Raw genomic sequence first — 60,948 nt, 5'->3', positions numbered from 1 at the left:
ATGTCACAAACCAAGGTTATTGGCTAATATGCCAACAGCACATTCGGGAACCAAATTCTATGATTAGAGCCTCACAAGCCCAAGTTTCTCTTGCTTTAGAAGTTTAATACTACTAGATCATATTTTCCCATATATTTTCTATTACTCACTTTGTTCAGTTATATTTGTGCACCTCTACTATAATAAGAATATATCTTAATTTCAGAAATATATCTTAATTTTGTGTTGCCTGGTTATTTACGCCTCAGAAGAATTCTATTGGTTTCTTCAAGTCAGAGCCATCGCCTCATCTTCCTAGTCAGTGCATTCCTCACTTCCTTGTTCCTCAAGGTGTAGATGAGTGGATTGAGAGCAGGAGTGACCACACTGTACATGATGGCAATGACCCGGTCCTGATCCAGAGAGCTGCTTGAGGTGGGACGAATGTAGGTGAATATAACAGGAGCATAGAACAGAATAACAACCATGAAGTGAGAGGCACAAGTAGACAGTGCTTTGTGAAGCATGCTGCAAGAGCGGGTTTTGAGGAAAAGATAGGCAATAATGTAGAAATAGGAGAGAAATGTCAGAAAAAAGGGGACTGAGGCAATAGTGCCTGTTACAGTATTAAGCAGCCACAGGTTAAGCTCAGTGTTCCCACAGGCCAGCTCCAGCAATGGCTTAACATCACAGAAGAAATGATGAATATGATTCGAACCACAGAACCTCAAACGAGATGTCATTATAGAGTGAAGCAGAGCGTGGAGAAAAGCAATGGTCCAGATGGTGACAGCCATTAGGATACAGACTTGACGATTCATGATGACAGAATAGTGAAGTGGCTTGCAGATGGCCACAAAGCGATCAAATGCCATCACTGCCAGCAGCAGGGACTCTGTAGTACCCAAAAAATGGAAGAAATGAAGCTGAGTTATGCATCCCAAGAAGGAGATTGCTTTGCTGGTGGAGAGGAAGTTCTCCAGCATCTTCGGCACTGTCACAGTGGAGTAGCAGATATCTAGGCATGCTAGGTTTCCCAGGAAGAAATACATAGGTGAGTGGAGTTTTGGATCTGAAATGACGATCATCAGGATGGCTCCATTTCCTGTTATATTAACAAAGTAGATAGTGATAAAAACAGCAAAAAGAAAAGGTTGTGGTTCCTGTATGTCTGTCACTCCCAGGAGGATAAAATCAGTGACTGAAGTTTGATTTGACATCACCTAAAAAAAGAAGACACAATTTGTGTAACACAGCCTGGAATGAGACAAATTGATCTTTCCCAGTTAGAATTGTCTTGGTAAAATGAAGAAGAGGGGGAGGATAAGATAGATGAAGAACGGCTGTTTTGCAAAAGCCAGCCTCAGATCATGTGTAACATTTGGTTGTTTGGATCTTGAGCAGCCACAGTTTGTGACTTAACCATTTTCAAATTTTAAATTAATAGTTAACACTTTTATGCTCTGGGAGGTTTGCAACATATTGTTCACCCACAGTCTTCTCTGGCTATGAACATCTGCATTCTAATAAAACTTTCATTGCGAGGTCATCTCTGTGATACGTTGCTTAAAAAAAAAATCAGTTCTAGCACTCTTCTTAATCTAATGAGATACTTCTAGAAAGTTTTAGCAGTAAGAGTCAGGAATAAAATAATTTTATCATAAAGTCTTTGAAGAAGTAGAAAAGCCCTAAAATAGCAGTAGTCACTTGTCTCTAGATTATTAATGTGAAGATATTATTTTACTCATCTTTTCCTGGCCCACATACCCAGTAAAATCAAGGAGCCCTATTTGGTGGAAAGTGGAAGGGGAGATCAAAACCATATAGTTTGTGATTATTTGAGGTATTTTGAAAACCTTATTGCTATAGTAGGGGATGGACTTATTGTCTCACTATACTTTGAGCCTGAACATTTCCTCAAACAGGAAATCAAATGATATATTCAATGAGAAATGTTGCTGTGCACCTGTTGTCTACTTTGTGGTCTGTCTTTCTTCTCTGAGATCCTTAAATACAAAACTCAAGTTTTTCTTTATTTCACCAAAATCTGTCTTTTTAAGTACTGCCTTTGGTCTCCAGAAATCCTATTTTTGTCTTATGGCATATTTTAAGAATGTATTTAACTTTATCTTTTGTGCATTGGTGTGGTGTTAGATCCCTTGGAACTGGAGTTACAGACAGTTTTGAGCTGCCATATGGGTGCTGGGAATTGAACCTGGGTCCCTTGGAAGAGCACCTAGTGCTCTTAACCACTGAGCCATCTCTCCAGCTTCCTTATGTCATATATTTAGATAATTTTATTTAACCAGAAATAAACCCACCTCACAGCTGTGAAGGTATATTCCAAGTTCAATCCACCTGCATTACAGTTCCTATAGTAGGTCCCTGACAGCTATCATACCATATCAGTTGTATCATATCATAGCAGTCTGTCTGTCTGCTTCATACCAACTCTCTTCAAAGTTGCCACAGGTTGCCAACTCCTCTCGATTATAAAATGTGTTTTCCTTATCTCACCTTACTCTTCATAGTAAGAAGCTCTGCTTTTCTGCTGCTGAAAGGGACGAGCCCAAGAAAATGAAAGTGGAACTTGGCGAACAGAAAGGGATCCAGCAACTCAGTAGCTCAAAGCCAACAGCTGGTCCCTTGCATAATTTTGAAGGTGGGATGACCCTTCGACATTCTGCTCAGCCGAGGAAAGCAGTTCTCTTTGACCGAAGGCATGTCTGAGGCTGAGAGTTTATCTGTGCCGTGTTACCAGCCAGGGCATGAATTCCACTGCTGTGAAAGAGAATTTGGTAGACCTCAGTATCTGCAGCAGATAGTACGGCTTCGTCTCTGACACAAGAAACATGAAAGATGCATGGACTTCACTGTGTCGGGGCACAGGATGGAGTGTGGGGTGACCTGCCTTTCAAAACTGAACATCTGGTACCACATTCCAGTTTGTGAGTTTATTAAAGGCGGGCACAGCTAGCAACCCAATTTCTGAGGTCTGTTACAAAAGGAAATGCAGATTCTCTTGTTCAAAAGGAAGAAGAGAGATGCTGCTGATGGTCCTAAGGACCAAACTAGGCTCTATGAATATAGGTGATAGTTGTGCAGCTTGATCTGTTTGTGGGGTCCCTGGCAATGGGACCAGGACTTATCCTGGGTGAATGCTCTGGCTTTTTGGAACCCATTTCCTATAGAGGGAAACCTTGCTCAGTCTGAAGGGCTTGGTCCTGCCTCAACATTGGTATGCCAGACTTTGTTGACTCCCCGAGGGAGGCCTTACCTCCTCTAAGGAGTGGATGGGGATGGGATGGGAGGAGGTGAGACGGGGGGAGGAGAAGGGAAGGGAGGGGGAACTTGGGTTGGTATGTAAAATGAAAATAAATAAATAAATAAATAATAAATGTGATGACAAAAAAAACTCTGCCTTTTAGTAAGGAAATGCACTCATCTTCATTTTTTTGTTGTTGAATTGACCTAAAAATATTTTATTCAGTGAATGATTTAACTCTTTAGGAATCATAAATGAGTAATTCATTATGAGACATGATTTAGAACTAAATCTGTTCTTCTTGCTGCCACAAAAAATATTATTTTGGATATTCTATCAAGGTTCTAGCATTGCCTTTGGCTGTTCTGACAATGGCAGACAGGATTGGTGAATCAGCTTCCTCTCTGCTCCTTTAATTTCAATATATGCCATGGGTAGCTTTTACATCATAGGAAAGACAAGCTAGAATTTTGAGAAACTTGAAGAGGTGGGACCCATGGGCGGAGAGTAAGAACTGGAAGGAAATCTGAAGAAACTGACTTACACAGAGTCACAGTTCCTAAAAATAGAATGATTGCAGTTCTGAGAGGAAGTAGATTCAAGTGACCAGACTGAAAACGAAATGAACTTCTGGCTTTACCTTGGATAGGAACTAACCTTTACTCTACCTCCACAACAGCCCTCCTTCCAACAATCAGAGCACCTTTCTTTGATAGTTAGGTACAGTATATTTAAAATCCTTACAACTACTTTTTTAAAAATGCAAATAATCTTCTAACACTAATCAACATTTTAGTTTTTCTGACCCATAAAATATAATTGCATCAAAAAATATATTGGAAAAAAATCAAGAAACAATGAATCAAATAATAGAACAACTTTTTCCTGGGATTTAAAGATCATTGATTGTCACATTTCTCTCTGTGACATGATTTCTTTCACTAAAGTTTCAATGCTTAGAGATTACAGATTTACTTGGATGATGCCTGAATAATCAGGCATATTGAATTGAAAATGGGACATGATGGTAGAAATATGGGAAATAATGTGCTTTCATGACCCACAACAGGGAGTCTGTCCGTCATAAGTTGGGAAAACCAGCTTTAAATCTTAAAGAGCCTTCTCTAATGCCAGCAAGAGATAGATCACAACACAGAAGGTATGAGAAACTTCCCAGCATGCCTCTGGTTACATTTTTCTTACCTGACTGGACAGGTAAAAGGCATTTCTAGGGCTCTGCTTTTTGCGACTGTAAATAATAGAAATATATGAGGCAATAGCTCACATTAAATAAATGGGCTCAGTCTGCAAGAATAAGTATTTGCACTGAGTACAAAATGACAAATTATTTGTCTTCTGAAAATTCTTCCTCACCGTCTGAAAAATCTGCTGGCTCTAAAATATCATGAGATTCTAAAAGTAAAAGTCCTTAGAGAGCTTGTCTCCTGATGCTGAGAATTATTCAGAGACTCATAGAGGAGTGCCTTACGCAATCACTATTTTTTGGTTGCATTTCCTATTGTCTAATTATAATTAATCTTTAATTGACAATAATGGACAACCTAAGTCTCCATTGCCTAATAAGTTTTCTTAGCCAAATTTCCCTTCATTTCCTCAGACAGAGGTGGGGGCTTCATTGTCTGTTCCTGAAGGCTCCATGGGAAAACACTCTGGAATTTGAAGTAGAAAGAAAGTTGGAGATGAAAATTAATCAGTTGCTCATGTCACACTGACAGTCTAGAAAGATGATCCTTTTTCTATTCTACTCAATTATTTCTATGATATCAAAGAGACATAAAAAGTAATTTGATTTTGTTTTTTTAAAACTGATTCTTCACTGTTTATAACAAAACTAAATAACTTTCCCTAATTTTGAGATACCGCAGCTTACGTGTTGAGGGACACAATGTTTGATTTTACAATGTGTCCCTCAGAAACCCTACAAACTCATGGAAACTGAACAATGTGCAATTGCACGATACCTGGGTCAAAGAAGAAATAAAGAAAGAAATTAAGGACTTTCTAAAATTCAACGAGAATGAGGACACAATATACCCGAACTTATGGGATACCTTGAAAGCAGTGCTTCGAGGGAAGTTCATTGCACTAAGTGCCCCTATGAAGAAAACGGGGGATAGTCACATTAGAGAATTAACAGCACAACTGAAAGCCTTAGAACAGAGAGAAGCGAATTCACCCTGTAGGAATAGACGCCAGGAAATAATCAATTTGAGGGCTGAAATCAATAAAATAGAAACCAGAAAACAATCAAAAAATTAAATTCAACAAAGAGTTGGTTTTTCGAGAAAATCAATAAGATAGACAAACCTGCATCCAAACTAAAGAAAAAGCAGAGAGAGAACATGCAAATTAACAAAATCAGAAACAAAAAGGGGAACATAACAACAGACACAGAGGAAATCCAGACAATTTTCAGGTCATATTTTGAAAACCTATATTCCACAAAATTTGAAAATTCAAAGGAAATTGACAAATTTCTGGATAACTATCACTTACCAAAATTAAATCAAGAACAGACAAACAACGTAAATAGACATATAACTCCCAAGGATATAGAAGCATTCATCAAAAACCTTCCAAAAAAAAATCCCAGGGCCAGATGGCTTCAGTGCAGAATTCTACCAGAAAGTCAAGGAAGAACTAACACCAATACTCCTCAAATTGTTCCTCACAATAGAAACAGAAGGTTCATTACCAAACTTTTTTTACAAGGCCACAATCACCTTAGTACCCAAGCCACACAAAGACACAAATAAGAGAAAATACTACAGACCAATATCTCTGATGAACATCGATGCAAAAATACTCAATAAAATACTGGCAGACCGAATCCAAGATTTCATCAGAGAAATCATCCACCATGACCAAGTAGGCTTCATCCCTGGGTTGCAGGGATGGTTTAACATATGAAAATATATCAACGTGATCCACTATATAAACAAACTGAAAAAGAAAAACCACATGATCATCTCCCTAGATACTAAAAAAAGCCTTCAACAAAATTCAACACCTTTTCATGATGAAGGTCTTGGAGATATCAGGGATAACAGGAGCATAACTAAACATAATAAGAGCAATATACAGCAAACCAACAGCCAACATCAAACTGAATGGAGAGAAGCTTAAGGCGATTCCTCTAAAATCAGGAACAAGACAAGGCTGCCCTCTCTCTCCATAACTCTTCAATATCATACTTGAAGTTCTAGCTAAAGCTATAAGACAACAAAAGGAGATCAAGGGGATCCAGATTGGAAAGAAAGATGTCAAACTGTCTCTATTTGCAGATGATATGATAGTTTACATAAGTGACCCAAAAAAACTCTACCAGGGAACTCCCACAGCTGATAAATACCTTCAGCAAACTAGCAGGATACAAGATAAACTCAAAAAAATCAGCAGCCCTACTTTATTCACACGACAAGGGGGATGAGAAAGAAATCAGAGAAACATCACCCTTTAAAATGGCCACAAACAACATAAAATACCTTGGTGTAACACTTACCAAACAAGTGAAAGACCTATATAAGAACTTTATGGCTCTAAAGAAAGAAATTAAAGAAGATACAAGAAAATGGAAAGACCCCCCCCCATGCTCTTGGATAGGTAGGATATAGATAGTAAAAATGGCAATCTTGCCAAAAGCAATCTATAGATTCAATGCAATCCCCATTAAAATCCCACCACAATTCATCACTGACCTTGAAAGGATAATAATCAACTTTATATGGAGAAACAAAAAACCCAGGATAGCCAAAACAACCCTATACAATAAAAGAACTTCAGGAGGCATCACCATCCCCGACTTTAAGCTCTACTACAGAGCTATAGTCCTGCAAACAGCCTGGTATAGGTACAAAAATAGACAAGTAGACCAATGGAATAGAATTGAAAATCCTGATATTAACCCACACACCTACGAATATCTGATTTTTGACAAAACAGCTAAAAGTATACAATGGGGGCAGGAAAGCATCTTCAACAAATGGTGCTGGCCAAATTTGGATGATGATGCCTAGAAGACTGCAGATAGACCCATGTCTATCATCACACACAAAACTCAAGTGCAAATGGATCAAAGACCTCAACATCAATCCAGCCACATGGAACCTGTTAGAAGAGAAAGTAGGAGGTACCCTTGAATAAATTGGTATAGGAGACCACTTCCTGAACATAACTCCAGTTGCACAGACATTGAGATCAACAATTAATAAATGGGACCTCCTCAAACTTAGAAGTTTTGTAAGGCAAAGGACAGAGTGTACAAGACCAAATGGCAGCCCACAGACTGGGAAAAGATTTTCACTAATCCTACATGTGATAAGGGCTGATCTCCAAAATATACAAAGAACTCAAGAATCTAGTCAACAAAACACTGAATAACCCTATTAAAAAAATGGAGTACAGAACTGAAGAGAGAATTCTCAATAGAAGAAATCAAAAAGGATGAATGACACTTAAGAAAGTGTTCAACATCCTTAGCTATCAAGGAAATGCAAATCAAAACAACTTTGAGATACCGGTAATCTTACTCCTGCCAGAATGGCTCAAATTAGAAACACCAATGACAACTTATGCTGGAGAGGATGTGGAGAAAGGGGAACACTCCTCCACTGCTGGTGGGAGTGCAAACTTGTACAGCCATTTTGGAGATCAGTATAGCAGTTCTTCAGGAAAATGGGAATTAGTTTACCATAGGACCCGGCAATCCCCCTCTTAGGCATATACCCAAATGATCCACATCCATGCAACAAAGACATCTGTTCAACTATGTTCATAGCAGCACTATTTGTAATAGCAAGAACATGGAAGCAACCTAGATACCCCTCAATTGAAAAATGGATAAAGAAGATGTGGCACATCTACACAATGGAATACTACTCTGCAGAAAAAACAATGGAATCTTGAAATTTGCAGGCAAGTGGATGGCACTTGAAGAAACCATCCTGAATGAGGTAACCCATTCACAAAAAGAGGAACGTGGTATATACTTGCTCATATATGGATTTTAGACCTAGAGCAAAGGATCACCAGCCTATAATTCACACCGCCAGAGGAACTAGGATACAAGGTAGTTTCTAAGAGATTCATATAAAGTTCCTCACAGAAGGGGGAAGGCACAAGTTCTCCAGAGCACATGGGGGGGGGAGAGAGAGAGACCATAAAAGAGAGAGCCATTATAGGTTTGAAGAGATAACTGAAAGGCTACCATAAATGCCCTTCCCTGATAATGAGATCGATTAACTTATCCACCATCATGGAGCCCTTATCTAGTACCTGTTGGAAACAGAAGCAAACACCCACAACTAAACACTGAGCCTAACTAGAATACAGATGCAGAGAGGGAGGACAAGACCAGGCTGCAGAAACACATAGAGACAGCTGACCTGAACAAGGAGGAGCTGACGGCCCCCAGACTAGCTGGGAATCCAGTATGGGACTGACTCGGTCCCCCCTGAATATGGGTCTCAGCCAGAAGGACTGAGCAGTCCTAGGGACCTTAGACAGTGGAACCAAGATGTATTCCTGGTGCACAAAAGGATCTTGTGGGCACATCCCCCATGGAGTGATACTGCCTTAACCTAGAGACAGGAGAGAAGTCCTAATCCCTACTTCAAAGGACTTGATAGATTTCGATGACCCCTCCTGGATGGCATCACCCTACATGTGGATTGGGGGGGATGGGAGGGGAGGGTGGTCTGTGTGCATGTGAGGGGGTGAGAGAGGGAAAGAGGGAGGGAGGGAAGAGGAAAAGGGAACTGGGTTTGATATATAAAATGAAAATTAAAAAAAAGTCAGTGTGTTAACACAAGGGAGAGATATGTATAGTCAGCAATTAATGGAAGAAATCTAAGAACAGGTAAAAAAAATTATGCATTTTGTCCATTTTTATTGTATTTTCATTCCTGTGTACTTCATTGTACTGTCACACATTAACCAGTCCTCATTATTCTATAAGAAGAAAATACAACGCAAATAACATTCACCTCAGGTTAGGTGTTATGTGCTAGTTATTGTGCTAAGTTCCTAACATGCATTCTTCCATTTAATTCTCATGAAAACCTAATGAAGGAAATACTAAAATCATCCCTCATGTTGCCTACCATAAAAACGATAAGGATTGGATGATTTATGCACACTTTCCATTCTCTTGCCAGGAATTGTGAAACAAGGACTGACACTGAGGCTGTTCAGTTCCAGAAACACTGAGGTATGACCCTGCTTTTTCCATGTCACCCACCTAAAGAACCCTTTCTTATCTTTATTTAGTGAGTACTCACCAATATTTCTCACTTATAAAGACATACCCATTAGAATAATACCTGGCTACTCAACAGTAACCATTAAATCCGAAAGATGTTGGAAAGATGCATTCCAGGTTCTGAAATACCACAGTTGTCAACCTAGATTATTATATACCCAGAATAGCTATCTATTAAGATTGAAGGAAAAATGAAAACTTTCCATGGGGGAGGCAGATTGAAGAAATTTGTGATCACTACACCAGCTCTACAGAGGATTCTGGAGGGAATACTTCGGTCTGAAGAGGATTAACACAGCCAAGAGGTAACAGGAAATAAACAATGTCAGAATAGTTCATTAAAAGAAGTCTGAGAAAACACCACAGAATCAACAAATTAACAGGAATTCATATCTTTCTGAACAACACCATTATATTAATCTCCAAGTGGCTTCTCTTTGCCTCCAGTTCTTGGGAAAGTGAATATAATTTAGATTAACTTTCTTAAATTGATTTTACTTAGTGTTGTCATTTTAACTTAAACTCTAAAATGAGTCTCTGGTGTTTAAATGTTAAACTCTAATTTGTTAGCCTAAAATTTTGCACTCAATACTCTTTATTAACACAAATATTGATGATTATTCACTAAATAAAGATAAAAAGGGATTCTTTTTAAATGACATATACCTGTGCAAATCCACAAGGTAGAAGGTGACACTCTGATAATTTCAGTATTCAGTTATCAGACTAGTAATCAGTGCACCTGTCACATCAAAAATTTGCCATTTTTTTGTGTTGAAAATATTTAAAATCTTCCATCTACTTTGCAATATATAGTAAACCACTGTCAATTGTATTCATTCCACTGACTTTGGGATATTACAACTTAATCCTTTCCTTTCCCAGGATCTGGTAACTATTGTCCTACACATTACTTCTGTGAGACCACAGGTGAGTGAGAACGAGCAGTGTTTACCTTTCTGGGTCTTGCTTACTTCATTTAACACTATGATTGAGCAATATTGCAACATATATATGTGTGTGTATACATATATATATATATTCTTTATCAATGCATCCTAAATAAGAAAGGTGAAAGTGAACAGAGCAGCAGCATTCCTTTCCTGACTGTGGATGTCATGTGACCAGCTGTTCATGTCATGACTTCCTGTGGTGACTTGAATAAGAATGGCCCCCGACAGTTTCATATCTTTGAATGCCTGGTCAAGGAAGGATTAGGAGGTTTGACCTTGTTGGAGGAGGTGTGTCACTGGGAGGTGGGCTTTGAGGCTTCCAAAGCCCACTAGGTGCCCAGTCTCACTCTCTCTGCCTGATGCCTGTGGAACAGGATGCAAGCTCCCAGCTCCTGCTCTGGCATTGTGCCTGGATGCCTGTTGTCATACTCTGAATCATGATGACTATGAACTTACTCTCTGAAACTGTAAGTTTGCCCCAACTAGATACCTACTTTTATAGTTACCTTGGTCATGGCATTTCATTACAGCAACAGAACAGTAACTAAGACACTTCACTGACAAGGGACTGCCCTCAGCATGTCAGATACTAAATAGTAGGCATGGAGTCTTCGCAAGTGCATATACACCCAGGAGACTTTTCTGAGGGCCAAATCATAATTTCTCTTTCTGTTGCTTGTTCCTATTCTGGTTTTTTTTTTTTTTTTGGTTTTGTGTGGTTTGTTTGTTTGTTTTTTTCTGTCCTGTTCTTCTATCCTGATGTTTCCTTTGTCTTCCCTGATGTTTTCCTTCTACCTCTCTTATTTTTTTTTGTTCCTTTTATAACTCCTAAGACAAAATTTCTACACAAAAAAAATGATTACCTCACAAGTTATATATTTTCCAAAAACAAATTAAAATCTTTACATAGGAAGAAATCATATTATAATCACGTTACAAGTTTTTTCTTAGAAGCCCACAAGTGGTTAAACATTTTTCTTCACCTCAAAAGCAATGATTTTTTTATAGTTAACAAAGTTTTAAGCAAGCTTAGTTCAGCCAGTCCCTTTGTGTTGGAAGGCAGGTGTTTGCCATTTCAGTGTAGTAGATTCTTATCCTGCTTCTACCCTGGAAAAACATTAAATAAGTGATCAGGTAGCCATCTATTTTTCTTTACACACAGTAGAGTCATTTAATTTCCTTTCACAACTTTTTCTCAAGGTGCATACCAGGGCCTGTGATCACTTCTGTAAGTCACATGAACAAGGAACTCAGATCCAACTTTGGGTGTAGGGATATAATTACTTTCTTTGGTCATCAGCCTGTTTTTCCAGACACAATAATGCATCAAACTTCCTTATTCTTATTTCCAACTTCTGAAAATCTCACGTCTAACAAAGGGGAAGATGACTTTCAGCCCATTTTTGCCTTTGTCAAAAACACAAACAATTTCCCTAATCATCTTCACTATCTTAAGTTCAATTAAATCACAGATCTAACTAGGCATCGTTGCTCTTATAAAAACCATCTTTTGTATGGTCTGTAAGTGAATTGCTCAATGAGAAGTGGCATTTTTCCCCATGAAACAAGCACACTGTATTAGATATAGTGGGATTCCTTCAATAGCAACAGCACCATGCCAGCTACAGCAGGAACACTGCAGCATCAAACAGAAGAAAGCCCAGCAAAAGCAAGGGGCATTCTGGGACCATTCCTCCCAGGCTTTGCCTCTCCAGGATGCACCCAGAGTGGCCTTCTTATCCTTTGGGCTGCATTCCATAAGCATCATTGCTGTCTGCAGCTGCTTTGACATGGCCACTGGCATTTTCCCACTGAGATGGACTGTGCCCTAAACCTTTCCTTTCTTACCCTGCTTTTCTCAGATATTTTGTTACAACAATGAGAAAAGCAATAACAAATACAGACTATTCTTACTTTTCAAAGGCCTTGTGGTGAATCATTAGGTTGTTTATTTGAAATCTCTTTGGGTTTTTTTTGTTTGTTTGTTTGTTTTTTAATGTAGGCACTGTAAACTGTAAACTTCTCACTCAGTTCTAGCTTGCTGCATTCCATATGCATTGTTTTTATTTTTGTTTTCTCAAAAATGTGCCATTTGTCTTACTGAGTTGAGCTTTGTTTTCTTAATATAATAGTTTCCAGATCCATCCATTTTCCTGAAAATGCTATGATTTGTTTTCCTTTCCTGCTAAGTAAAATTCCAGTGTGTGTGTGTGTGTGTGTGTGTGTGTGTGTGACTTTGTCCTTGTTTTTAAGAAAATTTACATTTATTCTGTGTGTGCAGTGCCTTCAGAGGCTAGAAAAGGATGTTGGATCCCTGGGAGCTTTCAGACCCTTCCCAGCAGTAAATTACTTGCCTACAGAGATGAAGCAGTACACTTGAGTTTATTTTATTTGGAGCATTCAGCCTGGCAGCAAACCTCCTTGGCCAGTGGGTCTGATTTCAGTCCTCACAACAATATTTGGAGAATGAGACTTGCTTCTTTCAAATGGAAGAGACTCTAAGCCTGAGGTCCTCCATATTAAGAGCTAAAATTGCTCCATGGATCAACATCTAACCTTCCTCTTTCCAAAAATTGTCTGCCATGTCTGTCTCCCTCCCAGACAACTGTGGGGTGTCTTGAGATCCTTGACCTGACTGTTTCTTATCTCCAAAACATAACCAAAAGCCTAGGCTCACAATAGCCCCTGTTTTTTGCAATCTCTGCTAATTCTAGAATCTGGTTTCTTTAAAAAAAAAATTACAAGAAACATCCATGAAGGAAGGCAAGAAAAGATGGACAAGTCTTAAAAACCCATCTTTTAACATGGATGCCTCCTCTCTGCAGTGGCTGCCCTAAACTTGTAAGAACAATGACTGATAGGACACTCAGATTAGAACAGGATCAAAAACCACAGGAAAGAACTAGAATAGTTGTCATCTTCTACAGAAACAGAACATGAAAATCAAGATGGAGCCTGAGCAGAGGCTGAGAGCTGTCTCTGGTCCTGGAAACAGGTCCAGGCCTGTATGTTTGAGCCCTTGTAATCACAGGTCCTGGTGGGACAATATTCTACCAAGAAACAAAGACAGAGTTGGTGAAAATGACCTAGTTAAGGATGGCTACATCAAAGCTCATGAAAGACAGAGCACTGAGCAAGCCCAGCCACACTTGGCTTCTCCTGTGTTCTGCCCTACCCTTACAAGAGGTAACATCAAATACATGGATCCTGGAAGTATTCAGGCTTAATTATCTCTGTCATGTTTTGTGTATCTTCTCCCTTAAAGAATCCACAAACCGCACATTATATCTAGAAATGTAAATTCAGACTAACATCTATACCATTGTTCTCAACAGACCATAAGAAGCTGAATTTCAGTGGTATTTGAAGTTCAGTAAGGGATGGAGACATCCCAGTACTGCCTCTGCTGGAACAGAAGAGGTAACTGGAGGCAAGATATGGGTCAATGTCAGAAGGAGGCTCAATGCTGTTGAAATAACCATATTGAAGAAGAAATGCAAAAACATCCTATGTGGTTCAGTCCCACATAAGGCAGTAGTCACATCCTGTAGAAGAAAGTAATAAGAAATTCACATTTGAAGCTGGAGAGATGGTTCAGTGTTTATGAGTACTGGATGCTCTTCCAAAAGACAGTGTGTGATTTCCCATACATTGTGTCTCACAAGAATCTGTAACTCCAGTTCCAAGGGATCCAATGCCCTCTTGTGGCCTCACCTCTGAGGGCACTACATGCACATAGTACATACATACATACAAAAATCTCACATATATAAAATCAAAGTAAACAAATAATTTTTAAAAGAAATTCACATCAGTAATGAAAATTGAGATACTCAAAATATACCATCACACATTCAAAATGTAACTATTTCAAAAGTCTCCATAATGCAAAGGACTATTATCCTCTGTCACATACCAGGCACTCAGAGCTCTGGGCACTGTGCCTTTCTGGAACAGAACAAAGAAGAATCTGACCACAGCCTACAGAATGTGAGGGTGTAGGGAGGATCACGGGTTCCCAAGCTTCCTGGTGAGTTCCCAAGTATGGAAAGGGTCTCAGAGACTAGCTTCTACCATGCTTACTTGCAGCCTGCTCATACCTCCTCTTCTTCTACCCTGTGAGGTGGAGAAACAAGATATACAAGAAGACTGGCTGCCCCACTGCAGGTCTGTCCTTAGCAAGGACCTTCCTCTCTGTCTCTTCACTACTGTGAACCAGGAGTCCATGTCCATAAATGTCAGGATGGCACGTTTACTCAGCATTCTATCACGTACTCTGCAGTTAAGTGTTGGCAAGTAAGGTGCAAGGCTGAATGAGCACCTGTGTATGATGTTAGCTGATAATCTGCCCTAATAATCGTTCTGAAAATAACATTCCTGACACTAATATTAAAGTCCTGAAAGATCAAAATCTCTAAGGTCTAAAGCTTCCCAAAAGATTAAAATTCCAAATATTTAAATTCTGACCACTGAAATTCCAGAAACTGTAGTTACTTATAGTGGGGGTTGGCAGAAACTATGAGGAAACCTTTGGCCAAGCAGTATGGTAAAGATGAAAACTAATTTTAAAATACATCATTTACCTACACTGGCATCTCTTCCAGCTAATAAACTCCGGTTTTTAGTTAGTTTCATTGTTTTACCCCAAGTCCTTGAGTGAGTTTGGGATTTTTCTGCTGTAGCCTCTCTCAACAGTCTTCAGCTGCCACCCAAACTCCAGAAGCATCTAGGCCCCAAATGCTACAGGACTTACCCTCTCTAGAATGGCTGGCTGGCTTTGCCTTCAGGCTGCACCTGTAACACATTTTTTCCAGCCAATCCCATGTGCAGTTTTTCAGACATCAGTCTCTCTCTCTCTCTCTCTCTCTCTCTCTCTCTCTCTCTCTCTCTCTCTCTCTCTCTCTCCATAGATTGCTGGTTTTCCCTGTAGCCCCTCTCCTCAGGCTGCTACTTTCGGCTCAGGGCCATATGCTAGTTCCCCAATCAGAAGTGCTATATCTCATAGTTCACTGCCACCCTGAGCTACACATAATTGATCCAGTCTAAAAAAGAAACAGAGCTCACACAAAGGTGCTCTCAGCACAGGGGATCCCATGTCTTTAATCCCAGCACTAGAAAGAAATATAAGACAGAAGGAGACTTAAGCTGATTGCATTCTGAGGGAGTCTGAGGTTTGGTGAAGGGTGGTGCAGTCTGAGGTTCGGTGAATCACCCCTTCAGTGTAAGCATTGGTAGAGGTGAGAACTCTCTAGTAATTGGCCACTTTGCTTCCCTGATCTTCAACTTTAGCCCCAATATCTATTATCTCTGGGATTTTATTATTCATGCTTCATGCATATTTTTCTTTACATTTTAAATCATATTACAAATTAAATTTGTCCTTTGATAATGTCATGTATTGTATAATGTATTCTAATTCCTTTCATTTCTTTTTTATTTAATTTTTTTCATTTTACATACCAACCCCAGTTCCCTCTCCTTCCCTTTCTCCCTTTTCACCCCTCCCCCCTGTGACCTAAGGAAGGCAGTGAAGATTTTCTATTGCACTTTCAGGGTCTTGACTGAAAAATCTTCTATAATGAGTATATTTTCCCCAGAATTTCCCTTTAGTTCTTCTGAATTATGCCCAAGAAGATAATAGTTCAACAATTTTCACATGTCAGTTGCTTTGCAGTAAAGAAGCCTTCTTAGTGCCTGATGCACCTCCTGATTCCTCAAGGTATAGATGACAGGGTTGAAGATGGGTGTGACCACTGTGTAGAGCAGGGCGACAACCTTGGAGATGATCTGAGAATGGACAGCAGAGGGTGCAATGTACAAGACCATGAGTGTTCCATAGAAAGTGGACACCACAGCCAGGTGAGAGGAGCATGTGGAGAAAGCCTTTGCTCTTCTGGCCCCAGAGGGGACACTCAGCACAGTCACCACAATCTGAGCATAGGAGACCAGAACCAGCCCAAAGGGGATAGTCAGGAAGACAACAGAGAGAACAAACGTAGTTGCCTGGGCCACTCCGGTATCTGAGCAGGCCAGGACCATCAAAGGTGAGAAGTCACAGTAAAAGTGGTCAATTTGGTTGGGGCCACAGAATCTCAGCTGGGCCATCAGAGCAACAACTAGTCCATCTACCATGAAGCCAGAGAGCCAGGCTATGAGCACCAACCCAAGACACCATCGAGGCCCCATCAGGATTGGGTATCGTAGGGGGTGACAGATTGCTAGGTAGCGATCATATGCCATCACAGCCAGAAGAAAACACTCATCTGTAGCCAGAGAGCCAAAGATGAAGAACTGGAACAAGCAGCCAGCCATAGAGATGACAGACTCTTGTAGGAAGCCCTCCAACATTTTGGGCACCACTGTGGATGTATAGAGGATCTCAATGAAGGAAAGGTTCACCAGAAAAAAATACATAGGTGTGTGAAGCTTCTGGGAGCTGACCACCAGCACTACAATGAGTAGGTTCCCTGTGATGATGGAGGCGTAGACGATGGTGAGAACAGAAAAGAACAGGAGGTGCAGTCCAGGGACTTCATGGAAGCCAAGAAGTACAAACTCGGTGACAGTTTGGTTTCCTATGGAGATTCTCTCCATAGATCATTCAGTTTTCAGTTTTCTTCCTGCTTGAGAGTAACTAGAGAAATTTCAGAGTGTCTCTGTTGTCTGTTGTATTTCTAAGATTGATAGGGCTAAAACAAGATGACAGAGTATGCAAAATGAGGATAGATTAAGCTAGTCTTCATCATTCCCTTCTTTAAGTTATTACCTCTTTGGCTCTTCCTTTCCCATGTTCTTTAATGTAACATATTCCTAATGACTTAGGAGAGCTTACCCATATTCAAATTTTCAATAAAACCTAAAACTTTGTGTACTAACTACCATGTGTGTCCCTCAACAACAATTTTTTTACCTTTCACAATTACAGCCTATACTGCTACAAAAGAATTGAGAATTGTGCTAGAATCCCATGGTAAATGTTAGTCATCTTTACCTTAATAGCCTCTCTGGTCTCCATCAAGCCGTCACTTAAGTCTCATCAATTCCTTTAATTTCTTGACATTTCTTGGTTTATGTTACACTTCCATGTGGGTATAATGGCCCACTAGGCAGCCTTCTTGTCTCTAGTTTGTAGAATCTTTTATCAAAATAACATTCTCTTTAGTTGACTGGAGATTTTAGTTAAAGTGTAATAAATGATGGTGAGAGAGAAGTGTAGGAGCTGTGGGAACAGAAGGAAAAGAAATCCAGACTCAGGTTGTGGTAGAAGGTGTGGGAATAAAATTCAGGGAGGCTTCCTGAAGACAGTAGCTTTTAACTTACTGTCTTATAGGAGAGTGTCCTATATTGAGCTAAGTTTTGAAGGCCAGATAACAGTGGGCCAGCCAGAAGACAGTGGCCTGGGCAGTGTGCAGTGTGCAGATGCAGAAATGTATAGATGCAAGGATGTACAGAAGCAGAGGTTTGATGGAGCAAAGTGATTCTGAACAGCCGACGTGATCCTTGTATAACAGGTAGGGCTTCAAATGCTGACCAAGTGATGTCTGGCTTTGATTACAGAGAGAATATGTAGGATGGTCTGGAGTAAAGGAGAATGGTCGAGGAGAAATCGAGAATAAGCCACGCACATATTCCCATAAACTTTAAACTGTTTCTACACCATCATAGTAATAAAAGTAGATATCATTTGTAACATGAAATTCAAGTTGTCTAACATAAGTGCCCTACAACAGCTGCCTAAGTAGGTGAAACAGAATGACTCAGGGCCAAGAAGCTCAGGAGACTGCAAAGCTTTTATAACTTTTCCACAGGCCAAATCTGTATATTTCATGGTAGTACATTTTCTATTCCTGTGTAGCCCTGGCACTACATCCTTAGAGACAGAGAGGTACAGCTTAAGTTGCATGTCTTCTCTGGGCTCTCCTTGACTAATCACTTTTCTTTCTTTAGCAATCACATACTGGGTAGAGGATATTATTTTAAACCTTGAGGATTCCCAGTCAAATAAAAGCAAGCCATTACCTTAAGGAGCCTTGTGTGTGCACACACCAGCAGATAATTGCAGCACACTGAGAGGAAGTTGGTGAGTTAAACCTGAATGAAATAGTTCTTGGAGAAGTGGTGCTAAGCAGCCTGCTATAGCTGTGGGAAATATACAGGAAGAAAAGGGTACTGCAGATAGAAAACTATGACTAGATTCTGAGATAAGAAATGTCACAGCACATGAGGATGCAAAAGAGGCTGCAGAGCTAAGTAGCCACAGGTGATCAAGAAGGAGCATCAAGAACAGTTGTTCTCAACCTGTGGGTCATGTCCCCTTTAGGGATTCAAACAAGCCTTTCACAGGGGTCACATATCAGATATCCTGCACTTCAAAAATATACATTAAGATTCATAACAGTAGCAAAATTAGTTATGAAAAAGCAAAAAAATTAATTTTACAGTTGAGGGTCACCACAACATGGGAAACTGTATTAAAGGGTCACAGCATTAGGAAGGTTGACCACTGATCCAAGAAACAAATGAGTAATACAGATAGGAGGGCAGCAATGGAACATGAGCCCCTCTGTTGGTCACAAACTGTATCTACAACTTTGTCCTGTTAACCTCAAAGCCTGATTGAGGGCTTCTGAACAGCAGAGTGGCATGGTGTCATAGTCCAGATGAAATTAGGCAGCATTAGGAAGGCCCAGATAAAGAGGGGAGAGAGAGAGCCCAGATACAAGATAAAGATAATTGAGAGACAGACACAGAGACCCCAGATCCAAGATAGAGTGAATTGAGATACACAGAGAGACAGAGAGAGAAAGAGAGAGGGAGAGAGAGAGCACTCACCCAGATGATAGTGAAATGTAAATACATAGTCTCAAGTTTTATCATTATAATTTCCATTCTCCCAAAAGCAAGCTCACTCAGCACAGGCTTCTCTGGAATTTTCAATATAAACCAGGCTGGCCTCTGCCTCTCAAGTGCTGGGATTAAATGCATGCATCACCATACTCTATAGGAGATAAAATTTCGATCTACTATAGTGAACAAGCCTTACAACAAATACCTAATATGTAAAACTACTTCTCCTCTAACCTAAATCTGTCTTCACCAGACTGAAGTGATGCTACCATCTCCAGCGCATTACTCCAGTATCCTCCCTGCCTTCTTCCCCACAATTTGTGCACTCTACACTTCGTATTCTCTCTACACTGTCCCTGAGCAAGGCCCAGGTAAGTATACTAACCAGCCCAGACAGCCTCCCACAATCCTGGTCTTTAAAGTGTTTAAAAGTTCCCCACCTGAAGTCTGCTTTCACATGAGAGAGAAATATCATTAGGATTTTCAGAACATGGCATAACCAATTCTATTGTCCTAAGAGTGAGGAGTCAGGAAAAAGAAGGAGAGTTCTGAGATTTGAGAACTTCAGAAAAGTGGGGAAGATATAGCAGGGGCAAGGTGAATGAGAAAATGAGAAACAGGTATTATCATAGGCTTAAGTAAACATTAAAGAATTTGCGGTTGTAAACCCCCCAGAATAGGAGGATGGCTGACTTTGAAGTTGGAAAAAGTATGTGGGATGGATTTTTGGAATCAAGATTACTTTGATAATATTAACTTGTTAGAAAATGAGAATATTGAAAATACCTAATTGTCTAGTGAGCATTGGCTCCCAGACAACCCTGGGTTAGAGCTGCAGCTCTCATCCAACCCAGACTCTGAGACAGCAGAGAGCCCTAAGCTAAAATCATCACCACTTCTGGCAAAGCAATTCAAATAAAACCCAAGAACACACATTTAAAAGAATATATGATGAATTATAATTTGTAACTTACCTTTAAAACAAAAAAAGTTTTAGTTTCTTATGTACTTTGCAATGTCTGCTAAGCTTTTTTATTTTTATGAATGCCAAATGATAAATAAATTTCAAAGGCTTTAAAATAAAATCATATAATTTTAAGCATATTTAAGTTCTCTCATACCATTAGAATGAAGGTGAGAACATATGCTGTGTGTCCATCTTAGCACACTAACTAGCTCCTGGGGAGCAGGAGTGCCTATCCCCTTCTTTAAATGACCCAGAGTACAGGGGAAGGACTGGAGTCATCTTGTAAAGATGCAATGAAGGAAACAGCAAACCTTGAAGGAATCAAAAGGGATTTCCTGAAATGCTTGCTGCAAAGAGGCTTTTGGTCTCTAGGTTAATGAAAATCTGTTACCAATTACAGGAAATCTTGCAGCTTTTTTAAAGGGTCTATGAAATAAGCCATGAAACTATACAGAAATGTGAGGTCACCTGGAAACTGAAGGAAAGAAGACAGACGAGAGTTTTCTGAAAACTTCAGAATGGCCGCATTTCCCAACTTCAGCTTCTTCATTTTTAGTTCAACTTGAAATAATACAGGGTCGTGATAAGCAGCATCTCTCTTTCCACTCTCCATCCCTGAGCTGTTCTTTGTAACCTCCATGCCCTGTTCTAGCTCCCAAGACATCCTGCCCTTTCACTGTGAACCCTTTTATCACAAGGGAAGACTGGCAGAAGAGGCCCTTGAGAACAAATTATAGATTTACTGCAGAGCAACCTTAAATGAACAAGATGAAGCATCCCATTGAGGCATTATTTATTATTATTATTATTATTATTTATTAATTAATTAAAGAATTTCTGAATGTTGGGTTGACCAAAGCTGGAACAGAAACTAAAAGTACTACAGGAAACCTTCTTTTCCATCCCCTTAGAGAAAAATGCTCTATACTCCCCAAAACATCTCACCACCAACTCCCAGTCTCTTTCCAGTAACTCACTAACAAATTCACCTGACTCTGTAGTACCCTAACTGGCAGATAAATGGCAAAGATATATTGTAATGGGAGGCATGAAAGGAAATGTCATAATCTAGGAAAACTTTAAAAAGATGTCAAATGTTATATAATTTATGTAGCCAAAAAAAAGAACGTCTCAAAGTTAGGGTAGGGGAAGGGTTTCATTTTTGTCTTTCCAGGAGAACAAAAGCATCCTACTAAGTAATCCAGAGACCACTGGATAAGTGAAACATCTGAAGAAGGACAATCATTAAAAGCAAATGTCCCAAGAAAGAGAGTAAATTGGCCAGGTGTTATCACCCACCTCCAGCTAATTGGCCTGAAATCCCAGCTCAGAGCCCCAGACTAGGGCCAGTTCCCATGCCCCCATCTTAGCCTGAATGGCTGCCCCTTCCCATCAGATCACTATCGCTGTTCTCCACAAACAGTGCACACCTTTGAGTTGACTGCTATGTTCTACCTAGCTAGTATTGCCACTAAGCTGACAAACACCACCAGTAGATCAGCTTCAGACTACAAACTTCTCAGGACATTCAAATTGCTGAGTTCATATGAGACTAACATGTGCATTTTACAGAACTTTGAGCCCTCCAAAAATTAATCACTAATTAAGAAAATGCTCTATAGACTTGCCTACAGCCCCATTTTAGGGGTATATTTCCTTAATTGAGGCTCCCTCCTCTCAGATTACTCTAGCTTGTATCAAGTTGACATAAAGCTAGACAGCACAGTGTCTCTTTACAGTAACTAAGACACTATTCTTGTCTGCTTATCTTCATACAGGCCATACTAATCTTGTTATTTTATTTCCCAAAAGTTATTGGAGCTGAAGAGGTGATGGTTTTAATCTACTGTTACTGAATTTCCATAGTGGTCTTATCCATCTGTGTAAATATCTACAGATAGTATTCTTCTCTTAAGAGTGGCGCTGGAACCTGAGTCCAGGTTGATGTCTGAGGACCAGGATGCATCCATATCTGAGTAGCCTGCACTACTACTCAATGACATGGTGAAATCTAGGCCCAAACTGCAGCTGAGGGTCATGTCAGGGTCTGTGCTGATGCCCAATGCAGAAACCCAAGATCAATGGCCAAGTTAGTGTCTCAGGGCCATATTGTCACTTGTGGCAGTGGTAACATCCAGACCCACCTGGTCTCAGGGCCATATTGTCACTTGTGGCAGTGGTAACATCCAGACCCACCTGCTGCTAAGGAGCATGTTGGGGTCCATGGTCCTACTATGATTGGGGGCTGAGCAGAATTGCCACTAATGGTCACATAGAGTCCCAGAGTTGGGGTTGCAACCTGAGGCCTTGGTAGTGTCATGTGATGACATGGGTACCAAAACCATTCCCACCTGAGTGGCCATTCTTCCCACCCAGAGCCAGCATTGATGGGAGATGTAATTCTGTAAGTATGTTTCTCTTATTGGTTAATGAATAAAGCCTTGTTGGCCAATAGGAAAGCAAGATAGGTGGGACTAGGAGACAAGGAAGATTCTGGGAAATGTAGTAGAGGAGTCAAGATGTAGGGACTTGAGAAGAAGGTCTGGACCCTCTCTCCAGTAACATAATACCACATGAAAATACTTAGATTTGTAGGAATTGGTCAATATTTAAGACAGAGGTACCCAATAAGAAATGCTAGTAACAGGCCAACAGCTTTATATCTAAAACAGTGTCTCTCTTGTGTTATTTGGGACTGATGCGGCTGTGGGTCCTGGCTGGCAGGAAAATTGCTCATAACACAGGATATCCTCCAGGCCTAAGTTGCTGCCAAGGGCCTTTTCTGGGTCCATAGTTCAACTGCAGCTGGAGTCTGTGTTGATCTGTGGTCAGTGGCACCTCAGGAGGTCTTAAGAATAAAGCAAAATGAAATCAGAGGAGTATATTGATCCAGACCAGCCCTTTGCTATCCTGGAAAAATTGGCCTTACCTCTCACTTCCCACTACAGCAAGAAAGCTGGCCCCTGCACTAGGAAGAGAGAGCCCCACATCAGTGAGGATGAACCAACACTGAGATCATGCATGTAGGTAAACTAATTCTGACACCACACCCAAGGCCAGAAACCCCAGTGGCTCAATCTGACCTGCCTGGCTAACACCCAGGCCCACAACTTTGCCTTGGGTCAACCCACCCTAGGTCTGTCCCATCTGGATCCTGCTAGAGCTTATGAAGGGACTTCCTGTGGAGCCATAACCGCAAGATCTCCAAGACACAGGATAACTCAGAGGAGCTTGGGTGAAGATCCAGTGAGGATGGTGTACCAAAAAACAAAGGCCTTGAGCCAGCCCAATGACTCAGAGCAATGAACAGTTGCCAATCAAGTGTATGGGACAAAGGGACACACTATATGACACACACAGCCTCCAATGCCATCAGGATAGATGAAGAGGTGATGGAGAGGCAGGAGAAGCAGATTTTTCTGTTTGGGTGTAGTTTTTGTTTTGTTTTTTGTTCTTGTTGCTACTGCTCTTGCTTTTGTTTGCCTCACTTTGCTCACTTTGCTTTGTTTTCTTTCATGGGTGGATGCAGCAACACAAATGAGGGGAGAACACGGGGGAACCAGAAGGTGAAAAGAACTAGGGTACATGATGTAAAACCCCCAAAGAGTCAATAAAGAAGTTATTAAAAAAAAAAAGAGTGGTGTTGGAGGTTAAGACCAGCGACCAGAGAACATAATCTGAAAATTTAACCAGTGAAGTACACACTCAGCTCATTGGGGATAATGGTATCTTATTCCTACTATTCCTACTATAAACTTGTCCCTTTGGAATAATGTCAACACTTCAACTGAAAAATGCTTCAAAACCAACACAGAAACAAAAGAACTCAGGAAGGACAATTTTTTTTTTTAAATTTCCAGTCTACACTAATGGATTAAAAAATAAGGCAGAATTTAGATGAAGTCCCAAACAAAGAATCCATAATAATGGTTATAAGAAAGTTTAATGAAACCAAAGATGGCATGAATTAAAAGAGAACAAAAATAAACAGATGGATGAAATAAGAAAAATAATAGAGGGAATGAAATAAATTCAACAAAGAGATATAGATACTGGGAAAAATCAAATCAGAATTTTGGAAATTAAATCTCAATAAGTCAAATATAAAATTCAGTGGAAAGCCACATCAATAAGATTGGTCAAATAGCAGGAAGAATAACACAGCTTGAAGCAAGGATAAATAATTAGAACAGCCAGACAATGGTAAACATGAAACAATAACAAAATGCAAACAGAACATGGAATACTCTAGGATGTCATTAAAAGACCAAACATATGAATTTTGAACATAGAGGTATGATAAGAAATAAAAACTAAGGGCAGACAAGCTATATTCAACAAAATAATAATTCCCAAATCCAGAAACAGAAGACTACACTGCAAAGGGTGGCATTTTGAAAGTGAAATGGGTAAACTTGGAGAAGAATTTCCTCAAATAGTTCTACAAGATGTAAAATATTACAGTGATTTCTGAACAGAAATGTTAAACCCCAGCAGAGCAGATAACAGTTTATTCTAACCTCAACAGAACCTCCCATGTCCTTTGGCCTCTGAGAATTAGGTCCTCATCTCCATGACTGTTACAATGTTGATTCTGCACTGTATTTTCCATGTACTTTATGATAAAGTATGAGCAAGGAGGCTCCAGGCCTTCAGAGTACCTGTGTGTGGTGCTACTTCACAGTTGGGGCTGTTCATAACTCAGAAACTCATGATTGCCACATAACTCTTTTTTGGGTGGGTGGGTGGGTTCAAGATTTCTCTGTGTAACAGCCCTAGCTGTCTTGGAACTAGCTCTGTAGACCAGGCTGGTTTCAAACTCACAGAGATCCCTCTGCCTCTGCTTCCCGTGAGCTGGGATTAAAGGCATATGCCACCATCACCTGGTTTTGCCACAAACTCTAATGTCAAAATCCTAAAAGATCAAAATCTCTTTAGTCTAATATCCCTGAAAGTCATAAACATCTATGTATTTCAGTAACCATGAGTATAAAGCTCCATGCAAATTGCCAACATACTGATATGTATTTATGTTTTGCTAATTGACTAATGTTTTTATAAATATAGCATTCATAATTGGTATATCTCTGTGAGCTTCATGAGCATACCTGAGCTGAGTGCTATGCATGCAAAAATTTTGTACACTTTTGCTTATCTTGTGAGATAAAGTAGCCTGTTTTCCCATGTTTTATGTTCCTTCGATAAATACTCCTTTGAAAATATAAATAAATGCCTTTAAAGTAATTTTAATTCTTCCAAAATTACATTTTTAGAGATTTAAATTTTTGTAATCATGACATTCAAAACATGTCTCTTGAGAGAGTGATACAAACTCCTTACTGGACATCACCTGTAAAGTGTTTTCCTGCTTGGGAAAATAGCCATTGATAAAGGCAGATGGTTCCTGATGACTGGTTTATTTTCTGTAACATGTGCCCCTCATAAAGAGGATTTTCTTCAAGTCTCCGAGGGCCTGAGTCTCCCAGAACATTCTGCTGTCTAGTCAGGAGAGCCTCAAACAACTCTTATGGGCAAAGGCACACTAAGAGTGGGATCTTAAGTAGATTTTATCTGTCAGCACATATCACATTAGAAAGTAAAATTGTTGAAGCCCATCCTAAGGGTGCATGCCTTAATTACCAACACTTGGGGACTTTGATCAGGGAAGAGTTCAAGATCACTTTCATACATACATACATAAAGAGTTCATAGGCAGCCTGTGCTATATGAAAAGGGAAATGGGAATAAATGAAGGGAATGAACTAAGAAAAAAGAAAGGAAGAAAAAGAAGGCTAAAGGGAGTCTAGCATTCTGCAAAAGTATAGTTTAAGATGAAGGTCTGCAATTTTGGCAGGAAACACTGGCAAAGGGACTCCCAGACCCTCCTAGTTTGTTCAGTGGTTTGATAGTGGTGAATTGTCTCAAAAGAATTAAGAACAGCCCGTTCTATATAGGTCAACCAGAGCCACATAGTAAAATAGATAAATAGAAATAAAATGAGGTAAAAACAGAAAACTAATACCGACTTCTGACCTTCACATGTAGACACATGAACACATATGCACATGTACACTTGCACACACAAACAGTAAATCCATTAATGTACTATATCAATAAAGAATATATCAATAATAAGTAGAAATACTAGTTTTGTAGATGTAGTGACATCTACAGTAATGGAAAGGGGAAAGTAAAAATGGGTGACCAGGGATAGTACATGAGCGCTAAGAGGGAAACTCATAATCCTTGAGGTTGTCTGCAAAACGTTCTCATAGGTCACCCTCTGCTTCTTGCCATCTAAGGAACAGACTCCAAAATAACATTAATTAGTTGTATGAGGCTCTCCCAATTGGAAAGCAGAGTGTACTGGGAGGCTCGGGTCCTCAGAGACTTGAAGAAAATCCTCCTGACAAGGGACCCATGCTTCAGAAGGAGGAACAAAATAAGCCAGTCACCGGGCTATTTTTCCAAGTAGGAAAACACTATTCAAATGTTGTCCAGAAAAACGCTACAAGATCCAGGATGAAATTAAGCAAGGACTGAACTGCAGTAGGACCAATGAGTGGGCTCTAATGAGTGCTTACACTTTTGCATAGCATTTGAATTCATGTACCTACTTAAGTTTAATCTTTTTCGGTGTCTATATTTTTGTGATATGTAGTCACTTTCAGTGTTATTTGTAATGATGCTTGTATATGTACATATATATGATACATGTGTGACCTTGAATGAATCTGGCTTCTGTGGTTACTAACGTACACTTCTGTGCTCAGATTTAAAGGTGTAACATGTTGGTATAATATCCATGAGGTTTGTGTACAGAGTCTGGGGAGTTTTGCATGTATTGTGATTTTAAAGGATGAGTGTAAGAGCACCAAGACGCAAAGATGAACTGAAGAAGGCCTTACATTCCACTGCATTTTTATTACAGAGGTCTTAACTCTGACTAGCTAATGGCTTTATTTCCTGCAGCTGCCTGAAAGAGATAATTATTTTGAGACTTTCCCACCAACTGGAGACTGTGAACTCTGTCTGAGGTAAGATGGATGATAGCAAACAAAAAGAGGCTGATGGAAAGGGGTAAAACTGGATCAGAGAAGAGACACACTGAAACGCAAAAGAGAGAAAAGTATTGGAGAAGAAAAAGGATTCAGAGGTTGTACAGGACAGGAAAATCCCCTTGACTTGGAAGAGGATCTCCCTCTCCCCCATGTGGGTCAAATTCGGGTTTATCTGGGCAGGAAATGTCCACCCCGGCAAGGATGGGAGATGGAGAAGCTGAATTTAGCGGCTACTTTCTGTAATCCCGGTGCTCCGCCAAAACTGAGGCAGGAGGTTCGAGGTGAATTGGAGACCAGTTTGGAACACAGTGAATTCTAGGCCATCCTGAGATATAATTAAAAACCTAAAATGAAAGGAAGAATAAGAGGAGGCAGAACAATCCGGAGTCCGAGCAGAAGAATCTAAATTCAGTGTGTACTTCTGAGGGTGGATATAGCACAGAGATCAAAGACAAATACACACCCATCACGTTCTTGGGGTGACCTGGGTGGAACATGGGCTTTCCTTAGACACCTCAGTTCTAAGGCCCCGATAGCTAAAAAAAAAAAAAAAAAAAAGGAGTCCCCAGGCAGAGAGGCTACCTCTGACCCCTTGGAAGCACACACACACAGTAGTGGTTCTTCCCCTCCCCTCCTTCCCGGCCACAGGCTGTAGTAGATGAGCACCAACGCCTCCCTGGTGACTGAGTTCGTGCTGGTGGGCTTCTCGCGACTGGTCCACCTGCAGGGCCTCCTCTTCTCCCTCTTCCTGGCTGTCTACTTGCTCACGGTAGCAGGCAATCTCCTCATTGTGGCGCTAGTCTCCACAGACGCAGCCCTGCAGTCTCCCATGTATTTCTTCCTCCGCATCCTCTCAGCCCTGGAGATCTGCTACACGTCGGTCACCGTTCCCTTGCTGCTGCACCATCTGCTCACTGGCCGGCGCCACATCCCACGCTCAGGCTGCGCTCTGCAGATGTTCTTCTTCCTTTTCTTTGGTGCCACCGAGTGCTGCCTGCTGGCTGCCATGGCCTACGACCGCTACGCCGCGATCTGTGAGCCCCTGCGCTACCAAACGCTGCTCAGTCGGCGGGTGTGTGTGCAGCTTGCCGCTGCCGCGTGGGCCTGCGGGGCTCTAGTGGGGCTGGGCCACACCTCCTTCATCTTCTCCTTGCCCTTCTGTGGCCCCAACGCTGTCCCTCACTTTTTCTGTGAGATCCAGCCGGTGCTGCAGTTGGTATGTGGAGACACCTCGCTCAACGAGCTGCAGATTATCCTGGCTGCCGCCCTTATCATCTTGTGCCCCTTTGGCCTCATCCTTAGTTCCTATGGACGGATCCTGGTCACTATTTTCCGTATTCCATCAGCTGCTGGTCGCCGCAAGGCCTTCTCCACCTGTTCCTCCCACCTGGTAGTGGTATCTCTCTTCTATGGTACTGCCATCTTTATTTATATTCGTCCTAAGGCCAGCTATGACCCAGCCACAGACCCTCTGCTGTCCCTCTTCTATGCTGTGATCACCCCCATCCTCAATCCTGTCATCTACAGCCTGAGGAATGCTGATGTCAAGGCCGCACTAAAAAGAAGTATCCAGAAAATGGGGCCCTCGGAGATTTGACAAGGGGTGGGAGATGACTCCCGGACAGAACTTTAAATTCTAAATTACCGAAGTTGAAAGAGAGGAGACCTGGAATGTAGACTTACTTTAAAGAGCTCCTGATTGCCTCAACGCCTACCTCTCTGTTCTGCCTCCTTTTGCAAAGGGTTGATTTTATAAGTAGAACAATTTAACTAGAAACATAGTTGCAGTCAACCTAAAACAAAGTTGCAATCTAACTAGAAACAAAGTTCTGTTATAAGTAGAACAATTTAACTAGAAACATAGTTGCAGTCAACCTGAAACAAAGTTGCAATCTAACTAGAAACAAAGTTCACCAACAGAACAATGGTCGCTGAGTTAGTAGGCTAGCACACATAAGTTTATCAAAAATAAAAAATAAATAAATAAAAAAAACTGTCCCTAGTAAAAGCAAAGCTCTTAAAAAGTGAAAGAGGATCTGAAAAGAATCATGGGAGTTAGATCTTATGAGCATTAATATACCTTTGCAGTTGAAAGAATTGGTGTTAATGTACTTGAATTTAAATAGTTTTTGAGACAGTCTGACAGGGGTCTGGCAGGGCTCACACTCATTATGTAGCCTCATCTGGCCTTAAAGTCCTAAGTGTCCTGCCTCCACCTCCCTAGTGTTCCTTTATTCAATAGTTGTAGTACTCATGGGCACCACCACATTTGACTTAAATTCAAATTGTAATTCTTCCGACTAATTAGCTGTATGATAATAAACAAATGATGTTATCTCCCTGCACTTTGAACTCCTTATCCATAAGCTGAAATGACAAGGAAGTCAATTTCTCTGGGAGTGTGTAAGAATCCATCTCTACAAATAATTTTAATACTAAGTCAGACAGATTGGCACAGAAAGTAACATCCTTCTGACAGTGTGTGCATGGGGAAGAAGGGTATTTTTGCATCAGTGGGGTTGGTGCTTGGAAAACACAAAGAAAGGTAAAGAAAGATGCCACACAACAAGGCTGCAGAAAAGTACCCCCTGTGGTGATATATTGTTTATGATTTATTAAAGCCTGCCTGGGGATTCAGAAAGCAAAGTCAGCCTCAAGCCATAGAAGCCAGGCACACATCTTTAAACCCAGCCGTCAGAAGTTAGGAGGTGGTGGTACACACACTTAATTCTAGGACTCAGGATTAAGAGGTAGCCACCCAGGGATACATGAGATTGAATCACTCTAAAAGAGCAGCAGATCACACACCTTTGACCCCAGAACTAGTTGTGTAGAAAAGATAGAAGCAGGGACTTCAGTGTGCCAGTATGAGGCATTCATTCTCCAGCCATGCTGAGGAGAGGTTACAGTCTGGGGCTTGATCAGAGCTGGTGGAGTTGGGATCAACTCATTCAGCCTAAGATAGCAATAAGCAGCTAGTGGCCAACTGTTTTGACTTTCTGATAATTCAGCTTGAAGTTTGAACCTCAATGTCAGTCTCTGGGTCATTTATTAATTTATGTTACAACCTCCCATTGGTAAGACAAGCCAAAAATATCCAGGACACTGAAGATGAATAGAATATCCATGAAGTACAAGAGTTCGAGGAAAGCAGAGCAAAGTAATGAGACGTTCTGGTGATGCAATTCCACAATCCTAGTACTTGGGAGACTGAGGCAGTAGGACTGTTGCAAGTTCCAGGCCAGTCTAGGCTATAGAATAAAACCCTGTCTCAAAAAATAAGTCTCCCTAAGAATCAAGAAGACACATTAATTAAGAATTCACTAATAATTTTAAATGCATAAGGTATGGAGAGACACAGAGAAAGTAATCAGAATGCATTGTATACAGGAATGAAATTGTCAAAGAACAAATCTAATTAAAAAAGAAAGTGTAAAATAAAAATAAAATCCACATGATTTTTATGATTCCCAACACTTTGCCAGCACCTCTTCATTATCTTCTCTGTATGTATTGGTCTCCTGACACTATAGTGAAAACTGGGTAAACACAGGTGGTTATTTTGTCCAGACAGCCCTCGTTTGGAGGGGAAAAAATGCCGATTCCCATGAACTGTCATTAAATAATGTGAACTTAGGAAGTATGACACTCAAAACTTAACAGTGGGACTGGAGTGCCAGCTCAGTGAGAAAGTTCTTGCCTAGCAAGCCCAAGGCCCTGTGTTCAATCCCAAGAACTAAAGAAAAAGCATTTCTTCTGCCAGCTCTGGGGAAGATGGCATGACCATCGCCATTTTATCAGTAAATGCAATCTCTATCTTGTAGCCATCAGAATGTCAACAAAGAGGAAAGAGCACAGAAGAGCTACCTGAAGGATTTGCAGTGTGGCTTTTCCTCTGATCCCTGGAATTCTTATCCCCAGGGTGAAGCTGACCAGCAGAACTGCACATTTAAAATGCAGCATTTCACCTCCTCCACTTCCTGGTTACCTCCACCCCCGCTTCCTTCAGAGGTCTCCCTGGCTAATGAGTATTTTAGCATTTTGCCATTGGTTTCTACTTGGGAAGATTACAAGAGGCAGCCTTATGAAACTCATAGGAAAGCTTACCCCACACCCATGATAGGAACAGCAGGGCTCTTCTTGATACATCAGCAATACCTTCTTTTTTGAGACAGGGTCTTGCTGCATAATTAAAGTCGGTGTTGTGATCATAGCTCTTGAGTGCTGAGATTAAAGACAAAGCCACCACACTCTCCCAACAATAACTTTTTCGCATCATTTATGGAGTCACCATTGACAAGTAATAAATTGCATATATTTAAATGTATATATAAGGACTGACATATGAAGGCACCCCAAATCCATTGGCACAACCATTAAACAACATACATATCCTTCAAATGTTTCCTCATGCCCTACTACAGTATCTCTGTAATCTTTATTCCCAAACAACCTTTTATCTGAGTAACATCATCAGAGATCATTTTGCCTTTCCTAGAGTTTTACATAAATAGACTTTTAGGCCTGACTATTTTAATCCAATAAAATTGTTTTGAGATTCATCCATGCTATAGTGTATAACAGCTTACTCATATTCATTTTTCTGAATAGTGTCCCATCATGTAAGACCTCGATTTATTCCCCTACCTGCTGGTAAAAATGTTGCATATGTCCACTTTTTTACTCTTACATATGAAGTATTTGTGAACGCTTATAATTATATATGTTATTCTTGATGTATCCAGTTGCATACGCACAGATGTACAATAGATACATCACATGAAAACGAATTATGTTTAAGTGAAGAAAGCCCTAGGTCGAGAGTTGAGACTGGGGGCTGGAAAGGTGGCTCAGTAGATGGCACTTTTCTCCAAGCATGAAAATTTGATTTTAATCCCCAGAAACTACAAGGTAGAACCAACTCCCGCAAGCTGTCCTCTGACTTTGAGCACATATATATGCCCACAAAAATGCACACATGAGCTTACATAACAAGTTCTTGAAGTTAAGAGTGAAGACTTGGAGCCAGGTACAGTGACTCACACTTGCAATCTCCACATTCAGAATACTGAAGCAGGAGAATTGCCTTTAATACCCACCCAGCTCAGGCTGTATGAAACTGTTTCTGAAAATAAATAAATAAATAAATAATAAAGGACTGAAACCCTAGACTATGAGCTTCACTGCTACAAAGTTTCCAGTGACCTAGAGTAAATACCACCTGTCACCTTTCTGGTTGTCAGTTTCCTGATAAACAGAAGTCTGAATGAAATGTGCTGTGCTAGGCTAGCAATCTACTGTTCTGTGTTTGGCACCCTCAGTATCCTGTACTTCCTGTAGGTGAATCTCTCACAAAGAAAAAGATTAGAGTGTGGTGAATGTCCCTTCCCCACCATCACTGCCAAAGGAACTTGAACCCCATTGGTCCTGAGCCAAATTTAAGTATGTCTGCTTGACTCCATGACACCAGTCATAATAGGTAATAAAGTTCTAAATTCATTAATTCTAATCCTAGACAGGAAAGGAGGCAAGGAGAAAGGTTTCTGTTTCTTGTGTTCACACAGACTTCCAGCAGACTATGAACATTCACAAGTTAAAACATAGGGAGATGCTGTCTCACAGTAACCACAATCCACCAGCGTCGAGAGAACAAGACATCAGATGATGTCTTTTTTCAGAGTGCAGTGTTTCCTACCTATATGTCTCTCATGTCTGTGAGCTGTATGCAAGCATCCAACCTTTAATCTGGAAACTCCTCTGAGACAGCAGTCTCAGCTCAATGCCTGGGTGCTTCCCACTCCCCCGGGTGTAGCTCCTCAGCACCGGTGCTTTTAGAATGCAGCATCCTGTCATAGTAGGTCTACAAGGCAGGCCTGAGCACTAAATCATCAACTCTGCTGTCTGATTAAGTGAGTAATACCCTTCTCAAAGACCCATAAAAATCCTTTCCTTTGCATCACAGATCATGTTTTACTTTAAGCTGTTCAAAAGATTCATTACTTAAAACATTAGCTTGGGGGAAAGATCTGGAAAACAAGTGACAAGACTTTGGTCACATACTGCCCCTCCTCCAAGAAAATGAAAGCAGAAATGGTTTTTACAAAGTTAGAACTGAACCATGTCCTACTCTGTCCATGCCCCCATTGTACCCAGTGAACAGGATAACTGTGGTGGAGAGGCCTCATGTACCTTAATTATTTCCCACGGCCTTTTTGAGCTTTCTTAATGACCTACAACAGGGATGGACAGCTTGAATAATTGCCCTGCAGTGAGACAGGTCATCTCTTCAACAGTTTGCACGTGCTCCTTTTACGAGGAGCAAAGTGGGAGCCTATAATAGTTGAATCAATACTGTTGACTGTAAGAAGAACAGCAACACCAGCACCAGAGAACTTACACATGCAAATTATCAGATTAATCAAGAATTCTATAGGTACAGTTCAGATAAAACTCTGACAGTTACTGCTCTCAGCTTCAAGAACTCCAGAGAGTATTGCTGTGCTTCAGGACCTAAGAACTGCAAAAGGTGTCGTTGCAGTATATAGCCACATGGTGGCAGCACGCATCTACTATACTGACATCCGGCGGTGATGCATGCTGTGATGGTATTTACAATGGAGGGGACTCTGCTCCGAAATTGTTGGACTCTTGAAAATTCAGGTAAAAGTTTTTGCTGGTACAAATAAGTTTGACACAAACAAGTCATCTAAGAGAAAAGGCCCTCTCCACCAACCACACGTTTAACAACGGCTCTTCCTCCTACCCGTGGCTAAGCAAGTCACTGCATCCAGGGAACAAACATAGGAGTTCATGGGACCATGGGAAGAACTGCATTCCCGGGAAGGCTGACTCCAGGTGAAAAGCTGAAGGATTGACAGTTCACTCCGGCCTTATCGCCATCTGAGCCTCTCTCCACTGAAACTCAATAAGCTCTGATGAAGAAGGCGTGGTGGCCCTTACAACCCTCTCCCATCGTTACTCTTTCCTATTTCTTGTCTGCCTAGGTCCCACAGAAGAGAAGAAATGCTTCTGGTTTTGTTTTAATTCTCTGATCACCCAGATGTTTTAAAAAGAGCAAAACATTCTGTTCCAGATTGGTATACATAGGAGCGAGATTTATTTCAGGTAAAAAGACAGTTTAATAATGCTGGCCACTGCAATCGGGGTTTGTTCTGAATCCCAACCAAAGAGAGTTCTTCCCTATAGGTTAGCCTATAGGTTTCTAGAGAGGGTGGGTGACCTAAGGTAATATATGACTTTGCTACAACTCATATATTACTTGGGTTGCTTTACTCCAGAAGTCAGGGAGGCAGAGAATATAAGGACCAGGGCTATAACTCAGTACTACTTGGGGCTCATAAAGCAGGTGTTGCCATTGCTGAAGCAGAATGATAGAGAGAAGGGGGCCTGGAGCTGCAGGGAAGTGTGACTAGATCACTCCAATATTGCTAAATCTTGTCTCTTATTTTCTTTCAGTTTCTTATATATATATATAATGTACTTTGAATTCATTTCCTTCCATTATCCCCTCTTAAACCCCCTCAGACCAAATAATTTTCTTCTTTTTTCAGGTCTTTTTTATTTATTTACTTATTTAATGTATATGAGCATTTTGTCTGCTTACATGTCTGTGTATCACATGCTTGCCTGATGCTGGGAGAGGCCAAAAAAAGGTATCAGACTGGAGTTACAGTCATGAACCACCACCATTTTGGTACTAGGAATCAAATCCAAGTCCTCTGGAAGAGCTATCTCTTTCGCTGTCATGTCTTTTTCATGTGTGCATAGTTTATCACATTTAATTAAGGTTACTTGCATGAACACAGGTAGGGGCTTGAACAAGGATAACTTACCAGTGGCTACAGCATTATAGAATGTGACTCCCCTCCTTTATCAACCGTTAGAGGCCTATAACTCCTCAGGGCAGGGTGGGATCTCCTGCAGGTCTTATTCAAGGAACTACCATTGCTGTGGTTTTCTGAGTGCAGCAGCCATGTGATATCCAGAAAAAGAGAATTTCACAGCATTCCCTCCCGGTCTCTGGCTCTTAGATTCTTTCTGTCTCTGCATTGTCCCCGAGCCTTAGAGGAAGGAAATCTAGTCTCTCATAAAGCTGCAGCATCTTAACATGCCGGGCCACTATCTAACCAAACGTCATCACACAAAGTACAAATACAATGAAAGCTCCATGCCTGTATCACTAGTGTCTACAACATCCAGGCTTCTTAACTGAAAGCCGAAGGTTTGGTAAATGACAGAAAACAAGTTCCTTTCGCTGAGTCATCATTAAGGCCCTGTTTGCATTCTGAACCATAGAATTTCAACATCCTCTGCACTAATGATTAGACTGCAGATATGTTTCCTGTCACTTTTACTTGCCTTCTCTCATCTTACTGTCTCTTCCACAAGTCCCAAGGTTTTTGATCCCAGGCAAGGGTTTTTTTTTTTTAAACCACAGATCTAATTTGTTCTCTTTCCTCAAGGCCTGACAGCCAAAAATGTTAGCATGACTGCACAATATGCCTATTTTATCATCTGTCCATTTCCACTTTTTCCTGCCAATCAGAGGTCAAATGTGGAACATATCATCTACATGTGTTTTTTACATTATAATTCCTTCCTTATATGGGTAAGTTCTTTCAAGACAGATAGACCAACCTCAGATTCTAGTCCTAACACACAGTAGGCTCCAAGTGACAGAAGTCATAGCCTGACCACAATCCTGACCCATGTTTGTTACTTTCAGGAATGATAACTGCGGTGGTTTAGATGAGAACGGCCCCCATATGCTCAGATGTTTGGATATTTAGTCTCCACTTGGTGAAACTACTTCGGAAGGGGTAGGAAGTGTGGCCTTGTTGAAGGTGTGTCACTGGGGGCAGGATTCAAATTTCCAGATCACTGAAGAAGTGGAAGGGGATGGAGACAAGTTTTTTGTGGACAATTACTCACTAAGATGTATAGCAAGAGTAAAGAGTGAACCAAACACAATATATTCAAGAATAAAGAAGAGCTGAAGGGATGGAGAGGTTAACAGCAAACACGAGTGGTAGCCAGCAATAAAAGCTAATGTCCAGTTGAGGATGAGATTGATATGAGGAACAACACCAGTAATCCCAGCACTCAGCAGCCCGGGCTATATATTAAAACGCTGTTCCTTTTTTCAAACTAAAAAAAATTAATTAAATCTGTAGTGTCCCCCTAGATTACAGCTGCTTTATAGACATGACAGACTTGCTGTGGGTTAGCAGGTCAATCAATGAATAAGTAGAAATAACAGGAAGAGGAAATTATGCTGCCTCGAGCCTCCACAGCATGCCAGAGACACAGTACCCTGAAGGGATAGTCTCTCCAGGATTTCCCCTACATCACCTTGGGGAATGTCTCTCTGAACACCTCCATGGAAAGTGCTAATTATGGAGTGGGACACAGATTCCCCAGCGCTGAATCCCCTCTTTTAAGGAGCAGGGAAAGTAAGTGCTTGTTTCTTCACTAGTGAGAGAAAGTTCAGTACCCTTCATTTTTCTCTCTCCCCTTAGATCTTAAAGGAATATTTTTGGTGCAATCGCCAGCTAAGGTTAATTGGCTACCATAAGTGTTTGACCTGTTTGTGCCCGTTACAGTACTCTCCAGCAACAGCCTGCCACTCCTGCCTCTAAACCCCAGTTCCACAAACTTAGGCATCTTTTTTTCCAAACCATCAGTTCATTCCTCTGCTGAACAGGATGGCACCCACCCCTTGTCTTCATTCTGAGGCAACCAGCTCTAATCTCAGGTACTCATTCCAGCCACTGATACATCAAATATTTGGATCTTTTGTTAATCTTTTCTTTTTTCCTTTTTATTTTTTTCTTTATTATTTTTTTTTCTGTTTTTCGGGACAGGGTTTCTCTGTCATGTTTTGGGGCCTGTCCTAGAACTCGCTCTGTAGACCAGGCTGGCCTTAAACTCACAGAGATCTGCCTGCCTCTGCCTCTGAGTGTTCGCCACTAACACCCGTCAGATGTGTAGCCCAGGCTGGCCTTGTGATCCTCCTGCCTCTGCCTCCTTCAGCAAGTCCTACCAGCATGCACCACCACAATTGGCTCTTTTATTAATCTTTCCCTCTATCATTTCAAACCCAGGGAATCCAGAGCATAAAAGCAAGACACCAGCATAAATTCCAGGTCTAAAAACAGGGTCAGATGTTAGACATGAAGGTAAGTTTGTTACGTTACTCTAAGAATAAGTGGTTTCACAGAGTCACATTCTAAAAAGTCAAGGTTTAAAGATACATTATACTATTCACAACAGATCTGCCTTCTGAAAAATTATCAATGTGTGTGTGTGTTAGAATTGTGTTCTTGGGGATTTGTGCACAACATAAATATTGTATGTGAAATTCTATTAGTGTGCACCTGTTTTTACATGGTGGCATGCCTGAAAGTAAATATTTTAGGACTTGCCTAGCTGTGCTGGTACATGGTTATGAAATCACAATACTGAAGAATTTGACCTTTTGTAATTCAACACCTCTAGTCACCATTACCTCACAAACTTAAATGCTATTTCTTATATTTTATCCATGTTCAGTTCAGCCCCAATGCTGTAAAGTTGTCTAGAAATAAAGATCAAGCTTTTTATGTCCTTTTATCTTACATGGTCTGGCATAATATAGCCTGTAAAGCTGAAGCCCTTGGAGTTAGTCAGGTTGAATCAAAATCTTACAAATCATTTCCAGTGTGGACACATTTAATTTTGATCCCCTCCCTACTCTGCTCTGTAAAATAAGACTATTGCCTAATTTCTAATCAAGGAAATATTAAAGTTAACATATGAGAGGAAATGGAGTTTTACATCAGTTTCCCGGAGCAGGGGTGATCCAGCAACACACGAGTGTAATCTCAGCACTCAGGAGGCGGAAGCAGGACAATTGTGAGTTAGAGGCCAGCTTAGTCCAGGGATACATATTCAACATGCATGAGGCCCAACACCAAAAAATATCAAACAATGAAACAAAAGTTTGTATGCTGGTAAAAGACTGGGGTGACAACAATTACCACTCACCTACTGTGTGTCAGACACTGTTTAAGGCACTGTGTATTTAACTCCTGTTACACACTTATGTTTCCAGGGGTACACAGTTATCATCTAGGAAGCAGCAGAGTCAAAACTCAAACCTTAGGAGTCTGGGTCTTGAACCTTGTTCTTAGTCACATGAAAACTTATCCTGCCTGGCAAAGATAAGTAAACTGTTTTATTGGTGAGGGATTACTTCCTAGGAAAAAAGTATTTAAAAAACCTGTGATTGATAGATGATGCATCAGGATCAACTGGGGATGTGGGATGCAAGCCACATCGTACAGGTGAAGGCCAGAGGCAGCTTAAAGAAGTCAGTTCTCTCCCACTATTTGTGTCTCCAGGATGAAACTCAGGCCATCAGCCACCAAGTGCCTCTACCTGGTGTGCCATCTTGCCAGCCAAGAGGATTCTGGCTTTCTTTTTTATATTAAAAACAGTGTGATTATAAGTTGTGTCTATGATAATATCTGTCAGGGAACATGCATAGAAAAATTTCTGTGTAAATTTTATCCATTCTATCAGCCATGATGGTTTCCATGCCACCAGGTATTGGATTCAGCATCAGTACCTAGGCCATGAAAATGAGGTTCTTATATATATATATATATATATATATATATATATATATATATATATAAACTAAGTCCATTTAAATGAAAACAAACATTTATAGACAATATTTGGGAATTTGGGCGTCGTTCTTTCCAAACTACTTCCTGCTGGTAAGGGGCACTGTCATGGGGGATTCGAAGAAGATTCAGAAATCCTGGCTGTAGTCTGTAAGGCTGCTTTGTCCAGCTGTTTTGAATGTAGGATCACCTGGTACTCTGTTTCAGGTGGTCTAGCTTGATCAAACCACATTAGTCTGGAAGGAATCCACATCTTTTCAGAAAATGAGGCTCTTGTCTCTTTCATTTCTATTCAATTTGTTTGAGAAATGATTGATAGGAAAGCCCAGGATAGACCCAAGAAATCATTCACTTCAACCTCCCCCACTTACACATGACAAAATTGAGGCAAGATGACATAAAGTGAATTCTATAACCCAAATAGCCAACTAAAGTTGTCTGTGCTTGCTAGAACTAAGGTCTTCTCATTTACACTGACAGGAAATTATCTTGTCCAAGCTAGTCTATGGTGACCCTGAGTACTACACTTACAGCAGGAAACCCTATGCTCTACAAATCACCTCCACAGATTAGACAACAATATAATGGATTTTTTTTTAAAAAAAATGGATTCTTGGAGTCAGATTATAGCTCAGTAGTGAGCATATGCTTAATGTTCACAAGGCCCCTGATTGAATCCTCAGTTCAAAGGGAAGAAAACTGAAGCACAACAAACTTTTAAAGAGTTTATTATTTGAGCAAACAGTTGCTCCTGAGTCAGGTGGAAATGGTTTAGTGAACCACAATGGGAAAACAAAGGGAACATTTTTGTAGGATGAACATAGAGGTAAAACAAAGAAACATTTACTTGGAGGCTGGACATGGTGGCACATGCTTATAACCCCAGCATTCTGGAGGTAGACACAGACAGTCAGGAGTTCTAGATAATCCTCTGCTACAAATAGAACTGAAAGCCAACTTTCATGAGACCCTGTTGAAAGGATGGGAGGGATGGGGGGAGTGGGCAGGGAAAGAAGAAAGGAAACAGAGGCAGTCAGGGACAAAAAAAAAAAACAGGGGGGAGGACAAAAGGAGGCAGGGAAGAACGAAGAAAGGGAGGGGAGGAGGATAAGAAAAAGAAAATATTTGATGGTTACCAAATGGTCATATTTGGTTTATTCAAGTGAAAAGTCTTTAGCTACATATCTTTGTCAGCTGCTCCTAAGTGATTGAGATTACATTCTGTTTTTATATAATACAAACATTTACAAGAAGTACTTCCACTCTGGTTTGCACATGGAGCTGAGTTAAGGCCACCTGTGAAGCTTGACTGGCTTGTCTACTCAGGGCTCTCCTAGCTTCAACTTCAACTGTTCATAAACAACAACAACAAATGGCAATGCTGCTCCATCTAGTCTCCTAGCTGCTCTTGGTAGATACACTGAATTTCTTTAATTCCTGGAAGTGCAGCCAGAGCCAGGGAGGAGGACCTGATTAGCGATGGACTTATGACAACCTGATTTTCTAAATACTCAACTGGCCCTCTGTTGAATATAGGCATTGTTTCCCTTGAAGGAGCTTGGCATGTGGCTATGTGATGAAACTAAAATTTGGGCATTGGCTTTCCACTCTTGCTCAGTTTATCCCACTGTGGGGATTCTTGTTTTTTCACAGATAGAGATAAGACAGGGTCTCAATGTGTAGCTATGACTGACCTGAAACTCTCTGTGTAGACCAGCTGACCTGGAACTCACTACGTAGACCAGGCTGGCCTCTGCCTGTACTAAGCCCACTAGCTAGCATTAAACTTCTTTGTCTTATCCTTCCGAACCTTCTTGGAGTTTCCTCTTAGGCTAACCACAGTTCAGCAGAGCGCTTCCTGTTGCTGGGTTTCACCGACTGGCCCTTACTGCAACCGGTCCTCTTCGCGCTGGTCCTTCTTTGCTACCTACTAACGCTGACCGGCAACGCGGCGTTGGTGATGCTGGCCATTCGCGACCCTCGCCTACACACACCCATGTACTACTTCCTCTGTCACTTGGCCTTGGTGGATGTTGGCTTCACCACCAGTGTGGTACCGCCGCTGCTGGCCAGCCTGTGCGGCCCGGTGCTGCAGGTACCTCGGGGCGGGTGCATGGCGCAGCTGTGCGCATCTCTGGCCCTGGGCTCCGCAGAGTGCGTGCTGCTGGCGGTTATGGCGCTAGATCGCGCCGCTGCGGTATGTCGCCCTCTGCGCTACGCCGCTCTTGCCTCACCACGCTTGTGCCGCGCTCTGGCCAGCGCCTCCTGGCTTGGTGGTCTGGCCAATTCAGCTGCGCAGACCGCCTTGCTGGCCGCGCGTCCGCTGTGCGCGGCCCGCCGTCTGGACCACTTCATTTGTGAACTGCCCGCGCTGCTACAGCTAGCCTGCCGCGGTGGCCGCAGCGCCACCGAGCGCCAGATGTTCGCCGCGCGGGTGGTCATCCTGTTGGTGCCTTCTGCGGTAATCCTAGCCTCCTACACCGCAGTGGGCCGCGCGGTCTGGGGTATGCACTCCCGCGCAGGCCGTCGAAAAGCGGCGAGCACCTGTGGCTCTCACTTGACTGCTGTCTGCCTATTCTATGGCTCCGCCACCTACACCTACCTGCAACCCACACATAGTTACAACCAGGGCCGTGGCAAGTTCGTCTCGCTCTTCTATACTGTGGTCACACCCGCGCTCAATCCCCTCATCTACACACTGCGGAATAAGGAGGTGAAGGGGGCAGCCCTGAGGTTCTTGCAGAGTCTGGGGAGGCTGCAGGTCGGACAGTGAGAGGACTCAGAAGGGCTCAGTGTCTGAGAACTAGGATGACCATATTGTTTGTATTTACATGAGAATATTCAAGTTTTGTCCTCGAGGAGTCCAGGGTTGGTAAAAGGGAGATAGATCCCTTTCTCTTACTGGATAGGGTTTGGATTCTTAAGGGAAAATCCCTGAAATAAATAAACATACAAATATAGTGATGGGGTAAATGGCTCTTAAGACTTTCTATAGAAGAGAAGCATGATGAAGGAGAGGGACATCCTCATCCTCAGGAGACTTGGTAACCACCCCTGAAGAATCCACATGGAGATAAGATGATGAGCACCCTGGTGCTGACCTTTAGTTTTCCCCGGGCTTACAAAAGACAGTGAAAAATTCTGTGGCCTCAGCCATCAGGTGGAGTCTATCAAGTTGCCAAGGAGTCCCCGTGCCCTGCTTCTAAAAACAGAATGTGGTTTCTTGGGTTTCTGTCTTCTTGGGAAGACAACCCAGCTAATACAGCACTAGCCAGATGACCAGTGTCTACCACAGAACATTCGATACATAAGACTTTGAGGAAAATCTGCAAGTATAGGAAGTTGTGCCAGGCCTGATTAATCTGGGAATGCTATCTGCAGGATATGGTCTTAAACTAATTTTAAAGAAGAGAAAGGACTAGACTTGGTGAAGATGAAGGCAGTCATGGTCAGACTGTGAGAAAAGCCTGCATGTGACCAGGAGTGAGACAGAGGAGCAAATAGAAGGAAGATGGAGGAAGGTATCTGATGGTGAAGAAGAACCTGAAGTTAACCCCTTCTCTCCCTCACCCAGAGATGAACATGTTGTTAAGTGATAGACCCAGCAAATGGAGAAGGTACTAGATTTTATTTCATACCAAATATCTTTAACTAAGAAGAGGGGATGATTAGTGAATGAAATTCTAAATCATTTATTAGACTGTGAGCCTGTTAGGGTAAAAAAAAAAAAAAGCATAACACATTACTTCTGTATAAGTAGAACTCAGTATGGTTCAATAATTTTTCATTGATCCACCTGACCCTAACTCCCTAGTCCTGAAATTAAGTGTGTACCACCACACCTGACTAACATTTCAGTTAATTCTGCTCTCAGTAACAATCCTGCCTCATAATGAACTACGTCAGAAACGAGTAATCACAGACTTGACAAATATTTTTAATCCACCCCATTCATCTCCAATCTTTGGAAATCATCAAAGGATGTAATTGGTAAGAGCTAAAAGCAGTGGGCTTTGATCCTCTTATCCCATCCACATAGTCATCCCCCAATGCAGTACCCTGTCAGAAAGAGCAAACTTCCCCTCCTGATGTTGTAGTCAGCCATGATCTTTCCATCTTCCAGCCTCTTTCCATTGCAAGTCACAATCTGAGTCTTGGGGGTGACACTGGTCAAACTCTCAATCATCTCTTTCACCTGGGCCACTGAGCTGGATCTTCGAACTTGGAGGAGGTGCCTTTGCCCTACGGAGGTTGCCTCCACCAGAAACAAGGGCAACTCTTCATCACTGGGCTTCACCACCTTCAGGGTGAGGTGGATGGTTGTTTCCTTGTCAATGCCATAAGATGACAGTGTTCTCTGGGGCTTGAGGATCTCCGGGCCTAGCAGAAGGGCCTGGTCCTGCACAGAAACCTTGGTTTTGGATCTGATATATTCGTTTATCTTCTTCACTTTGTCACTCTTAGTAGCATCAAAGGTCATTAATGGCCAATGCTCAGAAAGGACAATCTAAGCAAAGAAAGACAAGACAGTCACCTAGAATGCCTGCCACCCTTTACACCCTACCACTCACCTTCATTATTCTGTCTGCTTGGCCCTCCAGCTCCTACCCAACAATCTGCATCTCTCCCTCTCTCAAAACTTTTGTTTAATTGCCATATTATGACACAAATTAAAACATTAGTTTTGTTTATACACATATATATGTGATATATATATATATATTATCTCCAATGTTACTATCCACTTCCTACCTTATTAATTTGCCTCTCCTAAGCCAGATATCAAAAGTAAAGACAATACAGGGCTTCAAAAGATGTGCACAGATTCTTACACAACTCCAAAGCAGAGTTCCAAGATGTGGCAGCCTCATAGGATACTCTCAGTCATGCTTCATCCTCTTTGGCCAATTCAGAATTAACCCTTATTAAGGCCATAATCTCCACACTGTTACTTTCTTATTAATGCCCCATTAATTTATGTTAATGCTCAGGTTGTGGCGATTCTGTGTTTAATGTTTATATATTTTTGTATTTTTATAACTATTGTTATAAAGCATAATATCCTCATTGAATTAAACCAGGATTTCAATCCTGAAGATAGGAACTATATCTAAGTTTAATTTCATTTACTACAGAATTCTAGAAGATGGGGGAGAATCAGGTCTGCAAGCCCTAGGAAAACCTTCCCATACTTCGTTCAAAAACATCTTCCCAACCTAGATGTTTCAGATGGTCCTTCAGTGGAAGTTTCATCCTATGTTGGGCACTGTCCTGATTGCAGGTTCTCTTCATGAGGACATAGTCTCGTTTAAGGTAATGTGTTAGATCACTAATAACTTAAATGAGATTTGTGAAATTTTCCTTCAAAAAGAGAGAAAAGCTTAAGGTTGAGAACTCTGAAAATTATTTCTCTAATTTCACATCTTGCCATCCTTGTTGAAGCACAAATGCCCTGCCATTTCTCCCAAGTTTGGTTAGCAAAATGGCTTATCTGGTAAAAGTTCTTGCCACCAAGCCTCACCACCTGAGTTTATCCCTGTGACCTAGGTGGTGGAGGGACAGAACTGACTCCAGAAAATTATCTTCTGACCCTGATCCTGCATATTAATGCACACATACAATAAATACACAAATAAAATACCTTAAAAGTGTTGTAAGCCAAATGACCAACCTTTCTCCAGAGTACTTTCTTCCTGTTGTACAGTTATCAGTGTCTGTCTTGTCTCTTAAATAATGCCTACCCAAGCCCCTCACCATCCAGGCACTGTACCTTCCTGAATTGTGGAACTGTATTCCCAATGCATGGAAATACTTTCCCCTCAGACCCCAACTTACACAGGTGCAGGAGGCCATGTCTGTAACGAGAAGCTGAGTGAGAAAAGAGTCCTCGAGTCTGCTTATATGTGAGTATCTAGGTTGGAAATCCCCAAGACTGCTGTGTTGTCCAGTTTAGAAACAACCTTTGTTCTCAAGAATTTTCTTTCACTTTCAGTGAGGTGGAGTTAATAATGGACACTCTTTGTACAGACTTATTCCCTTAGCCTATTCATCTGTACTCCTAGTTCTGAACATAGAATAGCTCTTCTATGACAAGGGCTCCCAACCCTGGCCAGCCACTGACCTTGACTTTCATGGCCTTGATACTTCATGATACTTGGTAGCCTTCTCCCACTGCTTTTAACAGCTTCAGACCTCTCTAGAAGCAAGGACACCCAACTACTCATAACATATCCAGAGGGACAAATAGGATTGGTGCTGGCTGATTGGGTTGTCAGGAACCTTTTTCCCAATAACTGGGAAGAATTTATGTAACCCACCTGCATAAAACGCAGGAGAAATGAGCCTGTCCTTCCTTGTCATTGACTGTCTAGGAGCCAGTGTTTGCACAGTCACAGGCAGCAAGGACCCGGAACCAAAGCTGCCAGGAGAGCACATTGCCAGGTTTCCATTCTTGGTTTATTAGGAATAATTTTTGTTGTCTGATACTGCAGATCTGCAGGTCCAACTTCATCAATACATTTCCTCCATTTTCTTAAACACATGGCGCTCTGCCTTCCCCAGCCAATGAACATGCCTTTCTCTCCAACACTACACACAACACCATACATGTGTAAGAGCACACACAACACAGGCAGCATTGCCTCCAGGAGCCCCTACTCCTTCTATCAAGTTCTGGGTTATCCTCCCATACTTCCTACTAATGTTTTTTGAAGCCTATTTCTGTAGCAATAGGATCATCTGTTTGTCTATCATCCCCAGTGAGCCCTTGAAGACCATGATTGTACATACAACTTGTTATCGGGCACAGAAAGATGCTTAATAAATATATAGTGTAAATAAATTAGTAAACTAATAACAAAAAATAATATTTAGTGAGAATTTATATTTCAGATACTGCATAAGATTATTAAACATGATCTCATTTGCTGTTTTCATATTGTGGTGAAGTATTGGTATTTTTAGGGATAAACAAGACCAACCCACTAAAGTCATTCAAGTACTAGCTGGTCAGCAAGATTCCAGTGCACATCTTTGCTACTCTAATCCTTAGCTTCTAGTCATATTATTCTTGCCTCCAAAGGAAGGAAGAGCAGAGAAAACACCCACTGCAGTTGGGGGTTTCCAGACTGTGAAAGAGAGGACTTAGATTCTGAGAAACAATGCCTTTTCAAGTAACATAGACAATAAATCTGGACTCTGATTGCTTCTCTTTTTCTTCCTGTTCCCCACCTGCTCCACCACTCCCTTATCATCATCTGATTTCCTGGAATAGAACACAAGTTCAAGAAGACTACATGAAGAAGTATTTATAGATCTCAAACCAAGGAAAACTATAATACCAATAGCAGAACAAAAGGAGAAATATTCTGAAATGCAGGGTATGTTTACCTAACAGAAATTAAGCCGAATCTAAATGCTATGAGTTAGTTGAAGATATTAAAGAGGAAATAAGAGCCTACAAATCACACTGACATTTCTTCATCTTATCTTATTCAGAGTTAAGCTATTGTCATTAACCAAACATTGTTTTTAAAGCAGTTTATTCCTTAAGAGATATAAATAATGTACACTCAACTTTATTATAGGTAATATTATGATTTAAAATATTCTAAAGTTAAATTATCACAGCCTACATAACATTTTGAACCACATAGCTATGTAAATATACAAAACATAAAACTGTAAAAATATTCACTGCCTTGGCACATGATGTTGACTCTCTTTGCCCCCTGGACATACGGGTACAAGCTAGAAGACACACAGAGGCTGTGTGCAACTCAATGATAGAGTTCTTAATTAACATGTATGGTATAGAGGTCTGACCCCTCCATGAAAAAACAGAAAAAGAAAAAGCTACAGAGAGAATTAGGTGGATTCATTTCAGGAATTTCATTGTTTTTTTTTTTTAAGCTTCTTGGCTATTTTTATCCACTTTCATGTATTCTTATAAATAGGCAAAAACACTACCACTACATCCCCAGCCCTAGTCTTGCAAATAATTCTTATTACATTGACCATTTTAAAATATAGAAACAAAGCACATGAAAGAAGTAGCAGCACACCTTTAATCCCATCACTCCAGAAGTAAAGACAATAGATCTCTGTGAGTTCAGGGCCATCTGGTTTACATAGTAAGTTACAGGCTAGCCAGAATATACAGTAGTAAAACCTTGTCTAACAAAATTAAAAATAAATTTAGGGAAGGGTGGTGCAGAAATTGAGAGTGTGCACTGCTCTTTCAGAAGACCATACTAGGAGCCTATTGAAGAAATCCTGGACCAAAGCAAAACCAAAAACCAGCGAGGAAAACTCCAGGCTCTGCATCTCCACATCTGATGTCAAAACACTCTTCAGATCTCCAACTCCTTTCAGCTTTATTGATTGTAACACACTTCTTTCTCTTGGGTTGGTCCCACTCCCTGTTAGCAGCTTTCCACAGCAAGTATCCCACAGCTCTGGAATCTCTAACATCTCGGGGTATCCAAGGCAACCCAGGCTTCACCTTCACAGCTTCATGGAATGGCCTCTCTATGCCTCCATTCAGGTTCACTTCTGACACATGTCTGGCCTCAGCAACCTTTCTTAGTGTAAGACCCTCAGAATGAGGAGTCTCCCCATTTCATTAGGTTCTCCCAAGAATTCAATGCCTAGTCCAGTTGATGCAATACACAAGAGGCTTTAATGAATGGGAAACGTTTGCGCAAACGGGCCCCCTCAGCATGCTTGTGGGAGGGGCTATGACCCTCTGACCATCCAGTACGTCATAAGAGTCATGGGCTCTAGCATGCTCCTTATTGTTTTAGATGGTCTCACTGTTTAGGTCAGTAGGCCTCAGGGTGTGCTAATCAATCTTGCCTAAGCAAACGGAAGTTGCAGCTATCTCTGTTTCTCTAGGTCCCATCTGGAAATTCTTGGTATCCGGCTATCTTAGGGCCTTGTAAGAGAGAGGTTGCGGTGGTTAGCAAATTCCAAGAACTAAGTCACAGTGGCCTTAGTCAGCTTTCTGGGTCAGACTGCCCTGCATTCCAATTATTTGGGCTCCATTTCATTTCTTTGTTAGTTTAAGTCTTTCATTAGTAGCTCCTTGACATCAAAGTCAGAACCACACATGGCCAAAGCTACCAAGTTCTGCTGCTTGTTGGGGTTGGAACATGGCCCCCTTGTTCAATTACATCTTTACCAGCTTTCTGTTTTCAATGCTTTCCTTCACTATCTAAGCTTGGCTATTCTGGAACTTGCTCTGTAGACCAGGCTGACCTCAAACTCAGAGACTGACCAGTCTCTGCCTCCCAAGGACTGGGATTAAAGGCATATACCATCATACTCAGCTCTAAGTTTGTCTTTAATTCTTTTTCACAAGTTGGGAACTTAGTTGGGTGGGATGTTGCCCTGAAGTCACCACTCTCTTTATTTTATTTCTTAACCTGTTTCTCTCCTTGAACACAGGATTTAGCACCATTCCACTTCCTGGTGCTTCTTTTCTCCTCAAATTGCACATTTTGTATTTTTCCTTTCTCAGCTCACTCATTTTCATTATTAATCTTCTTAAGAGTCAATACTACTAAGTACAGGATAGAGTCTATACCAGCTGTTTTGAGATTTCTTATGCCAATGGAATTAATCCAAAACTCTTCACTTTAGCCTCAGGCAGACTCTTCAGACAAGGACAAAATGTAGCCACATTCTTCACCAAAATATCAAGAGAATGTTCTCTAGGCAACATGCTAAAATTCTTCTTTGAAACCTCTTGAGCCAGCCCCCTACAGTTCATCAAATTACACTCAGCACCACCATTTTCCATGTTCCCAGTAGTATGGCCCACTCCCACAGTGACAAATTCCCTCCAACAAAGCCACACCTTCTAATAGTGCCAATCACTTTGGGGTCAATTTCCTGAGCATTGTTCCTTAGTCAATAGAACCCATTCTTGTGGAACAGATCACAGGCACTTCACAAAGGATATGTGTTTTGCGAAGGAGTTTCAATGTAGTCATCTCTAAGCTTTATTGTAACAATTGTACTGTGTTTAAATATGTAAAAAAAATAAAATGCTTGGACTCAGATTCCAGAAGTTTGAACTAGCCTGGCCAACTAAGTCATGCTTTGCAACAGCAGAGACAATTACAGAAAATCCTAACTAATCAATCTGCAGAGTTGTGGAGCCCTGTCCCAATGGATACATCTAGAAAACAACTCCTACAACTAAAGGGTTAGGAACACTCCCAAAGAAGGGTCATAAAGGTTGTAAGAGCAGAGGATCAGGGAGTTTGCTATGAGATTGTGCCTCTGAGTAACATCAGAAGTTATACCCATAACATTTAATCATCATGACTACCTAAACATGATTGATAAAGGACAACCATATACATGCCAAAGTAGACAGAGAAAAGGCCAGGCCTCAATCTTACACAAAGAACTAAAAGCAGCTAAGGAATGCCGAGAACAGGAGAAATAATCCTCCCCAGGGAAGGGTACACCAATTAGTTATCAAATACCAAATTTTTAGTACCAAAACTTACATTCAAGTAAGATTATACAGACTGAAAATGTTATGTTTAGGAATATATATATATATATATATATATATATATATATACACACATATATATATATATTCACACACACACACACACACACACACAAAGGCTGGTACATATATATAAAGGTCATGAATCTGAAAAGAGCAAGGAGGGGTATATGAGAGAGTTTGGAGAGGAAATGGAAGGGAGAAATGATGAAATTTATATTATAGTCTCAAAAAAAAGAAATAATAAAAAGGAAAAAAAGATAGTAACTCTCCTTTTTTTATTTTTGTTTTTTTTTTCTTATTTTACATATCGATCCCAGTTCCTCCTCCCTCCCTGTCTCCCTCCCTCCCATGCCCCCTGACCACCCTCCCATTCCATCCCCCCCCCACTCCACGGGGGGGGTGATGCCTTCCAGAAGAGATCAACAAAATCTGTCAAGTCATTTGGAGTAGGGTCTAGGACCTCCCTCCTGCCTTTAGGTTAAAGGAGTATCCTTCCAGGGAGAATGTGCTCCCACAGTCCTTTTGTGCACCAGGGATACATCCTGGTTCCACTATCAGAGGTCCCTTAAACTACCCAGGCCTTCTAACTGAGACCCATGTTTAGGGGGACTGAGTCAGTGTAATGCTGGTTTCCCAGCTATCAGTCTGGGGGTCCATTAGCTCCCCCTTGTTCAGGTCAGCTGTCTCTGTGGGTTTCTGCAGCCTGGTCTTGTCCCCATTTTCTTATCACTCCTCCATCTCTGCAACTGGATTCCAGGAGTTCAGCTCAGTGTTTAGCTGTGGGTGTCTGCTTCTGTTTCCATCAGCTACTAGATGAGAGCTCTATGATGGCATATAAGTTAGTTATCAATCTCATTATCAAGGAAAGGCATTTAAGGCAGCCTTTCCACTGCTGCTCAGATTATTAGTTGGGGTCATGCTTGTAGGTCTCTGGACATTTCTCTAGAGTCAGTTTTCTCTTAAAACCTATAATGGCTCCCTCTATTACAGTATCTCTCTCTTTTTTCTCTTGTCTATTCCTCCCCTGACTCAGTCTGCCTGGTCCCACATGCTTTCCTCCCCTCTCCACTTCCTCTCCACTCACTGCCCCCCTCCACTCCCAATATGCTCAGGAGATCTTGAGTAACTCTTCTCTAAAAAAATTAAAAAGCACAGGTATCCACGATGGTATTATGCTTTAAAGTTTACATCTTTGTTACATGTATTATTTGTGATATCAACATTTGTGATAAAAATAAATGTAAATGTTTTATGTACATATCTTCTAACCCAGAAATTCCATATTAATTCATAATGTATGAAATGAGAGATACTTGTGTGGTATTATTTTAATAAAAATGAAGGCAAATCATACAAAGATAACTAAAGGAATGAGTATACAGAGAGGAATTAACTGAAAAAAAGTTTAAAGGGAATCTTAACTAACTCCACTTTTGCCTTGTAAACTTTCTTTCCTCCTGAGTCACTTTCTCCCGGTAAGAACTGGGATTTCAGGAATGACAGGACTGACTGACAAGTATCTTTATGAAAAAAAAAAAAACCACCCTGAAACTATCCTTATGCTACAGCAAGCCTTGCAAACAGCTTCAGGATGACATCATGCTCTCAATAAGGGCAACAGCTATGATATCAAGGCAGCACCCTAGGCAACAGTCACCAACCTGTGAGAGCTAGGTAAGTTCTGAACTCATTGAAGAATGAGGGCTAAGACTACAGTCAACACCACTGCCCCACCAAGCTCACCCCCTCTGTTACTACCCTAGCTCCTGCTTTGTTTCCCTTTATCTATAAACTCTCAAAGTTTCTGTCAGCTCCTTAAGGGCCATCATTTGTTCTTTGCAGCTGTAGCCACAGTGAGTAGATCTTTGGAGTTCTTTCAGCATGCACATGCTTTACATAAATCAGATAGATAGATGGATAAATGTGTAGAAGAAAGTTAGAGGAATCCAGGGAAAGATGAAGAGAAAGAGGAGAAAGAAAAAGGAAGGAAGAAGTAGAAAAGGCAGGAGAGGAGAAAAGTCAAGGGAGTGGAGAGGAGGAGAGTACTGGAGAGTGAAAGAGAAGCTGTGTAGCTCTTCCATGTTTCTATTGGCTCAGAACAGGACTGGTTATAAGCTCTCCACCAATAGGAACTACCTTTAGTACTCATCACCAGTTGCCAGTCTAAGGGCCATGTGTCCTCGTTACTGTTCTATTGCTGTGAAGACCAAGGGAACTTACAGAAGAAAACATTTATTTGGGGCTTGCTTAGAGGACTAATCCCTCATCATCAAGGTGTTGAGCAGACAGGTGTGGTTCTGGAGAAGTATCTCAGAGCTGCATCCTCAACAGCAGGCAGAGGGAGAAGAGAGAGAGCGAGAGAGAGGGGGAGGAAGGGAGAGAGATTGATTGGACCCATGTGGGCCTTTGAAATCTCAAATCCCACTCCCATTGACAGTTATTCCAACCAGGCCACATGTACTCTTGGGTCACATCTAATCCTCCCAAACAGTTCACCAGCTGAGGACCAAGCATTCAAACATGGGTCTATGAGGGCCATTGTCATTCAAACCACCGCATCATGAAAAGTCACTAACTAAATCAAAAGAGAGAAAAGTAAAATCTGAGCAGTGATGGTACACCCCTTTAATCCCAGAACTCAGGAGGCAGAGGCAGAGGCAGGTAGAGCTCTGACTTCACAGCCACTCCAGTCTACAGAATAAGTTTCAGGACAGGCAAAGGTACACAGAGAACCCCTGTCTTGAAAGAAAAAAAAAAGAAAGGGGAAAAAAGTCACAGCCTAAATATGTTAGTTTTTGAGATACTATGCCTTCCCTACCTCTCAATAACTATGTCCCACTAGATTTTTTTCTTTTTTGAGAATTTTAACAAGGTCTCACTATACTGCTAGCGCTGGCTGGCCTTGAACTCCATAGGGCTTGACCTGGGTCCCCCTATCATGCCCAAGAAACTAATATTTTACATATCATCATATAGCATTATATGAAAGAAAAAGCTAAAATTGGCTATAAAAACATAAGCTCAGCATTCAACAGTCACTTAGTGTCAGCCTTTTGACCAGTTATAAGTCTCAGCAGTCACACTTTATAACCACCTACTGCCCAAAGAAGCTGGCACGAGCACTATTCCATGGGCATAAAGATAATTACAGAAAAGGGAATAAAATGGCTCCATCATGACCATTTAGCAAACCAATAGCAGCTGCTTCTCCACTAGGGCCTATAATGTCCCCAGCCACAGGCTTTTGAGGTTTATCGTATCAGATATGAATTCCCTCCCGTGGATGGGCCTCAACTCTGAAAATAAGTGGTTAGTTACTTCTATAATAGACCTCCTGCTGCTATTGCACAAATGGACACTTCTTGCCTGGCAGGTTGGTAGTGTAGCATGCAGGGCCCACAGCTGAGTAAGACTGTTGATAACAATTCTCCCTTAATAGTCATCATGGAGTTCTCTGGCACTATGGGCTAGGCAGCAAAGAAGAAGCTTCCAACTCAGGTTCAGCTCAATTTCTCTATGGTTTGTAACCAGAACATGTGATAGACTTATCAATACAGTCTTCTAGTTTTAGTTGGAAAAAAACAAAAAGCAAAAAAAAAAAAAAAAACAGTAATAGCAATTGCCTGTATTGCTTGGAGGGTCCCAGAGCCAACACCTACATCGTAGGGAGGTGGTCCACCCTGCCACTGAGAATTTCATTTAGTAACTTTACAGCTTTGAAAGCAAGGAAACTACTGGATTTTGTGTGTTGGTTTTAGATCCTGTCACTTTGCTGAACATGTATATCAAATCTGCTTTCTGGTGGAGTGGAGTGGTCTTTTCAGTACAGGATCATCTTATATAGGAATAGGGTTAATTTCACTTCCTGCTTTCCTATTTTTATTTTTATTACTTTTCCTTACTTTATTGATGTATCTAAGACTTCAAATATCATATTGTCTAAGAGTAGGCAGAGTCAGTAGCTTTGTCTCATTTTTATTTTAGAAGTCCCCCCATACACACAATATAATACTTTGTCATATATAACCTCTGTTATGTTAAAGTATGTTTTTTTCATTCCTAGTTTGTGTGGCTTTTACCATGAATGGTTACTGTGCTTAGTCAAAAGCCTTTTCTCTGTCTAGTGAGATGAACATGTGATTTCTGCCCTTGAATCTTCTTATGTGTTGTTAGGGTTCCTTTGAGGTTATGGTCACAGAATCAGCAAACTGTCAACCTTAGAAAGCCTGGACAAAGTTGGATAGTTATAAGACTTGGTTGAGTGTCACAAGACATCCCAGATACATGTTGCTTGTTGTTAATAGCCTTAGTTCCTCTCAAAATTTATCTCTCTATGCAACACTAGAATGATATCTCTTAGGTGAAAATCAAAAGGAAGAACAGGAGGATTCACAATTCTACTCATCTTGGTCTTGAGTGACACACATCACCATTTCTGTCACATCCTATTGGTTGATATTTGTCTTAGTTTGGGTTTCTATTGCTGCAATGAAACACCATTACTAACAAGCAAGTTGGAGAGGAAAGGGTTTATTTGGTTTATACTTCAGCATTGCTGTTCATCACTGAAGGAAGTAAGGACAGGAATTCAAACAGAACAGAAACCTGGAGGAAGAAGCTGATGCACAGGTCATAAAGGGGAGCTGCTTACTGGCTTCCTTCCAATGGCTTGCTCACCCCACCTTCTTATAGAACCCAAGGCTAGCAACACAGGGATGGCACCACCAACCACGGGATGGACCCTCCCCCATTGATCACTAATTGAGAAAATACCTTTACAGCTGGATCCCAGGGAGGCTCCTTCCCCTGATGGCTCGAAAACTTGTGTCACGTTGACACACAAAACTAGCCAGTACAACTGACCCCTTGTCAACATGACACACAAGCACATCATTAAGCCATCTCCCTTCCTTTCTTATTAATCCCCAAGATCTCACATTAAAATCATTTTAAAAGTCCCACAGTCCTTACCAATTCAAACACATGAAAATTTTAGTCTTCTTAAAATATCCAATTTCTTTTAAAAGTTTTAAAAGTCTTTCAACTATGGGCTCCTTAAAAGTCAAAATTAAATACTTTCTTCAAAAGGGTAGAACCATGGAACCATGTTGTGGAATAATCTTTTTGTACACTGTAAAGATGGGTCTCTGCCAAGGTACCTTCTAATTGGTTTAATAAAGAGATGAATGTCCAATAGCTAGGCAGGAAAGAATAGGCAGGACTGCCTGCAATAGAGAGGAACTCGGGAAGAATTTGAGGTATACATGAGTTCACCAGTAAGATGTGGAGAAGTTGGACACATGGTACTAAGTAGAGGTAAAGAGCCACATGGAAAAATGCAGATTAATAGGAATGGGTTTATTTAAGTTATAAGAACTAGTTGGAAACAAGCCTAAGCTAAGGCCAAGCTTTCATAATAAGTCTCAACATCATCATTTGGGGGTTGGCAGTCCCAAAGAAAGTCTGACAAGAAGGATCTACTACACTGTTAAAACCTGAACCAAGCAAAACCAAAGCATAAATAACACAATAGCTAATTATCTGGGCTCCATTCTCGATCTTCTGGACTCCTGCAAAGGCCTCCAAGGGCACCTAAATACACATGGTATACACTCACATACACACCAATAAAAATAAAAATGAATATTTTAAATTTTTTTTTAAGAATCAAAGGGAAGTTTGTAGAGTGATGGGAATATTTGTCTTGGTTGAGGCTATCAAAATAAATCAAACAACACACTTAAAATCTGAGATTTTATTGTCTGTAAACTAAATCTAAATATTTTATATATGTGTGTGTGTAAATTTATATGTGTGTGCACATGGATGATTTATGTATGTACATGCATAGAGAGGCCAGATGTCAACACCTTGTGTCACCTTTCCAATACCAACTACCCTGTTTTTTTAGATAGTGCTTCTCATTGGCATGGTGTACTGACCAGACAGAGTAGATGACCAGCAATCTTAGGAATTTGCCTATCTTTGCCTCCCCAAAACTGAGATTACAAGCATGTGCCTGATATTTTTTTTAACATGGCTTCTGGTACAAAACATACATTCTCATGTTTGCCTTGAAAGCATTTTGTAAAATGTGTTTCCCCCTCAGCCCTTTCTGCTATACTTTACAAAGAGAGAGGGAAAAAAACACAGAAATAAAACATGATACTTGAGTATGGAGTAGGTTGACACATGGGAGAAAAGGGGCAGGACACCCAAAAAAGAGTCACATAATGAAACAATGAACAATGTCATTGTACTGCCCAGTGACAGAGAGGAAGAAATGGAAACCTCTTTATTTGACACTGGGTAATAAACCTGCTAACAGATTTCTTCTAGATCCTCTCCTTCACTCATAACCATTATTATCAACAATGGTTAATTAACTGTCAGTGGGCAGAGGCCCCAGAGTCCTCAAAGAACTAATGAGCATGTGTTCCTATGGGATGAGAGTCCAGGGATCTCTCTCAAGGTGCCTTTTTCTATCTCCAGTGCTACCAAAATGATACTAACTTTCTGGCCTCTAGCAAAGTGGTGGAGGTATGATATAATGCATGTGAAACTACCACAGTCAATCTCCTTTGGTTCAAGTCTCAACTCAAATTATATTGTCCTAACTAAATTACTTAACCTGTCTATGTTTCCATTACTTCATCAGAAAACAAAAACAAAATGCAGTAGTCATATCCAGGTAATGTCACTGGCACAAAGTGCTTTGGGAAGTTCAGGATCGCATTCCTATCACAGTACTACTGAACCCTAACGCCAGTGCTTTCAAAGGTGCACAAGCCATCAATTTGCCCTCAGTTTTCATGCTATGAAGATCAAATGAGGCTCCATTCAGACCAGAAGTTCCTCATTGTGTAGAGTCTGGCTGCCAAGGGGTGAGAAGATTCTGACCTGACCATGGTAAGTACTGGGAATTTTCTTCTACAGTCCATCAAAACCTCCCATGTCTTCAAGAATGGAGCCATGTCTGGTGCACATTGTATTGTCCTGAACAAATTATTTAGCCTCTCTGTGTTTCTCTTCACTGTAAACAAAGGTAGAATAGCCATTGTATCTGGGTTACACAATTGATGCAGAGTGCTTGAGTACCTGATAGGAAGTCAAACGGGGTTCAGAATCCAAACCTGGACTTATTGGCTGTATAGTGTTGGAAAAGTTGTTTCATTGCTCTGACACTATTCCTCTGTAAGGGGAGAACAATGGTAATGATTATTCTACAAATGAAGCATGGGGCCAGATGTGCAGAAAGCTCTTAGCAGATGGTAACACAGTCGCGATGCAGATACTATCGAAAGCAGGTATGGCAACCCATTCCCTGTACCTTATAGTGCATGGCTAGGTCTTTAGACATCGGGAAGAAAAAGAACACACCCATGAAAATGGAAATAACTGGAAGACTGTCAAGTAATATTTAAGTTTTGGTGGTGTCTCAGAATTAGAAGATCATGTAAACCAGGGAATGTTTTAAAACATAGCAAAAACAAACCAAAATAAACAAACAAACAAAAACAAAAACAAAACAGAAAAACAGGCAAAGGATGATGAAAATTTAAGAGCTTTAAATAATAAAGACAAATTGACCAGGAGAGTAAGAAAGCCAGGGATGCAGAAAGAGTATTGAAGAGTCCATAGCTGAGTAAGAAGGCCCTGAGTTGCTTTTTAGTAACAAAAGAATGCAGTGCTATAAAACAACATAGGAGAACTTATAAATAATCCAAATAAGAGTAATTGCCTCTTAAGGGATAGGAAGTGAGTGTGATTGGGATGGGGCATGCAAAGGGCTTTTAAGACTTAAACAGTCTTTTGCAGAAATTATTAACAATAAAGCACATGAAATTAAGGTTGAGGGCTCTTCCCTCAGAGAGAAAAAAGTGGGAGGAAAAGGGTGAAGCAGGAGACTCAGTGAAGCTGGAGGAGAAAAGATGGGCACAGAACTTCTGAACACCCAAGAAGGAATCCGTGGGGAGATTACTCTCTGCAGGTCCCACCACCAATCAGTTTGCAAGGATCCTGGCTCTCACTTGTCACAGTGGCTGTCACTGCCTGCACCTCTAAGGTGGGCTTCAGTGCCCCAGATCTCCCTCCCCTCTTCCACAACAGTAGCATCACCTCATGCAGGATGCAGCACTGTTCTCCACAGCTCTGCCCCTCCCCCTCTGGGCAACTTAATTCATGGCTTTCGGTTATGGGTTCTTCTGAGGATGCTCAACGTCCTGCTGGATTTTTCAAAGACACGAGACCTCTCACCTTTCCAGCCTACGAGTTCTAACCCATGATCTGTTCGCATTGTCCAATATTTATACCAGCTCAGCGGCTTAGCTACTACAGAAAATAGGGAGGACAGAGAAGATGTATATAGTATTTGAATCCGGGATGGATTTTATGCAAACAAACAAACAAACAAAATCTTCATAATCTATAAAGGACATTATTGGGACAATGATGAAATAGAAATATGGTTAACAACAATAAGATGCTTGAATTGAATTACTGCACTGAGAGACTATATATATTTGGGAGGGATTTCAAGACAGGGTTTCTCTATGTAGCTTTGGAGCTGCTTGTCCTGGAACTCGCTCTGTAGACCAGGCTGGCATAGAACTCAGATTCACCTCCAAATTGGCATGTGCCAACACCACCCAGCCTGGGAGACAATCTTGTAGCAAATCATTCTGAAATATGAAGGAGGGAAACAGCGTGGTATGAACAACTTTTTCCCAAATAATGCTGAAGAAGAAGAATATATAAACACATTAAGAGAAACCAGTGGCACATGTGTTTAATCCAGCAGTCAAGAGACAGGGGTAGATGGATCTCTGAGTTTAAGGTAAGCCTGGTCTACAGAGTGAGATTTAGGGCAGTCAGGACTACACAGATAAAACCTGTCTTGAAAAACCAAAAGAAGGGTGGGCGTGAAATCAGAGTACAAATAAATAAAAATACTAAAAGTTTGTTTATATCAATGACAGTAATACAGGAGTCATTGGAACTATGTTGTAACCTGGTTGTAAATTTGAAATTTAATATGAATGAAATTAACCAAGAATTAAGAGAAACCAAAAGTGTGTTTGGATGTTCTAAATTGAGTGTAATGATAATGAACAGGAGGATCTCAAGCTCAAAGCTAGCCTGGGTTACATAGCCAAAATGAGGTCATTTCCAATGGCAATGAACACTATCTCAAAAATAAAGAGGGAAAAAGATGTGTTTAAGTTTCTAAATTTTAAATTTTATTTTATAGGAAAGGAAAAATGTACCTACTTCAGCTTTCCATTTCCAAACTTCTATTGTTTTAATTTTTGAAAGATAACCTCATTACAAAGGCCAGTCCAGTGCTAGAATTCTATGTCCTTAAGGAACTGTGTCATTATAGAATTGGACAGTATCACTGTAGAACCAACACTGGGTTTATCTCAGTGTGTTCTATATTTGTAAGATAAAATGTTGAGGACAGAGCTTTTAAAATGAAAAGAAGGCAGTTACTTTTAGTTTAATAAGTCATAAAGATTGTTTTGAATAAAATCAGTCTACAGCCATGCCATCCGGAATGTGCCTATCATTTCTGATAAAGAATAAAATGAGTCAATTGATCTCTCTGGGAATTGAATCATATCATGTAGGGGAAAATATCAACCACAGGACAGACATCTGAGTCAATCTCCTGAAAAAAGCATACTGGGGACAGAATGTGAACCATTAACACATCCATGTCCACACTTAAAAACTGAGACCAGGAGGAGCAGATGGGAAGGAGAAGAGATGGGAGACTGGGGAAAAGAACTAGAGGAGAAGAGGGAGGTAAAACTGTGGTTGGAATGTAAAATAAATGAAAAAAAAATGTGAAGTAAAAAAGAAAATACAAAGAAGGCCCCTGTCCTTCAGACAGTAAGTCACAACTAGGATAGGACAAAAAGGGTTAAATAAAGGAGATGTGTGAATAGAAATAAATATAAAAAACATAGAATAGACACAAAGTAAAATAAATAAATCAGCCTTTCAAATAAAAAAATGAGACCAATTCTACACTGCTTTCCACCAAGTCATTGATCAAACCACACAGTTCCTTATAACTGCTGATACCCACTGAGACAAAGTCAGTAGTTGCAAGGTATTCTGATCATACATGGTGCTCAATAAATGTTTGCTTAAACAATGGAAAGTAAGCGATTAATGAATTTATGTTTTTCATCAGCTTTCTTTGTCCTCAGCTAAGAAGGCAGAGGAGGTACAAGTGTGAGAATCCAACCATTTTCCAGGACATTCCTGGTTTCCTCTCAGACCTAGATAACATTTGACCAGGAAGAAGAGCAAAGAAGAAGAGAATTGCTGGTGAGTCAGGAAAGGGTGGAGAATAGAGGGAGAAAAGAAGCAACCACTTCAAGTGTCCTGAGAAGTACACAGAGTTAGCTTCTACAAAAACAGATTGCACTTTACAGTCTACCATCTTCACCACCAACCAGATACAAAAGGTCATGGTCAACCACAGCTCCCCAGTGGGATTCCTCCTGCTGGGCTTCTCTGAACACCCACGCCTGGAAAAGATTCTCTTTGTGGTCGTCTTGTGTTCCTACCTCATCACCCTCCTAGGAAACACACTCATCCTCCTGCTCTCCACACTGGACCCCAGGCTCCACTCTCCAATGTACTTCTTCCTCTCTAACCTCTCTTTCCTGGACCTCTGCTTCACCACAACCTGTGTCCCCCAGATGCTGGTCAACCTCTGGGGCCCCACAAAGACCATCAGCTTCCTGGGATGCTCTGTCCAGCTCTTCATCTTCATGCTTATGGGCACAACAGAGTGCATCCTCCTGACTGTGATGGCCTTTGACCGCTATGTGGCTGTCTGCCAGCCCCTGCACTATGCCACCATCATCCATCCTCGCCTGTGTCGGCAGCTGGCAGCTGTGGCCTGGGCTATAGGTTTGGTCCAATCCATAGTCCAGACACCTCCAACCCTCAAACTGCACTTTTGTCCCCATAGAAAGATAGATGACTTTTTATGTGAAGTCCCATCTCTAATTAGGCTCTCCTGTGGGGACACCACCTATAATGAGATACAAATGGCGGTTGCCAGTGTCTTCATTGTGGTTGTGCCTCTGATCCTCATCCTTGTTTCTTATGGTGCTATCGCCAGGGCAGTGCTGAGGATAAAATCTGCAAAAGGGCGCAGGAAAGCCTTTGGGACCTGCTCCTCCCACCTCATTGTGGTCACCCTCTTCTACAGTTCAGTCATTGCTGTCTATCTGCAACCCAAAAATCCCTATGCCCAAGAGAGGGCCAAGTTCTTTGGTCTCTTCTATGCGGTGGGCACTCCTACACTCAACCCTCTTGTGTATACCCTGAGGAACAAGGAGGTCAAGAGGGCA

The 60,948-nt window shown here is 41.1% G+C and overlaps 6 protein-coding genes across 6 annotated transcripts in view; 3 read left to right on the top strand and 3 right to left on the bottom strand.

Moving 5' to 3' along the window:
- Positions 1 to 272: 272 nt before the first annotated feature.
- Positions 273 to 1,199, bottom strand: LOC127224397 (olfactory receptor 12D1). Its single transcript, XM_051187439.1, has one exon. It carries the CDS (start codon positions 1,197 to 1,199, stop codon positions 273 to 275), a length of 927 nt encoding a protein of 308 aa, XP_051043396.1.
- A 14,930-nt stretch (positions 1,200 to 16,129) lies between these two features.
- On the bottom strand, positions 16,130 to 17,071 carry LOC127224390 (olfactory receptor 11A1). Its single transcript, XM_051187431.1, has one exon. The coding sequence runs from the start codon at positions 17,069 to 17,071 to the stop codon at positions 16,130 to 16,132; it is 942 nt and encodes a 313-aa protein (XP_051043388.1).
- Positions 17,072 to 27,957: 10,886 nt separating this feature from the next.
- Positions 27,958 to 28,979, top strand: LOC127224394 (olfactory receptor 10C1). The gene has a single exon (XM_051187435.1). The coding sequence runs from the start codon at positions 28,011 to 28,013 to the stop codon at positions 28,947 to 28,949; it is 939 nt and encodes a 312-aa protein (XP_051043392.1). The 5' UTR covers positions 27,958 to 28,010; the 3' UTR covers positions 28,950 to 28,979.
- Positions 28,980 to 37,545: 8,566 nt separating this feature from the next.
- Positions 37,546 to 41,815, top strand: LOC127224420 (putative olfactory receptor 2I1). The gene is given in 4 exon segments (XM_051187465.1): positions 37,546 to 37,551; positions 40,818 to 40,838; positions 40,840 to 40,865; positions 40,867 to 41,815. Coding segments are annotated over 4 exon segments (1,002 nt in total).
- Positions 41,816 to 42,969: 1,154 nt separating this feature from the next.
- Ubd (ubiquitin D) lies at positions 42,970 to 43,718 on the bottom strand. Its single transcript, XM_051187450.1, has one exon. It carries the CDS (start codon positions 43,520 to 43,522, stop codon positions 43,082 to 43,084), a length of 441 nt encoding a protein of 146 aa, XP_051043407.1. The 5' UTR covers positions 43,523 to 43,718; the 3' UTR covers positions 42,970 to 43,081.
- Positions 43,719 to 60,054: 16,336 nt separating this feature from the next.
- Positions 60,055 to 60,948, top strand: part of LOC127224391 (olfactory receptor 2H2) — a 939-nt gene continuing 45 nt past the window's right edge. The window contains exon 1 of the mRNA XM_051187432.1: positions 60,055 to 60,948. This exon is cut by the window's right edge and continues 45 nt beyond it. Within this exon, the coding sequence (XP_051043389.1) occupies positions 60,055 to 60,948 (894 nt within the window).

Source organism: Phodopus roborovskii, unplaced genomic scaffold (genome assembly GCF_943737965.1).
Source record: "Phodopus roborovskii unplaced genomic scaffold, PHOROB, whole genome shotgun sequence".
In the NCBI taxonomy this organism is placed as follows: domain Eukaryota; kingdom Metazoa; phylum Chordata; class Mammalia; order Rodentia; family Cricetidae; genus Phodopus; species Phodopus roborovskii.
The sequence above is the reverse complement of the archived record's forward strand: the minus strand, read 5'-3'. Positions and strand labels throughout refer to the sequence as shown.

What these genes read in the sequence shown, in the direction of transcription:
- LOC127224397 (XM_051187439.1), bottom strand. Translation starts at nt 1,199, where the DNA reads ATGTCAAATCAAACTTCAGTCACTGATTTTATCCTCCTGGGAGTGACA.
- LOC127224390 (XM_051187431.1), bottom strand. Translation starts at nt 17,071, where the DNA reads ATGGAGAGAATCTCCATAGGAAACCAAACTGTCACCGAGTTTGTACTT.
- LOC127224394 (XM_051187435.1), top strand. Translation starts at nt 28,011, where the DNA reads ATGAGCACCAACGCCTCCCTGGTGACTGAGTTCGTGCTGGTGGGCTTC.
- Ubd (XM_051187450.1), bottom strand. Translation starts at nt 43,522, where the DNA reads ATGACCTTTGATGCTACTAAGAGTGACAAAGTGAAGAAGATAAACGAA.